Source organism: Haemaphysalis longicornis, unplaced genomic scaffold (assembly GCF_048455015.1).
Source record: "Haemaphysalis longicornis isolate Haplotype H1 unplaced genomic scaffold, Haemaphysalis longicornis Haplotype H1 scaffold_8, whole genome shotgun sequence".
NCBI lineage: Eukaryota > Metazoa > Arthropoda > Arachnida > Ixodida > Ixodidae > Haemaphysalis > Haemaphysalis longicornis.
Genome location: NW_027526445.1, coordinates 167,738,750 through 167,799,697, shown reverse-complemented (window position 1 = coordinate 167,799,697; position 60,948 = coordinate 167,738,750). Strand labels below are relative to the sequence as shown.

The window sequence follows — 60,948 nt, the reverse complement described above, 5'->3', positions numbered from 1 at the left end:
GTGCTTTGCAGCCGTTGCCATGCCCAGCCCGACCTTTTGATCGGGTTGGTATTGACTTGTACGGGCCTTTCCCGTTAACGGCTACTGGCAACCGCTGGAATATAGTCGCCGTCGACCATCTCACCCGACACGCTGAAACAGCCGCGTTACCACCGGCACTGCGCGTGACGTCGCAAAGTTCCTTTTACATCGTTTCGTGCTCCGAAACGGTGCGCCTCGTGAGCTGCTGAGCGGCAGGGGCCGTGTATTCCTTTCCGATGTCATTGAAGCCCTACTCGCAGCATGCCTCATTATCCACAGGACCGCTACAGCCTACCAGCCACAGACCAACGGCCTTAAGGAACGTTTCAACCGTACCCTTGGCGATATGCCAGCCATGTATGTCTCGTTGGACCGCAGGAATTGGGACCAGGTCCTCCCATTTATAACGTACGCCTACAACACCGCTCATCTGGCCACTAGAGGCTTTTCTCCATTCTTTCTTGTCTACGCACGCGAGCCGTCGTGTCTCCTGGATACCATGCGTTCGTATCGACCGGATGCCTCAGAATACGCGCTGATTTCTGAGACTACTTCTCACGCCGAGGAGTGCCGATAGCTTGCCCGCCCATTCACTACGGGGGAGCAGTCACAACAAAAACACCAACATGATGAATCCAAGCCATTAGCTGAATTTTCTCCCAGCTCTCTTGTCTGGCTCTATATACCGTCTACGACTGCTGGCCTATCCAGCAAGCTTCTTTCGAAGTACCATGGCCGATATCATGTAGTCGAGCGTGCCTCTCCCAACTATGTCGTGGAGCCACTGACGCCTTCGAGGGATCTTTGCCTCCACGGGCGCGAAAATGTCCACGTTGAGCGCCTCAAGCCCTACTGCGATCCTCTTATTTTGTCGTGTCGCTAAGTCGCCAGCTTGACTCTTTTCGCTGCGGGGGGTGAATGTAACGAGGAAGACTAGCCACCATTGACACAACGCTACCAGCGCGGCTACACAGCGGTGAAGTGGAAAAAACAGCCAGCGGAGCGTGTCATCTCATGCGACCTGAATCATTATCACGGCAAGACTCCAGATCATCATCACCAGTGTGTTGGCACGAGAGCTGAGCGCGCACAGTAGAACCCCTTGGGACTCAGCTGAGCCTCTCTGCGTTTCAACACCTTGCTGCCATCCTGCCAATAAACCCCGTTATAATATATATATATATATATATATATATATATATATATATATATATATATATATATATATATATATATATATATATATATATATATATATATATATAGATATAGATATAGAAAGAGAGAAAGTGGAGGAGAAAAAAAAATGCCCGCGAGGTGGTATCCGATCCCTCGACCTCCAGAATACCGGTCTGATGCGATAACCACTGCGCTACCGGAGCGCTACCGGAGGGGCGATTCCCCCCCCCCCCCCCAACTTTCTGGAGTATTTATGTTTTGGGTATTTTTGTTTCCTGTGCTTGGGGTTGGCAGCCAACGCCACCCGGACTACTCGGAGTGAAGGGGACCTTCTTTTTAATCCCCGGGCCGTCACTCGAGTGTCTACGACATGTCCAGAGTGGTCGACCAGCGTTGAACCCTCTTAAGCTTCCTAAGGCACCAAGACTGCCAGAACCGAGGCCATCGCTATGCATGTGGCGAATCAGAATAGGAAATGAGGGGCTCGTGAAAATAACACAGAAATAAGAGTTGGCAGCCAAGAAAAACCCCGGAAAGCAAAGGGGAGGATGTGGTAGGTCATTGAAACAGATAAAGAATTTGGAAAGAAAGAAAGAAAGCGGAGAAAAAATGTCCGCCAGGTGCGAACCGAACCCACGACCTCCAGAATACCGGTCTGGTGCGATTCTGGGGGTTGTGGGTTCGGATCCCGCCTGGCGGGCATTTTTTCTCCGCTTTCTTTCTTTCTTTCCAAATTCTTTATCTGTTTCAATGACCTACCACAACCTCCCTTTGCTGTCCGAGGTGTGCTTGACTGCCAAACTTTACTTCTGTGTAATTTCTACGAGCCCCTCATTTCCTATTCTGATTCGCTATATATATATATATATATATATATATATATATATATATATATATATATATATATATATATATATATATATATATATATATATATATATACATAAGGGTTGGCAATCAAGAAAAACCTTTTACAGCAAAATGGAGGACATGATAGGTCATTGAAAGGGCTCGTTGGATGAACAAAGAAATGAATTCCAGCAGTCGAGGACGCCGCAGAAGGGAAGGGGGGAAGGTATTCAAGCGTGTTTCTGTGTCGAACTGTCAATAATGTTTGAAATAAAATCCGTGCATGCGAGTAGGCGGGTGTGTTCGCATCTAAAAAGCTTGCATGCGCGATGTGAGCGGCGTAAACAAAATACCGAGCGATTTCTTCCAATAAATATCGATTCACACTTCGCTCGTATGAACTCACTTAAACCACCGAATTCGGTTCATCTACTGCAGCGCAGGGATCAGCACGCACGCTTCAGCTAAATACGATGATCTCTCTTTATTAATGCGAAACCGTCAGTTACTCGGTGTCTGTAGCATCTGGTGTCCTTGCTTCAAAGACCAGCCAACTAAATGGTTGACGGATGGCTCACGAAACAGCCGATACCACAGGAACAACAAACAAACACATCTAACAGTGCCGGAATAGAGGCGACATACGTAAAGAAATCTCCTCTAAACAGGGTGAAGTAGGTGCGTTAAAAAAAGGCAAAGTTGGGCCAGTGTGGTAATTGAACTAGAGGTCTTCGGGACGGGAGACGAGCACGCACAGACGACACCACAACTGCTCGTTGAGTCCCATAATGATTGAGATTGACCGTGGTAAATGTGACTCGGGAACGTGTTTTTGAAAGTTGGAGACGTATCCTAAAGCGCACATGAATAACGTAAGCCCGTGTTAATTACAGAACTAGCAATTTGAGGAGTACCATATCACGTCCTCCTTAAATGTGCTCTTTATTTGATAATGTACCAAGGTAAGAAAAAAACTCTTTATTTGATAAGAGCCAAGGTAAGAAAAAAACGCAAAACGAAATGAAAGAAGAATACAATGAAAACGTGTGTTGCAATCGCGCACTTTCACAGTCAATGTATGATGAGCAATGATAAGGTGTACTCGTGTTTTTTATACCGAGCGAGAAAATCTTTTTCAGTAACCTACATTGCAAATTTACATTAAGCTACTGCGCATCGGCTAACGTCACAGAAATTTGTTCACATGAATTATTTGCCTTAGTGCCACTGACGTTCCTGCTAGTAGGGAATCTGATTCTGCCCTCTTCTTCTTCCTCCCATTTGGTCAGCATGCAGGGAAGATTTATGCGGCTTTGAATGTACACTTCGTGCCGAAGCAGACAAACAAGAAGTTCAAAGTGCGACCTGCCGTGACCCCCTATCGTGCGAGTGCAAATGGAGACGTAAGCCTAAACTTTTTTTGTTCTTGTCTTTCGTTCCTTCCTGAATAGACGCGAATGGAGTTGGTTTCTTAAACAGGAAGTTTTATGCATGCGGATTTTTAAAATGGGGCAAGTTTTAGGCGTTACACTTGCCCCACCGCATGCACACTTAAGATGCGTTAGCTTTTCAAAGAAAAACAATCAGCCGCAGACCATTAGGGCTTACAACTGCGGCGTTTGCGGGTTTAATTTCCGTTAAAATTTGAAGAGGCTGTTTTGTTGTTTGCGGTTCAGGAATTTGTTTCTGAAAAACATTTTCTGCTTCATCGAATTTCTGCTTCGTCGAGCCATCGGTCTACCACTTAAGGAAATTGCGAACGGCTGCCAGCGTCATATTACAGGAAAACATCAAAGCACCTTTCAACTAACATCAAACACGAAGTTTTTCACATGCAACCTGAACCAAACCAAAGACTAAAATCTGCCCTAATAAAGTGCGAAATAGAAACTGCCAAAGTCCGAAGCCAAGTCCAACCCTGCTTACGTAACGTATTGCATCATCATCATCGCTAACCGTGTGCACTGCAAACTATATTTTGCATGTTACGTGAGGTCTGCAACGGTAAGAAGGAAAAGACATCCCATTGATGTGGAAGTGGTCCAAGATTGGTGTACCCTTTCTAGAACCCACTTCCTAAAGTTAGGTTTTCTCCAGGGCGTTTACAGTTTGCTTTCCTGCAGTGCGTTTTGCTTGGACATCGACGCCTTCAGTAAGGCAAGAAGTAATGTATAATGTGGCAAATTTTAGTTGGGACAGGCCGGATGAATGAGTGAAATTTGAAGGAGCGAATCACACGCGCATCATCTCGTAAGTACGCGTATAGTGGATAGAGTACACTTCAATATGATTCCAAGCAAGTCCTTCTTGGACAGGTGAATTTGGTAGCCATGAATCAGCAACGGAGTTTTCCTGCTGTACTCCTGCAGAACGCGCGCGGGACGTGCACGAGGAAGAAATCTCGCCTCGTGTCAAGTATTGCAAGGCTGCTTCGATTAAGGGAGAGAAAGATCGAGGAGGAAACGTAAAAAATATCACAGAATTAAGTTACATGCGAGTACTATTCGTTGTTTTGTTCTGCTTTTGTTTATTATTTTCATGATAATAGGCGTATATGTCGGGCTGTTGAGTTCGTCGAGCGCGACCCCGATCACCGATATCTGTCGAGGTACCTGGCCGATCCATTATGTTAGACCAATGCGCAACCATTAAGGAGATAGACGCGACACACGGCACAAACAAAAGATCACTCAAGCCGGAAACCAACTATGTACAAGTTACTTTTTCAAAGTACGTGCTTGGAAGACTCGAATCAGCGACCCTAATACCACATCTTTTAGTTCTCTCACCCCCACTACCACTCCCACAGATAATGGGCATCTTGAACGCCTGATTCATGATACGGGTGAACGCCTCAGCAGCCGCTGACCCCGCTTGTTTGGTGCCTACACGCTGAAGAAGCAAATCGTCCGGCCCGAAAGAAACCCATAAAAGCGCATCTTGCCAGGCGCCATACAACAGCCAAATCCCCAGGCCGGTAAGAAGACCGAGGAACGCATCTCGCCCCGCGACACCGCCAATGCTTGTACCACTTTACAGTCTTCCAATAAACAATTCCTCAACGCCCATGAAGTCATCCGCACACAAACCACCGTTGACAATTTGGAAATGCAAGTGTCGGCCTGTTCACAAGAAACAACCGTAAATCACACCCCTCGCCCTCCAACACTCGCCAGATATGATTGCTCTTCAAGAAACTGATACTGACGTGTCACTCTACACGACATAAGTCACCAACGAAACATCTCGAAGGGCGGTCTTCGTTCAAGCCACCCAAAAGCCCTAGCCCTTTCCCTACCTACGACAATAGATTATACACTTGTCGAGCTTCTACCTCGCAACAACTCGCAAGCCAGCCTTTACGCACTGAAAACCTACGGTTATCCAGCCCATCCTCTTCCAGGGATCGACCGACGTTTGCGAACCATTCGGCAAAGTTCCAGAGGACACAAACTTGTGGTTTTGAGGGAGATCAATGCACAGCATTCGGGCTGGGGTCACCCCAGAAACAACAAACAGGGTACAGCCTTACAGGAAGCTACTCTGAAAAATCAACTTCACCTTCGAAACTCCCTCCACATTCCCACCAGACGTGGCAGCAGTATCTCGCGTGACACTACCCCGACCTGACGTTTGTGTGAATCCAACGGTCTACATGGTCGCGTTTGGTCTACATGGTCGCGTTTGGTCGCGTTTGCTCTGCCAAATACAGCATCTGCTGTGCGTAACATGCCTTACTCGTCCTGGTATGCCTTACGTGGCCCCACTGAAACTGGAGTGAGTTTTAAGGCTGGAGGGAATATACCCCAAGTTTGAAGATTTATGTCGCAGTTGTATGAAGATCGGTTATAATAGTTTACGCAGTGCCAAGAAAGAGATTTACGCAGACGCGTCAAGGAGTTTGATTATACGGCCTGGCGGTGTTTTAAATTCTGGCTATAAACGTAAGAGAAATAAATAGAAAAAGAATTTGATGAGCAATATGACCATAATAAGATAGACAATGGCAACAAAAAGCAGAAATATTGCAAAATCCCAATGCAAAAGCCGGGGCAAACCCACCAGCACACCGTTACTGTAACAATTAGGTGAAGGCACCGTAATTTTTGTTAGCTTTACACTTTACCAATGCCGTAGTTAGGGTTTGGGTGTTTGTAATTTGTTGTGTTTTTGAAATTTCGGTTCATTTTTAGAGCGCAAAATTGCTTCGATGCCCAAAATATGAAGCGACCCCTCTGGGCCCCCTAGTGTTTCTAGCACTTCATCCCATTTTTTGTTGCCGTTTAAAAGGCCCGTGGATACAAAATACTAGTCGGGTTTATTAGAAAGACTGCTTTTTCCTGACAACGATAACACTAATTTTATAGCGAAGTTCAAAGAAGTAATGCAGATACGAAAAAATGAGGAACAGGGGCGACTCCTAAATCATTTTCAGGCGATGTAGAACTTTCTTCTGGGATTGTTGGTGAGCTGTTATCATGCCTTGAAGGGGACCAAAAAACACTTAGGTAGAGTAGACAGGACAGGCGCAATCTCACCTGCTCTGTGTTCGCAGTCCGTATTTTCTGTTCTTCTGCAAACCGTGGGAACGTTCTGGTAACCTTTGCGCTTCAAATTATGAGAACTTTCTGGAAACTTTTCAATGACGTAAGGCAATTTGTTCGCGCTATTAGAGGCGAGAGCAAAACACATTACTGGACAATCATAGTGGGTCCTCTAGTTGTTTTTGATCGCAGTACATGAATGCTCACGCGCAGTTGCCACGCTGAAATTGTGTTTTTAGCGCTGGCTAAATCTCCACCACTGCTTCCGGCAATTAACACGGCACTTTTGAAATAAATGAGAAAGTTCTACAGCGAAGCGGTATACCTATACCCCAAACGGTTTCATCCCCGAGGGCGAAAATGGTCTCCGTCGGCAAAAAGCCGAAACCCATAGAAGCCGTGCGCATGTGTCAGGATAATCAGGCACACAGCATAGAGCTCAGAAGTAGCTAAGGAAGCCACAAAACAAACACTGCTTTGAGGATGAAAAGACGCCTTTAAATAATAGGTTCCCACCCTATATGTTCCTGGGAAAGGTTATGTTTGCGATCATCTCTAAAGGCTACGCAGGACTAGTGTCTCTTAACAAAGCAGTTATTGGCCAAGACGCCGAGCGCATACATCAGACTAGGCATGACCCAGCATTGGCCGCCAGAGAATCAGAAAGTAGTGTCAGTAGATAAGGTATAGACCTTACGCAAAAACTGGCGCCCTCTTGCGGGAACCGCGTGCGCTTCCGCCATGTTGTGGGATTCCTGGATCTCCGGATACCGCTGCATACATGATAGTCCGGGGTTAGCGACGCGCACGTCGACATTTATCGTTGTCCAAGATGCTCAAATGCTGCCGTGTAACTTACTGTGCTCAAAGATGATACTAGGACGGCCACAGAAATAGTTTACACATCTTTTTTTATTATTATTTCTCAACGGACGCGTGACTCGACTCCTGCGTGAAGTCGCTTGCGGGTGTCAACTTCCCTTCGAGCAGTAATAATATAGCTAGATCGCACGCATAGTCAGGAACCGAATGATATGTGCAGGCATAAAAAGGTCCCAAAGTGAGCTGTTTTCTAGCCCTGTATTTTCCCAGGAGCACTCCTCCCTGCTGGTAGTTAAGGCGCACTGCGTCGGTCAGCTCGTACTTCATCGTGCGGGTACAGTTTTCAGTTCGCCGTTCGTGCTTTGTGCGCCCGCCTTTTCTTTTTATTCTGGACGCTCGGTAGGCTTTTATGAAAGTACTACGCATTCTTTTGTTTGCCAAACGTTACAGGAAATAAGGGGTCCGCGAGAGTTCCAATCTTCACGGAGCGCCACGAGGGGCGCAAGTAACCTACATAGTAACCCGTGTATCGGTCATTCACCGCTCGTCGCCTGCTGATCGACCGTAGCCCATTTTCCCAGTTCGACCGTAGCCTATTTTCCCAATATCAAATTTTTCAAGCGAAATTTTTAAGCAGTAGAGTGCACCCAGTTTTTTTGTCCACGGCTCAAGCAAAGGACGCTCAGTGGTCGCCGTGAGGCACGTGCTCATGAGCGCTCGGCATTTTCTCGCTCTTTAAGGATTTTGCAGTTTCTTTTTTTTTTGCTAAAGCCTTTGCGTGTGCTGGGGATGCTCGGCGGTCGCCGCGAGGCACGCGCTTACCAGGGCTCAGCAATTTATTGATAATTTAATTATTAAATGGCAATTTATTGGTAATTTATTGGCAATGTTTAACGCGTCACACATGACACACGTTACGCGCTACACATTACGGCCAGATACAACAGCTCCACTGTTAAAAAATGCCAGGTATGTAATTTATTTTTTAAGTACTTTTTTTTGGCAAGTTTCCTCTGCGTCCCAGAGGATCCTTACCGTATAGCTATACCGCGAGTGCCCCCCCTCCCCCATTTCAACCCCAGGGCAGCCTGCAAGTTTCGAAGCGTTTCAGGAATGACCTCCTGAGAAACCCGCAGGATGCGAACCGATACGGACGTACTTTCAAAAAAAAAAAGAAGAAATGCGCCAGCCTCCAACAGCTTCCCTGCCGGTGCCTCCCTGACTGCTTTTTCGTTGCATAATGCGTATTTACGAAGTCGCCCGCAAATGTGGGCAACAGAGAAACGTCCACAGATCACTCGTCGCTCATTTTGTTTCGCTTAAATCTGGATATAAAAAGATCGGCAAGCCGAGAAAGCCCCTCACACGCTCCGTACCAAGCAATCCCGCGACCGCCATCCCCCAACATGGCGTCACGTGCTCGTTTCGTTTTTCTTCCGGTAGATCGCGGCACTTTTTCATAAGGTCTATCGCGGTACCGCCACTGAGGCAGCAAGTTAACAACGAAGGTCATTTGGTCATTCATGAATGCTGCGAGATTGCCGTTTCTACGGCCTCGCCGTTAACTTCGACATGTTCGTGTGTTAACAACTACCGAAGATGCAGCAAAACAGCATCTTTGTTCACACTTTTGCTGCCGAAATGGTGTTACACGTGTTAAATTTTGATTTGCATGCCCAACTACGTCAGCCGCGTGGAACCGCGGAGAAGGGAAGACAAGCTAACCCTGCCATATTTGGACGACTAAAATGTCCAAACAACAAAATTGCAGCACCCATGAACTATCGCAGTTTCAAAAAATGTCAGGACGATCATGGCGGTGGCATCGAACAATAGGTGAAAATAGTGGGGATCCTTTCTACCATTATCTAGTGACATGCGCTGAGCGCAAGCGACAAGCCTGCTGAGACTACGAAACACATATGCCCTCCTCCATAACCATTTATAGTGCCTTGCAACAGCTTTGGTGAACATCTCCTTTTCCAGGGCGGGCTACTGACCAATTTTCTTCAGTACTTGCATTCTTTCCAGTTCAAAAACGGCTTTCAGGTATGGAATTAAAATGAGTGAGATACTGGAGCCCAGTTACTTCAAACTAAACAGAGTTTTATTTTGTTTTTATGGCAGCTTTAAAATTGCTTCTATTCAACGACTCTCTGTACATAGCGTAAATGCTATATATGCTTTCCATCGACGACGGGCTCCTCCCTGGATACAGTCTACACGTACATATCGACGGTTTCAGAAACACTTGCGCGGAAACATAAAAGCCTGCAGAGCAGACACCGCAGCATTCGATTTGACGATACTCGCCTGCGCAACCCACTTTGTTGACCGCTGCTTCGCCGCCTCTGTATTCTTTGAGTTGTTAGGGGAGCACAAGTTCGCTCCAATAAACTTGTTTCTCCTTCAAGACAATTGCGTCGTCCTCGGTTTCGTGACAATATCTTGTATCCGCAAGGCGGCTCTCAAGCACTTCAGGCGCGTGAGCTTCGCCGATAGTACCATCGACAGCCGGCTCGTCGTCCACAATGTTCTCTCCGGGTATGGATGTGGTCCACGTCGATTACGATGATTTGAATTGATTCTGGCTGTCTTACTGTGTCTGGTGTGGTTTATCCAGTATCACGGCGTCTTCATTTCTGGGCGAGGGATGCACAGTTGTCTGGCGTGTAGCCTCAGCCGAGTAGTCATTAATAGAGGCACATGTCATGGTGATAGCTGGTGACGCAAGTATGCTTAACCGTTCTTGTGGTTGATGATCGATTACCGAAATGCCCATCTATGTCGCTGAAACAGTTGGCTTCATGCAAGTTCCAGTTTCCTCCTCAGGCTCGTTTCTCTCGCTTGTAGGACTCGAACCATATTTCGGTAGGTGATACCTTCTGACCTCTTTTCCAAGGTGTGGCTCTTGAGGGGCGAGGGCTTTTCGTCCCTAAACTGCTTTTTCGAGGTAACAAATACGTTTCTTTGACCGACTCCAGAGCGTTTTCGTGTTGCTCGTTAATTCTGGTTCCGCAGGCAAGGGCATCCAGTTTCTCGCTGATTGCAGCAAGACGGTCGGCACTGTTCTGGAGCCTTGCTATCAAAACTGCGGCCTTGATGTCGTTGTTGTGCTCCAGAATAGGCATTATTTTCTCCAATAAGTTTCCGATTGAATTCGAGAAGGCTGTTCTGGGTAATCTTTAGGCGGTTCATCTGCTTCGATGCCCCCTCCTGGCGTCGGGGTGAGCAAAGCGGTCGAAGAATTGAATGCCGCTCCATGGCTCACCTCGTCGCGTCGCTAGATGTCCCGGGTTTCAGCACCGTGTGCAAGGACGTCCAGGGAGTTCATAGAGGAGGCCGTTGTCTCTAAAAAGCAGATATATTTACATTATGTACACACAACCATTCCATGTTCAACCATCTTGTCGCCTCGCGCGGAGACCAGTGGAGACCCAAACAGTGTTGTCCACGTATATGGCGTAAGTTCGCGATGGATTTTAGTGTGGTAAGTCTTTTATGCTTACGTTGAAGAGTAGGGGGGATACTACCGATCTCTGCGGAGTGCCGTTTTGGTATGGTTTGGATGCCCCCTCCTGCGGAACCAGAATCAGCGACCAACACGAAAATGCTCTGGAGTCGGTCAAAGAAGCGTACAGATTATTTGTTATCTCGAACAAAGACGTTCGGACGAAAAGCCCTGGCCCCTCAAGAGCCAAATGTCGGAAAAGAGGACAGAATGCATCACCTACCGAAATATGAATCGAGTCCTACAAGCGAGAGCAACGAGCCTGAGGAGGAGCCCGGTACCTACATGAAGCCGACGACTTCAACTACATCGATGGGTATTCGAGTAACAGGTCACAGAACCACAGAATGTACAAGCATACCTGCATCCACAGCCCGAACGAAACCGTGGCCCCTATGATTTGCGACTCGGCTAAGACAGCGCTTGAGGTACGCCAATACTGGCCATTCCTCAGAACTGAAAACACGAGGATGCCGGAAACGGCCCATCAGGAGCACAGAGCAGGTCTTAAGGAGTGCCCGCAATCTCTTTCGGCAAGATCAGCACCAAAAGAACACATCCTTGATGGTCAGGTAGTTTTCCTTGTTGCCGCCAGTGACATCTACATACCTCAAGGTATTGAGTATACCCATGCGTGTAGGTATCCAGCCGTGGGCCACCCTGCAGACCCTATGCGAAAGGTCGTTCATGAGAAAGAAGATGCGGAGCAAGAGAGGGATGGCCCAAGCGAAATGATCGAGACAAATTCTACAGACGACAACATGAAGCCACCACCGCGAGATAATCCTGACTATGCCTCGACCCGCCGCTGTGGCTCAGTGGCTAAGCCGTTGCACTACTGAGCACGAAATCGCGGGTGCGATTCCCGGCCGCGGTGGTTGCTTTTCTGACTGAGGCAAAAAGCAAAAACACCCGTGTGTACGAGATTTAGACACACGTTAAAGATCCCCAGGTGGTCGAAATTATTCCGGTGCCCTCCACTACGGCGCGCCTCATTGCCTGCGTTGCGTCGGCGCGTTAAACCCTACAATCAATCAATCAATCGATCAATCAATCAATCAATCAATCAATCAATCTGACTATGCCTCGAAAAGGTGCGGCTGTAGTGCGTACGGCGTAAGGAGTATGACAGAGACAAATGTGCGGCAGCTACAACCACTCCATGGCAGCGCCGAAAGATACGAAAGGCTAGGACGCGCTGCTCGTAAAGACTCGGACCCACGGGTACCGTATACCTTTACGCCGGCTTAAAGGGACCCTGCAACACTATTCGTGCAGTGAAAGTAAACCTGTGCGACGTTTAGATTAGACTTCCAGGAACACCGGAGCCAAATATTACACATGCACGTGGAGCGGTAAGCGCACAAATCGCCGTGAAAGACGCAGAAAAACCAACCGGTCCCTCTTCAATTCTCCTAATTATGCACCCCTGCCATGGCCTCTGCGACGTCAATGGGGCCATGGCTGTCCTGGCTGTCCTATTGGCTGCCGCCGGTCAACTTCGCGACTAAATTCTGGCATTTCCTGTGACGATCAGCCGTCGTCGGAGATGTGCATGAGCCTCCTGTATGTTTGAACCTGTCCGCATACTTTTGGTGTTTCTTTTGTTTTGAGTGCGCGCGGAGTTTGAGTGACGAACTAAGTATTTCACTTTCAACGAGCCCATTCGACAACAAACGTTCATTGCTCCAAAAACGCCATACCAGCCTGAGCGCTTGCTTGCGAGCAGGCCTCCATGCCTTTATTCCTTTATTGATTCCGTGTTCCCCATAATAAAAAAAAAAACAAAGAAAAAGTTCGGGGAACGAAACCCGCTCTTTTTTTACGGCACCAGACCGGAAATAGACCCGTCCACGTTGCGTGGAAAAGGACGAAACTCCCCGGCCTGTGACATATCGAAGGCCGCCGAACAGAACGCCGCGCGCCGTTCCCTCTCCGGGGGAGAGCGCGCAGCTTTCGTCGCGTTGTCCTCGGTTGAGTTGAGAGGGAACGTTTATGCGCGATTTTTCATCGCGCGTAGTTTCGGTGATAGTGAACGGATTTCTATAATTCTTGCGGGAGGAGATTGCTGGGGCAATAGACGTTACCCCAAAATACATTCCGAGTAGTCGATGGAAAGTGCTGCAGGGTCCCTTGAAGAGAACTTGCTACAGACTACGCATCCGCTTCTCCAGGAAACGGGACAGATTAAAAAGCTCGTCCGCGGCACGATGACCCCCGTTAATAACAAGGCGACTCAAAGTGGTTGGAAATTAGAGAAAGCTGCAGGAAATAATACCGCGACGATTTACACTGCGAAAGGTCCAGGCATTCAAGTTTCCGATCATTATGTCAGGTACAAATTCAAGGCATCAAAGAAGCTACATCGGAAGTCAATCCCTACTCTGGCTTACAGGGAAATATTGCCCTGTGACTCATCACCTAACGTCGTTGGGACCGAGAAACGTAGCCCGAAAGTAAGAAGAAAATCGACGTTCACAGCAAAGAGAAGGCCAAAGATAAAAAAAAATGACCTCAAATACCGGTTGGACACGAACGGAAGACTGACCGCTTACAATCGCCCCAGGACCCGGAAAAACAGTATTCCCCCACGTTGGCTCGTCGTATTTCCATCGATGTAATTATTCCCGTTTACGCGATTCCTTGTGGGGCGGGAGAAAGTAATCATACGTGATGCAGTGTATTGCGTTTTTGTAGTTAAATAATGCTCAGGAGAACGACAAACGCCCATTTTTCTCGGATGGGCGAGCAAAATGGCAGCCCTTACTCGTGCTAAGCCTTGCACGCCTAAAATAGTTCAATTGAGTTTCTGAGCTCCAAAGTGCTTTTAGGCCTCCAAAATTGTGCTCGGCGAGGCAGTGTAGGTTACTTTGCAACTACCGCAACTACCGTTTTACTTGTTTCTTCCCTAAATATTTAGCACGGGGCAAATTCTATTTTCCTTGATTGTAACTCTAGTCGTTAGATGGCGCCACCTGCACATTTTCTTTGTAAAGCTCTACTGGTGATGGCTAAAGTATTCTCAAAACAACTACAGTTATTGTGAGCCCTTCACAAGAAAACTGAAATATGCAAGCTACTTTAAACGAAAGCAATGAGATGTGAGCCACAAAGTTATACGCGATTTGCCTTGAGACTAATTCATCAGATGTCGCGACATGCGCAACGGCGGCTGGAATACACAAACCGCAAACGGTGTGCTAAAACGTGTCCTACAGTTTTCAGCGGTAAACGGAACCCCCGGCTTCCAGTAACACGGTAAACGGTAACGCAAACACAGTAACGATATGCTAAAACTCTCGAACAGGGAGTTTTAGAATAGGCGGCCCCAACGCTCTGGGCTCCCCAAGCGCCTTGCGCCACCGTACTGCCCATGCGCAGATCCCAAGCCGTCCTTGCGGTTTGGATTTGCGTTTAGCGCGCACGCTGTTTTGCCGCAATAGCGGGTGCCCCCAAGGAAATACAGGGGGCGAGGGATGGAGTTTGCGTTCTTGCGTCGCTCTCGCAGCCAGCGAGATTGCGCGTGATCATGGCAGAAGCGAAACTTGCGGCTCGTTTCTCGACCCATTCGATCAACTACGACGATGGTTGAGCTGAATTTGTGGATTCCGCGCGTTATTCTCAAGAAATAGATAAAGCAGGCAATCGTGAAGCGTTTTCTGCCTCCGTAAACAGTCCGCGCAAACACCGCCACGCCTGCCCGCTCGGCAGACTAAACGGCTCGAAACAGCGCAGACCACGGTAGCAACAGCTTTTCGCAACTCTTCCCATCAATCTGATTGCTAAAACGAAAATCCACATGCGAGAAAGGAGGTGTTAGTGCGGCGAAAAATTTTGCTCGGGATTGCTGTCAGAGCTTATTTTTAAAGTCTATCAGATATCGGCCGCGATGCTAAGCCTACGCTGACTGGCCGCGGAGGTTCGGCCATAGAGTTTGTGACAATATACAATACAGAGGAATCTGGCGCTAGCGTCTATGCGGCTCACATCGAGGCCGTCTGCGTCGTCATGGACCGCCATTAAGTCACGCGCTCGCCTAAGTTTCATCAATGCCTTGGATTGAAGCGTTATAATGACCGCAAATTTAAGCAAAGTTCCACAAACACGCGAAAAATAGTGTGCAATTATGTAAGTGGAAAATGAAACAGGCAGTTTTAAAACAAAGAAAAAAGGAAGTAAAGCGTATTTTTGCCGGAACGTTTGTGCAGGCTATTGTGCAGGCCAATGTGGTAGTTATGATTGCGAACAATGTTATTATTTGGGGAGGAAACTTATTAGAGATTTTAATTTTATAAACTTTACCTATATTTCAAATAATTTGTTTGAAGAGTTTATAAAGTCTTGTGCGCGTGCTTATGAAAACATCACGTTCGTGGTGAATCGGTGCACCGACAGTTAGCTACAGTTTAACAAGAAAAAAGAAAACGTGCCGTTAAACAGTCGTGAACGATGACAAGATGTGGCAGTTTCAGGCGCCAGTATGTGTCGTATGTCGTAAGTACATTTCGCTTATTTTTTTTCGCCGGCTACAAATTTCACGGGGGCATATTACCCGCTCTGTTGTACGTCCTTCGCCTGCGGCATGACCAACGTGAGGTGTGATCACGCACTGCCTGCTGTTTCACCGAACACAGCTACCACAGAACAGGAAGGATTTCGGCTTTCTCGTAGCTCGCGGGAGTGTTAATGCATCGTGAAAAAAAAACAAATCCCCAAAACCGCTTAACAATTCAGTTAACATGCTAAGCCTAAGCCAAAAAGGGGGGTCTCCCGTAAATCCCCACGACGACATGGATTGCCAGGCGCAGTTTCCTCTCTAGTAAACTTTCTAAAAAACTCTATGGGTTTGGTGGTCCGACCGAAAGATGTCGCTGCTTGCGCGGAAGCATCGAAATGGCTACGCAAGACGTCTTGGTCACCGATCGCTCAAACGGCAATTATAGCTGAAATAAAGTTCCACAAGCCAGAAAGAAGATGATAGAGTGGTGAAAAATTTCGTTAAGGATGGTCACTCGCAGTTGCACAAATAACGGCGATAAAATACCCGCCGCGATGCAAAGCTTAAAGTTCCCATCACCCGTGCCGACCGGAGCAACGCAAGCCGGCTGTGGCTGTTGGAGGCGCCCCTCTTCTAAAACTCACTGCGCGCGACCGCCTTGCTGTTGGAATCCCCCAACGTCTTGGGGGCCCCCAACACCGGCTTCCCTATTCTAAAACTGTCTACTGTTTTTAGGTGGTCCGTAAAACTCTCCTAACGCCGTGATTTGTGCGCGTTGCAGCCCCCATACTGGAACCACTCATCACCCTTATCATCATGGTTGCCATTGGAGTCTGGATTTGCGTCGGCGTGGGGTCGTGCATAAAACAGTGCATGCAGGTGAGCGGGGTCATCTAACAACCTTCACCAATCAGTCATTGCTAGAAAATGATTGCCGCCCAGAGGTTTACTGTTAAAGAGGCGTCTCGGCTTCAGTACGGACGCTTGCTAAGTGACCTTAGCCGACCGCTCAGCAAAGGCGGTTAGCGCAAGGAAGCCAAATCGTCTCTTTTAAAGACAATAGTCTTTCTCGAGCTCCTTAAAACGGATAATATATATTTGCGTATTTCTGCGTGCTTCTCAAGTTATCCGCGCGAAAAAGGTATCAACACTCTGAAACGAAGAGTTTGTATAGGCAAAACCTCTCCATATCACAAAATCTGATGCCATGCCTCATCCTTGTAAACACTGTCTTGCGAAAAGAAAACACGAGCCCTATTTGAGGCAGAGCAACAATCCTAAATGGCACTCGCAATCTTCCTTTAATCTAAATAGATGCGTGCTTGGTGTCTTGCATCAGAAAATCGGAAAATTACACGTTGAAAATAATCTCTTGACCTAAACGAAAATGGACGCAACTAGCCCTGGTGGTGCAAGGCAGGACGAAGAGCTGAGTTTGCCGTCGCTCTCTCTCGGTCTGAAACCCGGCTGTTGCGGCCCACATGGTTTTCCGAAATTGCCGCTGAATGTTCACCACGACTGCCTGGTCCGCATTGTTTGGTCTAAAGCCTTTCACATCTCTCCCAAAGTGGATTGCGTTAGCACGTGATACAACCAGCGGCAACCGGCCACGCGAACTCAGTGTCTGTAGCACGAGCTGTTCTGTGCTTCCCACTTGGGGCAGGACTGCACGTGGACTGGGGAAAAGAAGAGCACGCGAGAGATCACGTCCCAAGGGCTGGGCAGTGTGTTCTGGATTGTCGAGCTGTGGCGGTGCGCACAATGACGTCACAGCGGCGCGCGCGGCAAGGGGCGGTGTGGGGAGCGGGCCCTTTTCTGGTATTTTTTTGGGGGCGCCAACGGACCGACCTCAAGCTTAAGCAGCTCTGATATTAAAATTACAAAAGAGCATCACCTAGGCATAGCCATTCGCCTACGCCATCCGTGTGAAGGAGCCCAGTGTATTCTTGGCTGACGAAGTTTTGTCAAGAGCACAGCGTTTCACACTAATATGCACTAGAGGGAACTGTGGCGCCACTGTCTACGGGATCCGCGCTTCGGTGAGCGTTCCGTTATGTGCCGGGCAGGCACGTTCCACTTGTCCTTGGCATGGCTTATGAACAGGCTGAAAAGTTGGCTGTGGCTGCAAAAAGCAACAATATTACTGTAGAAGGTTCATCAAATTTTTTCTGTTATTATAAAATTAAACCTCCAGAAAGAATAATTTGACAATAATTGTGTAGGAGCTTTATGCACGATGAAGAAGAAAAAAATCTTACCCTGTTTTGTTGATTTGGGCTTCGAGACAAAAAAGAAGCCATATGGATATTTAAGCCAAGTACGCGAGGAACGTCGTTAGCAGCAATGGCGCCGCTCACAGCGGCCCGCGACTGCAGCGACAGATTTCCCTCTAGTATACAGTAGTATTGAACTGTATGGTCGGGTGCACGTTTCTTTTGTTTACAGCTGCAGCATGCGGCCACTTTGTAACAGTCCGACGGGAATGAACTCAGTAGCCGGTACGTCGCACACGGACCCTGCCGCGCATTCACGACCCATATACTTTAGGGGACAATGACGCGGCTTGTTTTTTAATTTTTTTATTGAAACTTTCTTCTAACATGCATGATAATTACTTATAGCAAATATCCGCATTATAAACGAAACTTTGTATGGCTTCTTCCCTTAACGCCACTTCTAGCTATTGTGTACTTTGCTTCGTACTTTTAACGCTTTGGGCGCTTCTATGTCGGTTTCAGCTTTTTCTCTGGAATATTTTTCTACACTAGTGCGGTTTTATCGGTGACAAAGGCGGGTTTGGCTCAGTATATTTATCTTGTTCAGAGTTTGGGTGGTTTTCTCCCCGTAAAATGGCCAAGTGCACCGAAATTTTCGACAACGTAAAAAGAATGTCACCTAATAGTACATATAAAAAGGGTGCGAAATTCAAAATACTGCACTTCAAACATCAACGCGGCCGACACAAACGGCTCGCGACATTGGCGTTTCCGGAACCGAAACTGAATAGAAGAGGCGGTCATAGCGGCGGCCGGACGTGACGTACGTGATGGAACAGTAGCGGCCTCACCAGGTGCGACGGCCGCTCTGAGCCGCCTTCAAATGCGCGTGGTAGTGCCGCGTTTCGTTCTGTTGTTGATAATGGAGTTAGGCGCAATTCTGGCATCCCGTTTCTATCAGTTGAGATGAAGTAGACCGCCCGACAGCAATTTTTTTTTCCATCATAATACCTTGCGGTGCAGCAATTTTTGGCTTTCCAATTAAAAAACGGACACTGATTTAGAAAGCTACTTGCCCGTACGATTTCGAAAAACAGTTTTCGTTATAGCCGACGCCTCGGATGTCACGTCGCTCTATTTGAAAGAAACAAACCGCTGCGGGCGGCGATCAATCACTACTTCTACTGTACATTACGTACAAACAGCTTCGCGAATATCGGCCCAGTATTTTTCGCCTTGCTGCACATCGAGAATCGAAGTATAAAAGGGGTCTGAAACTATAAGAAGCTTCCACAGCTGAATGATGCACTAAAGCACGCAAACATTTCCTGTCGCCGCACTTTTCTACATTAACGAGAGACAGGTGCTGTTGAAAAAATTTTACTTCCAAATAAACTAAATCTAACACTCAAAACAAATACTTCAGTGGGAAATTGAACAAAAATCTTGTCTATTATTTAGGAGAGGAGCAGTTTCGTAAGTTTTCGCAGTTCGAGAAGACGACGGCCGATATTTGTGCGGATGTATTTGTTACTACGAGAAAGCCTGATTTTGGTTCACTTTGCGAGTGAGGCAAAAGAGCACCAATCGTTTATAGCCGCGTGTACAACTTTATTAGGTCGTCAAACTTTTGGAAAGGTCTAACGGATAGAGGTGGCGTTGGGCCAGCCCAAACATTGGCAATATTGACGCGGAAGTGCAAGTGCTCAAGAATTTATAAAACATCTTTTTTTCAGTGATAAATGCAATAGGAATGACAAATGTAATGCAAGGGCTCGTTTCGCGCTATTTTTTCTTTAAGTAAAAAATTATTCTCAAGTAAAAAGAGTTTTGCTAATTCCAAGACGTTCGCAAGTGCGTGAAGAGTTTGTACGCTTCTATTCTTTTTTTTTAATTGAAAAACAAGGGCGAATATTACTGCGATGCGTTGAGTTTAAACATGTGATGGCGAAGGCGGTTCTGATGGAGGCGAAAAGTAAAAACGCCCGTGTGTACGAGATTTCGGCGCACGATAAAGATCCCCAGGTGGTCAAAATTGATCCGGAGCCCTCCACTATGGCGCGCCTCATCGCCTGCGTTGCGTCGGCGCGTTAAACCCCACAATCAATCAATCAATGGCGAAGGCGGTAAAGCTCTCTGGTGTAGCAGGAAACCCCGAGCGAACGCGTCCATGCGCCCGGCGGAGCGCCCTGCGAGTCGCCGGTGGAGCGCGAGCTTCACAGGACAGGTTCCCAAAACCTCCGTCACAGGTCGCTCGGAACTTGTTTCGGCGACTCTCCACCAGATGCAAACGTCGTCTTCTCGGAGGTACTTTGAGCGGCGGTACCTAGACCTCTCTGTGATTAAGAAGCTAAGGATTTCGCCAAGGTAATTTCAAGAGCGTAGACTACTTATTTTTACAAAGACAAATCTGAGTGCAGTTGGCCTTTAATTAAGTCGGTTTGAACTCGCCCGTACCTAGCTCAGCGAAGGCTATAGCTCCGGTAAGCTTTAGTTAATCGTGGATTTTTTGCTCGTTTTAGGCTCTTTGTGCCCGTGATTTCATTTAGGATGCGTTTCACCTACTTTAGGTAGGTTTTGGCGTCCAAACGGGCCCTAAGCATGCCCGGTCTTTCAAGTGACCTGTCTTCTGAGCACGCGCCCCGGCCACTTCCGCTGCTGCTGACCACGCGATTTAGCGAGCACGCCATCTCTGGCCGGCGCTAACCGGTGCACAGATATGTATAACTGAGTGGAATGCACTCGGGCGCACTGAGGACGCTGCTAAGTGCGGAGTACTTTAGTGGCCCGGCTTGTCGTCGCAGCTCGTTCGCTGTCACGCAGTCTACCCACCGTACCCACTATTGTGCCAGAGCACCCAGGACAAATTCGCTGTACGGGGCGACACGCCGACACAGGGGCCGATTCGCGCTTCGACCAAACCGTCCGCGGCCGACAGACCCAAACTTGCATCGGAGCAGAGTCGCCTCTCCTTTCCCCGTCGTGGCGGCTCGGCCGAATTATGCATCAGGCGAACGGCCGGCGATAGACGTGCAGCGACATGCCTGGAGAGGGTGCCGCTGTGGCGCCCTCCTTTTCACTGGCGTGGCGGCTCGGCTGACGCAACCGCTTCTACTCCATTTGTCGGATTTCAAACCTTGGCCAGCGAGAGTCCTGATTGCAGCGATTCAAACTGCTCATGGCTGAAACGGACTCCCGGGGATATATTATCCGCCCCGAGGCACAGCCAGAGCGGCCGTTTATCGGTGGCACTTTTCGAAGGCACCGAGTGGAAAGGTGCTGTCGCCTTTATGCGAGCCATGTAACGCCCTTGTTGCCCTTGTACATGCTGCATATAAATGTTGCTTCACCTTTTCCTCGGCTCGAAAACTTCATCGCTCTGCTCTGCGCCGCGTCCATAGCGGACGAAGCAAATCAACGTCGCTACACCGGTGAGTGCGCTCGAATGGCCAGTCCCTACCGTGGTGGCTGCGGTGAGGTGCACCAGTCCCAAGAGTGGTGACAGCGTCGGGATGGCTGATCCCAACACTGGTGACAGCGCTCGAAGGCTGATTTCCAACACCACGCGGTGTAGCGCCGTAACGAACCCAAACCGAGGCTGGGAAAAGACACTCGGTTGTCCATCGATTCAGCCTTCCGGCCGAGAGCTAACGGCATACTTGAACAAGGGCTTTATATTGTCATAACCGTTCGAAACTCCTGAACCGATAGCACTTGTCGTTCAACTCCCCATTATTTAGCGCCAAGAAACTCCAGGTACATTTGAGGCAAAATGAGTGTAAATAATCAGCAGCCCCCGCGTCCATTTAGTTGCGAACGCTTGTTTAGTTGGTTTTTAAAATAGTAAGCGAAAAAAATCGGCCACGGTACACAAAAAACGACGTGTTCGAAACTACGCAGTAAGGCTCCGCCCCGTGCGAGGTGAACGCAAGAACAGAAAAGCACAACTCGCGTTCGTGCTATTCAAAACAGAGGGCGCGCTTGCACTGCGAATGCCAGCAATTTGAATTGAATTGGACAAAAGTGTTCAATTCATCAACAGAGGAGGGAGACAGGGAGGAAAAGGGTGTGAGGGGCAGAAGCAATGGGCGGATAACGGCACCACAGCCCCTCTGGCGGGTTAATCACTGCTGTGTACTTGCGACCTCTTTTATTTATTTATTTATTTATTTATTTATTACCCACAGCGCCATGAAGGCATTACAGCGGGGGGGGGGGGGGTTACAAGCCAAAAAAGAAAGAATGAAAAATACAGCAGACATTAATTCGCAACAAAAGGAGGCAGTCACTCAACTGGAATATGGCACTGTGAAAATTGAAAAGAATATAGGTACATTTAATTCAGTACTACACACGTTGAAAACGGAACAAAATGCGCATTTCCCTGCGCAGTTTTATACCAAAAAACAGCATTAAAACTCATTTTCGCTTACTAAGGTCAACGGTTAACAACAAAGAAAAATGCACATTGCACATTGCAAAAAAAAAAAGAAAAAGAAAGATACTTCCGCCGCACATACCCACACACACCCGCACACACACACAAAAGCCCTGTCACACTCATCAGTTCTTTTTGGTCGGTAGCGCAGTTTCGGACAAGGCATCGTAAAAAGAGTTGCTTCCAATGCGCGACGCGACTGCTGACGATAACCGATTCCACTGCCTGATAGTTTTGGGAAAAAAAGAGCTTGCAAAGGATGCAGTGTTGCATTTGTACTCTCGCACTTTGTAGGCATGGTCCATCCGCGCTGATGTATAATGCGGTGATGCAATGTACTCTTCTCGCGGAACACCCGTTTTAGAAAAGTATGTTTCATGGAATAGTTTCAGACAGAGCTTGCTTCGGCGGTGTTCTAATATTTCCCATTGCAATGTTTGTTTTGAAAGTGTTGCACTGTATTCTTTATTTCTCGCATGTTTGCCTAATGCATTGAGTGGAACTGCCTTATTTTCGTAGCTTGAGCTACAGTGACAGATATTGAGCAGTTTAGCGTGGCTCCTCGAGAGCCGTGCCGTCTCAGTGCCGTCTCACGGCACACAGCTGGCGCACCGGGCCCGCCGCCACCGCGACTGTATTGGAATGGAAATCGTCTTAGCAGCAGTAAGCATGATAATCAGCTAATCCTATACAACCTGGAAACCTGACTCACGCCACGTATAAATGGGCATAGCCGAGCTAAGCCACTGCTAATTTTTGTATTAAAACACGAGCCATCACGAACGCAGGTTGACAGCTCACGTTGCGGAAATATGATGCCTGTCAGCATCTTTGTGACACTTTTTTACGCGGATGGCCCGTGCTGGCTCCGTTACCCCACGAAACAAGGCAGGTCTGAAAGCTGACCCGGGGGTGATTTCTTGAAGGGTAGACCGCGAAATTTCAGTGCCTCAAGAAATGATGTTAAGACAATTAAAAGAAGCCTGTCTGGACACAGTCCGAAAGTGTCCGCAATTGTGCATGCCACCGCTACAGCTTCGGAGCTTTGTTCCGGAAAGGATATTTATCTCTTTCTTTCTTTCCCTCCCTTTGTAGAGCCAGCAACAGGCGGCACTGCCACAACACATGGCTGATGCGCCCCCAGGGCACCCGGTGCAGGGCTACCCAGTGGAACAAGCGCAGGGAGACCAAGCACGACCATCTAGCACAACGGATTCAAATTCTCAATAGCCAGCTCGACCAGACGACCAATACGGACAAAACGACGCAACCGGTGTGGCCTTCACCGGAGGCGCATTCTATGCAGCGCTGTCCCGTAATTGGGGTCACTGTATTCACACCACCCAACTTTTCCGCCGATTAAAGCATAACCAGAGTGTCAGAAACGCGCCTGTGCTGGAGGACTCAAGCTGGTGCACCCCTATTTAAGAAAACTAGTCGCGCGTTTTAGGGGCGAAGCTCCTTAGGGCGTGGGTCTGTCCATCCTCGACGCATGTATGTAGACACCTCTAGTTTAGTTCTTGGATTGTTTACTAGATGGCGTGGCTACCTCTAGTTTAGTTCTTGGATTGTTTACTAGATGGCGGTACTTGTATATGATGAAAAGATGCGCTTGGATTGTTTACTAGATGGCGTGGCTACCTCTAGTTTAGTTCTTGGATTGTTTACTAGATGGCGGGGAGCGTTGTAATAAAATCCGTTCGCTGTTGGCGCGCGCTCGGAGTCGCCCGATGGATAAGGCTCCAGATGTGCGAGCCCGCGAGGCAGAAGCGCTCCGTGAAGCTGCGCGACGCCGCCGCCAAGATCCTGCCGTACGAGAGCGGGAGGCCGAAGCGTGTCGTCTGGCTGCGCGACGACGCCGCCAAGATCCCAGCGTTCGAGAACGAGAGGCCCAAGCGTCACGGCAACGGCGCGAGGACCCTGCCGTACGCGAAGCGGCAAGGCTGCGGCGCGAAGAGGATCTCCAAAACGTCAGAGAACGGGAAGCGGCGAGAAAGCGCGCGTATCGGCAGGCAGACCCCGATGCAGTGAGAGCTCGTGAGGCGTCTGCAAAACGCATCAGGCGAGCTCAGCCCCAAGGTGCCGACGCGCGGTTTAAGCGAGACTTTCTAGACGTTACGTTCGGACACAGATGTAGTGGGCGAACTTTCACTGAAGAATCACGGTTTTACCGATGATTTCCCCTCAGGAGCTTCGCCCACTCATCATCATTCACCCCGTGGATATGCTGTGAATTTTTTTTTCTTTCGTTGATGCTTATTTTACTTTTTGATCCTTTCATGCTTTACCTTTCCTTTTCCCCCTCGACATGAAATCGTGTGTACGCAACTGACTCCGGGCGACGCAAAGGGTCCAAGAACAGGGAGCGTTTAGCTGCCTGAGGCACCGCGCTTAGCCTTAGCGGACCTCGAAAGCCACAGTGAATTAGTTTTCCTTGGTATGTGTCCGAACACAACGAATCTTAAAAACACATTATTCGAATGCGTCGCAACAGCACCAACCTTCAGAATGATTCGTTTAGGGTGGTATGTCCCGCACTGATTATCCGAAAGCGTCGCCCTTCAGTTGACCGTACGGTAAACGAAAGTGTTGCGGAGGTTCCCTTGGAATGGAACCCGTTCCCTTGGAATGGATGAACGATGACACGCTCTCACTGCGGAAGCAGTGGATGCCGCAAAACTGCCCGATACATTTCTTTGATCTTGACAGCGCTTGCAGGTGAGAGGTACACTACCAGGCGCTTCCTATACTCCGTGACAACTTAAGAACGGCACCGGAAGTTGCCGCTGTGCATTATCACCGTAGCCGGATGTTTCGCCCCGCGGCGCAAGTAGGGCGTTACTGAGAATATTTTGAACATGGCGTGAGCCGTTCCCGTGATTTTTTGGACTTAATATGCTTATAAACGACTCCAGTGATGACAAACAAACTGCGTCAGACAAGGCAGACAATATCACGCATTCATAGCAAACCCCTTTCAAAACGCGCGCGCACTGACGTCACGGGTCCGGCGCTTTGGCGGAGTGATACATTACATGACGTGGTGCCGTTCTCGAGTTGTAACCGAGTATAGTTGTGTTTATAGCGAGAGGAAGAAGCGCCGAATACTAGCGCGGGACTTTTTTGCACCTTGGAACGCCAACTGTAGGCTATGCGAAAAGCATGAGACCAGAGGCAATCCTTTTAATAATTGCTGGGATGCTGTTCTTTTTCACTGTGCTGCAGTGTGCGCTAAGATATTAAATGTAGCAGGGTTGGGCGTTTAACCTGGTTTCTATTAGTTTTCTCACGGTAACAAGTGACGGCAGTATTCCCTATAACGTCTTCATTTTGATTGGCCTACAGTCTTCGGAAAGCAGGTATGTATACCGTCATGCTGAGCCCGCGCGCTCAACTAAAAGCCAATTGCTCAGGAGCTGGTTGGCCAAGCATGCAGCGTGTATGAACATATGCAAGCGATGGTCTTCACTTGTTCCAGTCGTTCGGCCCCTGCCTGTCCATGCCCGATTGATGACTGGACATTTTAAACTCTTCTAGTTGTTTAGGATCCTGTGTGGTACGTCTGCTTTAGTGATTGTTGCGTTTCGTATCCTACTACAGGCGCACGCTACTAGAGGGCTGGATAATAGTTTTGGCAACCTGTAAAGCATAAGCAAGCGCCGCAATCTTGAGACACAGGCCCCTTCGTTTCTTGCCTCCATTTCGCAAAGGGCCGCCACGGCCATGAGAATTCGCGCCGTCGGCTTACCGGCACAACGCCTTACCGACTGAGCCAACGCATTCCGCGGTCATACTAATTCAAATCACAGAATTCGTCGTGCTCAGCGCTTCCTTGTCATCTTTGTTGGCGCAGTATCGCAAAACCCACCATCACTAAGAAGAAAATTGAACTCCAATGTTTAGGTAGTGAGCACCGTTTAAATATATGAGTATAACAGGGCACAAATTCACCTATTGAAACTTGTTAGGAGCGGCAAATTCGTGAGTGTCACATCAAATAATGGTCTTGTAATCACCTCGCCTGACACAACGCAAGACCTGGATCGTTGCAAAACCACCAACGTGAACGCAAGGCGCTGAGGCAAGCTGATATGTCGAATACTGCTTACCAGCATCGAACGTAACGCACGCTAAACGCACAATCTATGGCTCGGGAAAATGCACTAAACCTCTCCTAATATTACTCCACAAAACACCTTGATGAAAATGTTCGAGCTTCACCACAAATAAATTAGCCTTGACACAGCATAGAAAAATTATCCTGGCGCCTTCTTGCTTGGCTACAGATGTCTTCGATAGACGATAGCTTTTCTCGCATTCCCGCCAAGAAACTGCCCGTCGTATCTTCCACCCCCCCCCCCTCACGCTCTCCTCTCATGTCGCTCTTACCATGATAAACGACATGGACATTTGCTCAAGCGAGTTTTATTTTTTGGCGCTCGCTCTGCTCGTGCGCCACCTGCTTGTACCTTTTGTTACTTTTGCGCTCGCGCTCGAGCTTTTAGGTCGACGCTCGAGAGCGAGTATTTTTGTATTTTTTTGCTATAAGATTGTCGTAAGTGTACCTTACTTGTTATCGCAAAGAGTCAAGGCCGATTCTAAGAGCTCTGATACTGTTAATTATGTATTTCAAATACGCCAAATGTTTATATAAAGTGTTGACAAGTAATAAGTGCGATTCTAGAATTCAAGAAAAGGTAGCGTTTAGAAATCTTTTTCAAGATTTACCTTAACTTTTTGGCGGTGGAATAAAGGGACAGACAGAGAGACGAACAAAGTTTTTTGCGTTTAGGCACTACAAGAACGACACCATAATAAAAATTCCGGGACTGGTGAAACATACCGTAGTTCTAGAGTATTGACCATTACTACAATGTACCCGATGCACCAGGAGCCCACATATGCCTGCCAGCTTTCAATCAACTGGTTAGCTGCTATAGGACTACAAATACACGGAAGTACTTTTCTTCTACTCAGCCAGGGGGAGCCCAGATGTCCGCTGTTTTTAGTGCTCATGGAACTTAGTGGCAGTTTTTCGCAGTGCCGATTTTGCTGTAAGGCGCCATACTTTTCTTCACCAAACCCTTGGAATGTTTTTTTAGAGAAACCAGATTTTTTTACAGCATAGCTGTTACTGTCCGTAATTGCCGCGTTGCAGAAAACTGCTCGAGCGCGTACCCACTTAGGGAGTTTAGACAAGAAGAATTTGTTTGGAAAGGTCGCCGCAATCTTCCAAAGCCATTATGGATAATTGTAGACATGGCTACAAGTGTGCCAATCCTTTCCGAGACGATTTGCAGATTCCGCCTCCATTGCCTCGAGTCGATGACGAATAGCTGGTGAAACTCAACAATGCCGAGGATAACTGTGTATCCTCACCATCTCCGGCGAAGACAACGAGGACTTCTTCGATGCATATGAAGATTAGTAGCACCGCAACTATGTAAATAAACAACGATACTTAAACTTAGCTATGTGTCCAGCAATACTCACCTACAACAGCTAGGCCATTCAAGTCTTGCGCGTCAGCGCAAGCTTCCCTAAATTTTTTAAATCTTGCTGTTGTTCATGAAGATGATTTATTACACTAGTGGCGAATCAATGGTACCATCCTGTTACCTTGCTTGAGTCCACCTGTTTTTATTAGCTACACACGGCCTTCATCGAGAGTGTAGCGAACATCACTGAATTTTTTGCCTGCTCGATTGACTGTCACATATTAAACGACGCGAATAACACAATTTTAAAGCTTGGTGACCGAAAATTCACGGTAGTTCTTCGAAGCAGTTGTTCTGCTCGGCCCAAGACGAGTGCACCACAAAACTCTACGCTGTTGCAGCGCCGTTGGATGTCTCTGTCGGTACGCGGAACTCGTCGCCGTCAGTCCTGGATCATGAAGGCTGAGTACAGCGTGTTCCATTAAAGAGTCTCACTACATTTCATCGTCGTGACTGTAGCGATTGTTCCTTATGCGGCACACGTGAGGCGGAAAATCGTTCGGAAGCGGACCATCCGGATCAAGAATTGAATTTAGTATGGCCAGCTTCTGCCTATCATTGAACAGGCCCCACTTTCCAGGTCCGCGTGCAAATTCTGCTCCCGTCATTGCGAGGAAGCGGATAAACGGTACGAACATGTCGAACACGTCCAGTGTGGCGTCAGGATCCTGGATATCAAGCCTTCTGAGAACTTCTTGCTGGGACCATTCCAGGAGGACGTGGCAGAGGTCAATTTCGGGGACGTTTTTAATTTCTTCAGCAATGAAGAGCATCACAGAAGGCCCAGCCGTCCGGATCAATGGTGAAACAAGAATCATGTATGCCTCCGTACTCTTGAGTGTAGTCAACACCACTGAATCGAACTCAGGTTCTCTCGCTTCTATGTTGAGCTCCATGTATTCAATTAAATTTTCAGGGTTCACATAACGCCTGATGAATTCCTCGGCCAACTTAAGTAGATCTTCCATGAGGTATTTCCGGGCACACTGTTTAATCCATATAGCCTCCCGTATGTCACTGATGACGATGTTTCTCTTGTAACAGTAACTGGAATAAAGAAAGAGGAGTAGGTGTCAGCAATGCCTACGAATAACATTCGCTTTCATGTAAAGGTAAACTCTAGACTGAATTTCACTGAGTGAACGGAATTAATCTTTTACACCTAAGCTAGGATCTCGCAGATCGTCTCAGGCGACAGACCGAGCTTACGCCGAAATTGTTGAGCGCAGGGAAAAAAATTATAAGAAATCAGAAATGTGCATTAGTACATGTGTTCGAGGGGTAGAGGTGAAAGTGCATACAGGTGAAGGTGATTTTAAGAAGGTGGTTGTAAGCTCGGTGTACGTAAAGTGTCTTTCCAACTGTGCACGCTGGACAGTGAAACATTCTACAGAAAAAGTGGGGTTACAGACCCGCTTTACACTGTTCTCCAGGGCCGTCGCCTCTCTCGCGAGTCGTGTAGTTAAAACCCGATCTAACGAAGTCATCGGGAACCGCTAATGATTTCGCTAAATCTAGAACGTAATAAAACCGAGAACCATTTTACAAACAGCTGATTCCATAATTTCAACGTCTTAAAGGAGGAGAATTCCATCAGCTACCATGACATCGTAATTGCGGCGGAATAGCACTCAAATAACATAATTATAATCAAACGCTTGGGTTTCTTGGACAAAGAAAGTTATTTACTGGCGAAAAAGCCTGTCATTTTTGCCTGCCTGCGTTTCGTTAGCATGGACGCACAGACTTTTAGTAGCGCGCAAGCGCCTTTAACGCGTAGTGGGTTCCTACGTGAGCCCCAGCAAAGCGCCTGAACAAGTCAATAGCGTTTATCCCCTGGACTGGATCGGGTAAAGTAGATTCAGCACGTTTCTGAGTCGTCGGCATCCTCTGACATCTCTTGTGGGCTGGAAAATAACTTTACAAGTTCTTCATTGTTCAAAAACTGCGTCGCGACGGCGTCTGCGCCTGCGTCCGCAATAAGATAGTCATGGAAGCTAAGATCTGCTGCCACCTTGTGAAGCCGACGAAGCGCTTTTCATGACCCGGGCAGAATTTCTTTTCTGCTCATATTATAGGCGTGCGGTACTCGAAATTCTTCGTTAAATCGGAAAGAGCGGTAAATCTATTTCGTTAGTTCGAGTTAATAAAAGCATTGAGCCGTGTGAGTACCTGCAGAGGAATCCTAATTTGTTCGTTAGATCAGCAAATTCCTTAGATCAGGTTCGTTACATCGAGTTTTGACTGTACTTGTTGGCAAGCGCGGCATGTGCCCCCTAATATAGCGCAATGCCACACACTTTTGGGCGGCCATGTGTGTGGCGCAATAGAGCCTGCGCCATGGTTGCCTTAGCTGCACTGCTATACAACACCATTCTCCCTGCCCACCAATTGTGTGTTTGCGGGCTCGCTAAAGAAGTGATCTCACCACGATGAAAGCGCACGAAGCACTCTAGGCTTATGAAGTGCTGCATCCGGCATTCCCCGAGTAAGGCTGCTCTACTCGGTAATGTCGTTCATAGATTTCAGTCGCAGCTAACATGCCATCAAATAAACTCTACATGATAACCTGCACCAAGTTATCTACACCCACAAAAACAAAGCCTCGAGAAAAGCGCGGACGGTATTCGCTGCACGAAAGCAAAAGGAGCATTGAGTGGTCTTCAAATAAGCCGCTATGGCTTCGCATTCACAACTAAAATAAATAATTGTTTTCAAAGTGTCCAGGTACACTCAATAGTGTCTCTTGTCGATGCATCATTACAGTCCTCATCAGCGTATCTATGTCCACTCCTCCATCAACCCCCTCTGATGACCTCCAACAGCTCATGTACTGTAGTGCCCGGGTCAGTTTGATGCAAAAATAGTTTTTTGTAGGAAAGCTACCCGCGTCCTGTGGTTACGCCAATCATCGAAGAAACTTATCTTCTGTATATGGCGGTGAAGGCGCATGATGCAAGAAACCAAGACGTTGATGACGTAAAACTTGAGATGACAGAAAAAGTGTAGTTACAAGTGGATTGAACAAAATAGTTATATATCACTTGACGATTCCAGGCATTGCCGTCATCTTAAATCATTTCTGAGCAGTTAGTCGCTTTACCTACAATTTTATAACTCCATTGCACAGGTTAGTGCATCCTGCCTGAAATAGCATTGCACCCCTATTCTTCTTGTTCCACTATTGTGCCAAAACACCCTAGCCAGCCGCTGCCATCGAAGAAAGGAATTAGGGGAATAAGCAGCAGTATGGTGGCTGACGCTGCCGCTGCAGCTGAGGCAGGGTTATAAGTCATGCACACTGCCGCTCAAGCCAGTCAGGTCAAATTATGATGGTTCCTTTCCTCTCCATTGTGACGCTTTCACCATTTGGAGAGCCGTTCTAGTATAGGGGGTACCGTTTTGGTCTACACTTGGCATGGGAGTGGACGAGATGACATCAGACAACTCTTTAATAGAATATACTGTCCTTCCGTACCCCCGCAGAACACAGCTCCCGTCGCGTCGGCGACACAGAACCTACCCTATGTAGCCAACCGTTAGTTCATATTTGCGGGGTTAGGCTCTCTTTCGTCTCTGGCCGCAGACACTCACCGAAAATTCGATTTTTGATCCAGAAAGACAATAACTTGGTTTCCGTATGTCGGAACCGCGACTTGGTAAACCTCTCGCTTTTAGTTTGAAGAATGCCTTAGACATCATATGCCCTTCCGCCAGCCCCTTTTTCGCCTGCCGGTCTATAGAATACGGAACAGACTGCTTTGTGGAGCAATTTGCTTTAGGTTTTGCTGCACTGGTTGCCCATTATAGCGAAATTGTGGTGGCCACCGCACAGAGGTTCATTTAAAGTGCAATATATCTTGGCGCCTTGCAAGGAAGCGGGCGTCGGCTTTGTTCACAGCATGAACCCTACACACCGCTCCATTTCCACCACTCTCAAATCCCACTTCTCCTACCCTTACCTTTCTACATTCCTCTAATCACCGTCATCGTCATCACCGCCACTACCGTCACCACCATCATTATCGTCATAGTCATCATCATCATCGCCATCATCAACAACAAAAACAACAACAACAACCCCCTAGGGCCACTGAACGACGGCGGCCTCTCCCATCAACCTCCAACCGCACCTGGTCCCGTGCCTCCCGAGTCCATTCTTTGCCTCAAAAATATTTTGCTTTCTTACAGACCCCCTTTCTGTAACACCTCTGTCACCTTGGTAGTCCGCCGGTTATATTTTGCTAACTACGTGCCCAGCCAAGGTCCATTTCTGTTTTTTTTTCACTGCTATATCTTTTACGCTATTTTGCTTTCTGATCCAGGAAGCTAGTTTTCATGGCTCGATGAGCCGACAGTAAAGCCCGCTTATATCGAACACGGATATATGGAATTATTGCTTATATGGAAACCTTCAACACTTCCGATAAAATTTACGTGCATAATAAACTTTTATAGCGAATGCGATTTTGCTCACTATGTATGTATCGAACTCTCCCACGACAGATTTTTCGCACTCCTTAGGCTATCAGCAGGCTTTCCCGCAATACATCGACATGCATTGGTGGCGCGGGTGTCGCTTGCGACTCCCGAGCAAGCAGGAGCGCGTCCAAACCGGCCATAGAAGAGTGGACCAGCTGCACGCATGCATGCGGTTGGCTCGGAAAGCGCCACATTGGGCGCTGCGGGCTGAGGTGGCACCGATCTTCAAGTCCACGCCGCTCGCTGTCCGCACTTGCTGGGTTCGCTGGGTTCGCCGTTATTCGCTTGTATCCATGCTTGTCTCCGCTCTGTCCAAGACGCCAAGGACTTCGTACCGCTTCCGAGCACAAGCGAAGCCGCTGCTGCCGTGGCCCTGCTACGGTGATACTGCAGTGCCATTGAGGGCGACGGTATTGTGCTTGGTGACTGTTTAGATACCGTGGAGCAAGCAGCACCAGCAACGCGTTGCGCTCCAAGAAGCAGGCTACACTCGCGCAGTTCTTCCGCCCAAATAAATTATTGTTTTCTTTCCGAGAAAGTGTCGTATCAATAGTGAACTGCAGGGTGGTAAGAGCTCAGCATTAGCTCGTGACTCCGTCGTCAGGATTGCTCTCATGTAAGTTTTTTTTTTGCTTCACTTTCTATATCGAAGTTTTGCTATATCGAAGTATTTTACAATCCTCGCGCTGTTCGATATAAGCGGGCTTTGCTGTATTTAGCTAGGCGCCATACTTCCGCGCCATACGCCACCACCGGCAGGAACAATAGGATGATACTATCCATTTCAGGGATAGATGTAGCTTGCATTTTTATTGTTTGCGAGTGTCTGCCAAATGCTATGAAGCCCATACCTATTAGGCAACATATTTCTTCTCAATGTTGGAATCCGCACAGACCAACTCACCAAGGTAGTTATAAATTTCTACTTAATCTGGCGTTTCTTTACACATGCTGGACAGGCCGCTTTAAGCATATTTATTCATCATTACCTTATATTTATTTATTAATATGTTTGTTCCCACAGCCTTGTTTTCCGAACTCAGTTCCTCAAACATTTTTTCAGCTGTTCTGCAGACTCACATAGCAAGACTATGTCGCTTGCAAACCTCAAATACAGCATGTAATATTTTTTTATCCGTAATCCCATGTTTTTACATCCAAGCTTCCCGAACATCCCCTCCAGACAAGCTTTGAACAGATTTGGCCAGATGGTTTCTACGTGTCGTACGCCTTCACAGATCGGAAATTTGTTCTTTTGCTTGTGAAGATATATTTTGCCCGTACATCCCTTATAGAATATAACGTTGGTCTCCTCTATCCCGTGGGCTGTCAAAGCTTCCGGCACTGCTGCGGTGCTTACTGAATGAGTCCAGCGCTTTTTTATAGTCTATAGCTGCCACGTAAACGCGTTTGCTATATTGGCCGCATTTTCAAATCAAATAAAATCAAATAATTTATTTCCAGTATTAAATGACACTGAAGCGAACACAGACAAAAAGCCACTGAGGCTCGACAAAGACTGTGCCCTTTTAACAATTGGATACAGTCAATATATTGTGGCATATAGCAGCACGGGCTAAAAAATCGGTTGTGCAAGTAAAGTTTGTTTACAGTCTACAAGTTTCATCTGTGCAACGAAGTCACACAAGCAAAATGAAAAACATTTATAGGAAGCAACAATTTCCCAAACCAAAAACGCGACAACGTTATTGCACGAAAAGAAACGCGAAGAAAACACAGCCCCGCAAAATTACCTATTACTTCATTGATAACGGGGACGCGCTTCATTGTTAGAGTATGTTTTCTAAACCCAGCCTGCTCTCTGGCTTGATTGAAATCTATGCGGTATAATTATTCGTTTAATCATTAATTTGGTAAACACCTTGCATACAGTGGAGATTAGGCTCATAGGTCGGGGGGTTCTTAAAGGGTCCATGAAGGAAAAATGCAAGTTTTGTTCATTCAAAGAACCGCCTAGTTATAATCATCCTGACACCACTTTTAACGTAAACTTCGCTCGCATAAGCTGCATAAATAGGAAAAACGGAATGGCCATGCGACCCACAAGCCCATTTCCCGCAACAGAACCTATGATGTCATACCAGCCAGCTCTGGGATCGGCGGAGGCCGGAAAAATCAGACGCAAATTAGGCAGGGGTTATACGCTTGCGGAACGAGGTATTTGCGCCTAAATGTATCGCGCATTCATTTTATATCAGTAAGAATGGTGGGACAAACAGTGGAAGTTACGAAAGCACACGTAAACATAGATGTGCTGATGCGTACTGCTAGTGGTACTGCGTACAGTATGCTTGGTTTAGATGCACAGCACTGCGGACCTTTGTAGTTGTCTCAGACGACACTGGCCGATTGACCGAAGCGACTGTGTCTTACGTGACCATTATTATGCAGAAATGCTTTATAGTCGGGGGTTGTCGTGCTTCCCTTGGCCGGCGTGCGCAGCGCGTATGATGATGATTGTGGTATGATGCCCCTAGGGATTGGCCAACCAAACAATCCATCACGAGATAGCTTCGCGTTCAACCACCATCGTCATCTTCCCGTAGGGGAACCGCTGAAGAAGAAGAAGGAGAAGAAGACAAAGCTGCGAAGAGGAGGGCTGCGTGAGTTTTGGCTACCGTTATCCTCCTCGGCCGGCGCATCTTCCCGATCTGAACCTGGTCGAAGAGCGGCGCAGCGCGTCTGATGATGATTGTGGCATGATGCCCCTAGGGATTGGCCAACCAAATAATCCATCACGAGATAGCTTAGCGTTCAACCACCATCGTCATCTTTCCGTAGGGGAACCGCTGAAGAAGAAGAAGACAAAGCTGCGAAGAGAAGGGCTGCGTGAGTTTTGGCTACCGTTATCCTCCTCGGCCGGCGCATCTTCCCGATCTGAACCCGGTCGAAGAGCGGCGCAGCGCGTCTGATGATGATTGTGGCATGATGCCCCTAGGGATTGGCCAACCAAACAATCCATCACGAGATAGCTTCGCGTTCAACCACCATCGTCATCCTCCCGTAGGGGAACCGCTGAAGAAGAAGAAGGAGAAGACAAAGCTGCGAAGAGGAGGGCTGCGTGAGTTTTGGCTACCGTTATCCTCCTCGGCCGGCGCATCTTCCCGATCTGAACCCGGTCGAAGAGCGGCTCATCGCGCCTCGACTCCCCTTCATGAGCATCAGGCGGCTGACTCGAGGCAACGGGCAGTTTGGAATCAAGGGACAGGCGGTGAACGTGCCCATCGACGTATCGAAGGTTGTGCGGTGCCTTCCTCGCATGGTACCCGAGGACGTTGCGTTCGACGTTCGCATTCCTGCATCCTCACAATCCCCCTCGGGGAGGTGCGGGGGAATTTTTTGTCGAGCGAGCACTATCTTTCACCAAACAATTATTTTCTTCATCAACAAAAACAAGCCAGGTTTAAATCCGGTAACAAACAAACCAACGGCACAAAACGGCTTGCCGCGGTGTGGTGGCACCATCTATGTTGACTAACAGTAAACAAGCCTCCGCTCCAAACCAAGTTTAGCTGAAAGACCTTTTCTTATGGTGTCATTGCCAACGTCGTTCAAACACGTGTTTTGGCGCGAGAATCAAATATTTAACTGAAACTGAATAATTTCGCAGTGAATAAAGCATCGTTTGCTTCCGGAAAAGCGCTGGGGGCACTATAGAACACGAAATCTTCCGAATAAAACAAACTTGAATTTTGTCTTCGTGGCCCCTTTAAGGTCTTCAGTACCCATCACCCTTTCTGGGAATCTGTATAGGCCTCCTGCGCTGGAGTTTTGGCGACATGCAGCACCCCTAGTGGCCGATGCCTCTTGGTAGTACAAAAGCAGACGACCCTCACCGCCATCCATGTGTTTTCAATTACAAGCCAGAGCGAAAGTTGGTTGTACTTAATTCAATCACATTGTGGTGCGTTTAATTGACTGCATACCGAATAAAATGCCCTTAAAGTAGTTTTAGAGGCTAAACAAAATAATATCGCCTAAAACGAGCCGATTTATCGGCATTTTTTTGAGCGAGCTGTCGTGATCGTCGCGGCGTGGGGCAGTGTCGCCAGTTCGGGTGGTCTACCGTCTTGACGATAATTATCGTTCGTTCTTCTTACGCGAGGGCGACAAAGGAAAGTTCACAAGTAGCATAAACAGAACGTTGCTTAGCCTGAGGTAACTCTAGATGTCGCTCCAGCAGGAGCATGCCAGCGGACGCGAGGAGCGCAGCCGATTCAGCGAACGCTGCTGTCCTGGCAGCGCCTCGAAAACGAGTGGAAAATTTGTCTTGTATTTTCGCAAACTAAATGATTCTTGCTTAACATTTTACGCAACAAGGTTTACGAACGGCGGCGTACACGCGAGTAGGTGAGGCAACACCGTTAAATAAACAAATTTAGCGCAATTAAAGGACGCGAATCAAGCACCGAATCACAATTTCGTTGCCTGCTTAGATGTGTAACACAACACAGTCGCATACACGGTGCACGGCCCAAATATTTACATAATATCGTCACTGTCTGTGTTGGTTATTTTCTAGTGCAGGGGTCGTCGCTAATATGAACGCCGACACGCCATCCTCAAAGGGGATTGGGCGCGAGACAATAACAGATCCGAATTCATCGCTTCCAGTTGCATTGTACGCCATCTTCACACTTCGCCAGATTATTGTCAAATATTATTGGCAATTCGCTGATTTTTTTTTTCTTTTTCCTTCAAAGCCATCCCCCCCCTCCCTCTCCCACCCGATCTGCCGTCCAGACCTCCGCCGTGTCGCCTTCATGCAACTCGACGCCACCTCGAAACGTTGCCGACCCTTACTTTAGACTATTAAGAGCGAATTTCGAATATATGACGCAAGAGCGTAATTAAATACTGTGAGAGCATCAACAAAACGCAACGGCCACTCAGTACGCCCGACCGTGCACTTTGTTTTACGGCCACTACTTTGAGAATCACATATTTGACGTTTATGACGCTCGCTGCATTTTGTGACTGAGCCACGGAAAAAACGGCAAGCCAGCGCTGCAATATGTATTCGTAACGATGACGCAAACCAGCAGCGTTTTGTGAAAACGTACGCATAAGTGTGCGGGTGCGCCGCAAAAGTACGCCTCACCGGAGCGGACTAGCCTGCGGTCGCGAGACTCGTTGGCTTTTACGCGCAATCATCGCTGATTGCGACACTCTTCTAGTTTGATCGGCTGTTGTTGAAAAGTCCTTGTCACTCAGCGTATTAGTATAAACAAAAAGCTTTCACTTCACATTTCACTTCCTACGACCATCGATCGGTAAATCTGCGAGTGGCAGAGCGCAGTCAGTGTCCAAGCAGTTTCGTCGACGCTGTAAACGTATTAGCGCTAGCGCTGCAAAGCGTTTTAAGTGCGATGCACTTTATAAGCGACCCTGAATCCGCCGTCCGCATTGCTCCTCCTCCTCTCCCCTAGCAACGGCGCGAGGAGCGGAGAGGAGCGTCTGTAGCAACGGCGCAGCGACGTCACACCCCACGTGACCCGCGCGCGCTCCGCCTCCCGCGCCGTGGCTGCGCGCGCCCGCGCCGGCTCCCGCACCGCTCCTCGCGCCGTGACGTCACACTCCCACGTGACCGCGCGCTGGCGCCTTTGCGTCTGCTCCCCCTCTCCTCGCGCCGTGACGTCACATGCTCTGCAGCTGGCGCGCCTCTCCCCCCGTTAGGTTGGCACTCACCCTCGGCGCGCGCCTCTCCCCTCGCCTGACAGCTCCCCCTCGCCAGTACTGCGCCTCTCAAGGCGATGGCAGAATTACTACGCCGTGTACTCTCGGCGCAAGAAATGCATTCGCACTTCCTCACGATTCCCTTCGGGGAGGTGGGGGCAATTTTTTTCCCTAATGCCGAATTGGTCGCCGGACGAGATCGGACGCGTCGGGGATGGTCTGGAGACCTTGTAGCAAAGCAATCGGTAATATTGAGCTCATTTTGCTACTTCAACACGGGATCCCACGGGACCCCCGCAGCTTTGTAGTACTACCCGGAAGTACTGCCCGGAAGCCGGTTTCGCGACGCCCCCTGGACAGCGCAGGAGGCCTATTATGTTGGCGTTTTTCCAGGCAATGGGGACTCCTAAGCCCTCAAAAAGGCTGAAAATAGTGCAGGAAGCTCTTCCCGTAGAATATCTCCTCCCCAGACCCGCGGGTATGCAGTAGTCGCTTGCCGCTTTTCGCCTTTTTTGCTTTTGAGAGCCTTTTACCAAGGTTCTTTGGTTATTAGTGGTACTTCGCAAGCTAAGCCTGTACGAGTAGTTGTTCCACCTAGAGAAATTCGCGAGCATACAGCCTTGTGTAAAATCATTCCGATACTTTACCTAGTCCGTGTTTGTAATGTTACCCTTTTCCTCTCTGAGTGCGTACTTCTAACTAGCTTCTCTTTAGTTGGTACTAAGCATTCGCTTATTTTCAGTGTTTGTTCGATGCCGGTCAGATTGCATGCACGAATATCATCTGTCAGTGCTTCTGTTAATCAGATTCGCCAGCTCGGGTAATTCAGTCTGATCCGGGGTACTAAGTAGTTTTATGTTATAACGTTTCGCAATTAATTCCTCCGTTTTCTTAGTTAGTTTCCAGTTTGTTTCCTACAGGCTACTTGTCTCACAGCTGCTACCGACTCAATGAGCGTTGTTTTTCATTGTCATTTAGCATGTCTACACCGTCCTCGTCCTCCCCAGTTTAATGCACGAATTTGTTTTGAAAGGTTCTTTAATATCCTGTGGCCTGCCTTTGGCTGATTTTATGTCGGGTTTCTTACTTTCACTAGCCTCGTTCTTTCTCTTATAAGACTCACACTTATTTTGCAGCGAACCATGCTATGATTACTGCTTCGCATATTGTTTATTACCTCCCCATCATGCACAGTACCTGTGCTGTCACTAAGAATGCAGCCAATTTAGATTTTTGTTTTACTGGTTGGACCTTCCCGTGAGGATTTCCTATTCTTTCGTGTGCAGGAGAATGTGTTCATCATTCTCAGGTTGTTTCTCTCCGCAAATCCCAATGTACATCCTCAACTATTGGGACTGCCTAAATCAAAGAGTCCCACCGAACTTTACCCGATTTGCTTTTCACATAGTTTTGGGTTAGTCTCCGACAGAAAAGTGAACCCTTTTGTTTCCTTTTTTGTGCTGATTCACGTCCTCGTAGAAAGTATCAATCGCCTCATTATCGTTGCTAGCTGTTGGCACGTATATGCTTGTACTGTCTATAGCCTGTATCGCTTGTTTAGCTTGATAACCAGTACTACGACTCTTTCGTTAATACTAAAGAATTCCTCCAGGTTTCCTGGTATTTCCCTGTGGAGTAAGAATCCCACCCCGTCCTCTCAACTTCCCTGATGTCCTTGGTAGCGCAGAATATGTCCGCTGGTCCGTTCCATGGCACCTTCCCCTGCTGCTAAAACATAGCTTAAGCGTTAGCGGATTGGATATTTTCGGAATTATCGGATATTCCACGTCATATCCTAGAACTCCTCTAACAGAACAGCTAACGTTCCCTTGCTGGACAGGAATTGTGCATTAAACGTTGCTTGGTTCAAGTTCGCCCTTCGTCAATAGTTTGCTGACATAATCCCAATTGACAAATAACTTCGAAATGAATGTGCCCATCATTTACGTCTATGGCTGATTTGAAGCTACAAAGCTACAGACGATATCTTCGTGTGTAGTATAGATGAATTAGGCCAAAGAAATGTTTTCCCAATAAATATTCTCCAAAAATTTAGAGAATTAACGACTGATGTGCAGCATTCTTACGCCACTTTTCTACACTGAGTTATTTACAGCCACGGTAAAATTTCAGTAGCCTAATACGTAAAGTTTGTTTATGATTTTTACATACATCTTTAAAACGAAGTTCGTTTAATTCACAAATAATGTAGTAGATGCAAGAGTAGTGCAGGGTTAGTTTGTTTTAGCTATTTTTTATTTGTGTTCTTGTGTTTTCTGGCTTTTTGTTTTTTTTTAAGATTTTTAGTTTTCACATTCGTTGTATTTTTTTTTAAATACGTTCGAATAAATATCTTTGTTTGCCCTTTTGCGATATGTTACTTCCGCCACCTATGCACTTTTGTGATAATGCGGCACGTCACAGTTGGCTAATTTTGGCTGTTGTATTCGTATTCACAAAGTCCTTTTCCGGGATTTTTTCACTTGGTCGTCATTTTTTGCAGATGTATAAAGATGGACATTTTTTTAATTCCTCAAGTACATTTCATAGGTTTTGTGTAATCTTGTTTTTATCGAGACGCAAAGTGCACGCGTGCCTTCATGCACATTTCACTACGTTCTATACCTACTCATATCGCTAATCTATAAAGTTTCAATCATATTAAGCGTTACTGTTTAGGCGGCTGTTCGCGCAATTAAACCACCCTACTCCCCTGTTGCGCTTTTCATTTCGTCTTCGTCTGCCGGCCACGACACCCGAAGGCACAGGCCACCGCCTGCCACCAGCTACGCTCGCCACGATGTTTTGCCGCCGAAAAAAAGAGAAAAACTACAGTTTAATTGTCACCTCAGTCTTTGACAGCTTCACTCTTGTTGGCTCAGGGAAGGAAACGAAACTCTGAATAGGGCACTGCTACAGAAAACAGATGGATACTCAGGTTTCTCTAGCAGTGTTTGCAGTTCAAAGTGTTCCATCTTGAGAATTTTTTTTTCGCTCGAACTTAGAGGTGGAAACTAGCCACGCTGAATTGTCATTCGTTGTACTTCCCTAGGCAGTGTGTCGCTGAGCCGCATGTGTTGCTCAGTTCATTCCAAGATATACAGTTGCAAATCTCTCACACATACCGGCTTGTCATACGCCCATCTGTGCCTCAGGGCCTAACGAAAAGTCCCGTGGAATGTAAAAAGAAGCCTGACCCGTGCTTTTACCGCGTCAGCAACATGTAGTTTCTGGGATATCATAGAAAACCTAAATATTGCTTCACTGTACCGGGCCAGCCCGGGCCGTCAGAACGGCCCGGCCCGTCCGAAGCATTTACATTTCAGCCCGAATCCCGCCCGGGCCCGGGTAAATAGGTAAGTCGGGTGTCCCGAGCCCGTGCACACCTCTAGTACACCTCCTGCAGAGCCAGCACGTCAAAGGACTCCCGCAGCAGGTGCTTAATCAGCTCCGCGCTGCGACGGCCTAGGTCGTTGCAGTTCCTCTGCAGGATGCCTGGCCTCTGGTCTTTCCCACAGGGTCTGCTAGCAATGGTGGAGGTGGGAGGGGGAGCTCAGGAGGGCCAGGGCGTCTGTGGCCGCCATCCTGGCAGGGTAGTCGGCCGGCAGTCGGCCCACCAAGCTGTGCGTCACGGCCAGAAGGACGGGCATCAGCTGCTCTGCGCCGGTGGCTGCAAGCGGAACGACTGGGGCTGCGGGCGGGTTGGGCTGCTGGGTAGTGGGGCGACTGGCTGCTTTCCGCTGGGCTGCATACCGGGGCTGCAGTCGTCCCTGGGGCGTTTGTGGGCCAAGCCGTGACTGCCGGTGGGTGCTGCGCTGCCTGACCCTCCCGGCGTAGCTGGGCTGCGCCGATCGAAACGACGCCTCGACCTCAGCCCATGGCACTGGCTTTAGCGCTTGGGCCCTGTGGCCACACGGCCCTCGCGCTCCCAGCGTGGGAAACGAGGGTCTGTAACACTGTGGCGGCCACTACAGTTGGAGCACAAGGCAACAGCTGCGGTGCACTGTTGCGAGTTGTGTCCTACCCCAAAACGCGCACACCTCACGGTACCCTCGCAGCCGGCCGTCACATGGTCAAGTTTCCCACATCGGCCGCACTCGATAGCTCTAGGGCGGCAGGTTCTCACGGGGAACACGCTCGCTGCATTTTGTCACTGAGACACGCAACAAAACGGCAACCTAGCGCTGCACCATGTATTCGCAACGGTGTCGCAAACGAGCTGTTTGATAAAAGTGCACGCATAGTGCGCAGGTACGCAAAAGAGCGGCGCACCGCAGCAGGCGAGCCAGCGGTCCGCCCGACTTGCTGGCTATTTAACGCGCGATCATCGCCGATTGCGTCACTCTTCTTTTTTGGTCGGCTGTTGTTGAAAAGTTTAAACTAGAAGTTTCACTTCAAATGGTCAGTGAACCTGCGAGTGGGAGAGCGCCGTCACCGTCCCGGAACTTTCGTCGGCGCTGTAAACATATTTTAGCGTTGCAAAGCTTTTTCCCTTAGTGCCAAGTTGATCGCCGGAAGATACCGGACCCGTTGGGGATGGGCTGGTGACCATGTCGCAAAACAATCGGGAACATCGAGCTCATTTTGCTTCTGTCAACGTGCGATCCTATGGGACCCGCCCAGCACTGTACGACTGTACTACACGGAAGTACTGCCCGGAAGCCGCTTGCGCAGCGCCCCCCGGGCAGCGCAGGAGGCCTATACCATAGAGTTTCTTAAAATATACACGAGAGAGTCATCTTGCGCTAGCGTCTATGCGGCTCAAGTCAAGGCCGTCTGGGTCGTCATGGGCCGCCATTATACACCGCGCTCGCCCTAGTTTCATCACTGGCTTGGATTGGGACGTTTAGTGACCGCAAATTTAAAGAATGTGCCCCCAAAACACGAAGAATAGTGTGCAATTATGTATGTGAAAAAATAAAACTGGTTGTTTTATAACTATATAAAAAGGAAGTAAAGCGTATTTTTGCTGCAACTGTTGTGGCTGCTATTCCGCAGGCCAAGGTTGTCAGGGTCTTTGTAAACTTTGCCTTCGTGGTGAACCGGTGCACCGACCGTCAGCTACATTAACAAAAAAAAAAAAAAGAAAACTTCGCGTTAAACAGTCGTGGACGATGAGTTGTCATCGTCCACGACTGTTTAACGCGAAGTTTTCTTTTTTTCTTTTAGGTTTTCTTTTCTTTTCTTTTGTTTTCTTTTCTTTTCTTTTCTTTTCTAAAAGTTTTCTTTTAGGACGCATACAAGCGCCTGTATCTGTCGTATCTTGTCTTCGTCGAAGTACGTTTTGTTTCTTCTTTTCGTCGGCTACAAATTTCGCGGCGGCATATTACCCGCTCAGTCATGCGTCCTTCGTCTGCGGCATGAGCAACGTCAGGTGCGATCACGCATTGCCTGCTGTTTCGCCGAACACAGATACCACAGAACAGGAAAGATTTCGACTTCCTTGTAGCTCGTAAACGTGTTAATGCATAGTGAAGAAAGCAAATCCCAAAAACTGTTTAAGAATCCAATTTTCATGCCAAGCCCAAGCCAGAAAAGGGGGTCTTCCAATGAACCCCCACGACGACATGGCTTACAAGGCGCAGTTTCCTCTCTAGTATACTTACTAAGAAACTCTATGGCCTATACCACCAGCACGGTCGCTGGGCGAGCGGCGGCCTCGACCGCGAAGTGGCGCAGGCCGGCGCAGGTAGCTCGAGCGACAGCTTATTATTGCTCTCCAAGGCTAAACAAAGCTGCGTATACGAGAATGGGGGTAATGGTGTTGATGGAAAGCTGCTTTTAATACAAGCAGGGGAACGAGACTTGGTGTTTCCTCAGAGGCCAGAGAGGAGGGTTCGCAGGCTTGTCTATGGGAAAAATTATTGCCCGTTAGTGAGGAGTGTCCCGGTGTCCACACAATGTCGATCTTCCTTTTGGGGGCGTGTTGAGCCAGGAGGTTCTACGTAGTTGAGGCCACGTAACCTGATAAAAAATCCCAAGTGCAGACTGAACTCGCCACAACCATCAAACCACCACGCCGGAACGCACGCCGATCAATGAAAGCCCGCGCAGCTCCCTTGACGTGGTTTGAACCGTGGCGACACCGACCGGAGCGGGCGGAAACTATAATGGCAAACTGTTCGCATGGCGAAGCAGTGAAACATCCCCCTCGCGAGGGGCACGATCAAATGCAGAGCATTTCCGGGGGCGCACGACGTTAAGTAGTTTGCGTTACGTTAATGTTGTTGCACTTGTGGCAACTGCTGACGAGAGAGCGCTCGTCAGCAGTAATTTGAATGAGTCAAGGATATAAGGCGCGTTCGTAGCCTCCCATTCTGTGTCGGCTTTGTGGCGGGGTGGGTAGAGCACCATGTACATTGCGTTCCGCCCGCAGGGTCGAGGGATCGAAACTAGGCGCCGGATAGTATTTTTTTTTTCATATATAGTGTAGGGGGAGGGGTGCGGACTACGACTACGGACGATACGGACGTCAACGCGGGTGACATCGTGAGTTACTGAAATGCTCTGCATTTAAAAGCTGCGACAGATGGCTTGACAGATGGCTTGATTAGAATCGTTGCGGCTGTTTGAGTGATGGTTAGGGCCACAGCAAATTCTTACACGGCCCAGATAGATGTGGTCTTGAGTGAGGCACAGGTGATGACCTTGACTTTAGTGGTTGCTATGGCTACGTGATGGGACGGATGGAGTAAGGGCTGGTATCTGTGCACAAAACATTAGGATTGTTTCTGTAGATTTGTTCTTGGGCTTGGCTACGGACGTGTCGACGACTGGAGTGCAAAGTGAGATGCATATTTTAAACACGGTAGTCTTTCTTGGGCTACTTAAACCCAGAAATTTTGGTCTGTCTGTCTGTCTGTGACTCGATTCAGCCACCCGGCCAAAGTAAAACAACGCCTGCGTCTTATATAGTCACACCTAAATCTACCCGTCTAAGTCCGATGTAATGTTTATACTTGTCAACATTGTTGAAGAAGAACAAGACATTACGCAAATATAAGACGACAAATCAATACAGAAGTGATATTTGCAGCGTTTCTTTATAAAAAATCATACATGCTTGATTTTTGGGAAATTAAATACTTCAACTGCAGAAAAAATTTATTGCAATTGACTCTCAAGAATGGTGCGATAGAGTTTTAAACAAAAAAAACAGAAACTCTGGCCCTGGTATTTGTTTTTCTTGGAAACTATAATGGCAAACTGTTCGCATGGCGAAGCAGTGAAACATCCCCCTCGCGAGGGGCACGATCAAATGCAGAGCATTTCCGGGGGCGCACGACGTTAAGTAGTTTGCATTACGTTAATGTTGTTGCACTTGTGGCAACTGCTGACGAGAGAGCGCTCGTCAGCAGTAATTTGAATGAGTCAACGATATAAGGCGCGTTCGTAACCCCCCAGTCTGTGTCGGCTTTGTGGCGCAGTGGTTTGAGTACCTTGTACATTGCGTTCCGCCCGCAGGGTCGAGGGATCGAAACCTGGCGCCGGATGGTATTTCTTTTTTTTTTATATAGTAGGGAGGGGTGCGGTGCGGACTACGGACGCCAACGCGGGTGACATCGTGAGTTACTGAAATGCTCTGCATTTAAAATCCTCAACTGAGCCGATTGCCAGAGCGGCAATCGAATATTTGCCGCAGTGTTAAGCCTAACATATGTATGCGCGCCCGTAGGCGGCCCGGCCGGCTGCTACCACGTCGCGCGCCGCTCTCTACCTGCGGCAGCGCCTGCATCGCGTCCACGACCAATTTTTGGGCGGTTGACAAGATCAGTACGCAAGAGCTTAACAGAAATTGCCACCGTCGCGGAATAGGCGGTGATACGGCAGCTCTGCTTTACAGATAGGCGACTGCAAACAGTGATGTCCGTCCGAAAGCCGCATCCTCCGTGTGAGCGAAGGAGCTGGCCGAGCGGAGGTACGCCTGCGGTGACGTCACGACCTCCCTCGGATTTCTCAGCTGAAACGCTCCGTCGCTTAACGCTACGGCGGCGGGTAGCGGGGCCCGACTGGGGAGAGCAACTTCGTTACGGTGAGGTGGATTAGTTCCGCGCGGCCAGCCTTCGCCATGCCCGCTCTTTCCCTGCGCTGAGGGGCAACCTCCTCGCACTCCCCGCGCGCGCATGCGCAGTCAGGCCCCGCTAACCCGCCGCCGCAGCGTGAGCGTCCGCTAGCCGCTATGCTAAAACTCTCTAATAACAGCGTCTCGCTTTGCACGTGAATGAAACTGCACAACCACATTCGGGCACCCCTGATCTCTCCTTGGTGCACGATGGCACACATTCACGTCAGTTTCAGAGATCCGTTCATCGATAACATCGCCGAGCATCCTTAGCATAGCTGGAAGATTTTCCCTGTCAACGGCCGGGAGTCCTGTGATCTCAATGGTCCTACGTCGCGAGTACTGCTCAAGGCTAGTCGTACGTTGCTCGGAGGACATCACAACTTCGTTCAGCCTTTTGCATTCTGCCGCTAGATGCAAGTTCTCTTTTTTTAGCGCTGCGTTCTCTTTATCAATTTTCGCGGAGCGCTTAGCCACTGCGTCAAACTGAGTGCTGAAGAAGTCAATAAAATACTTTCGTTCTTTGAATTCCCTTCTCAATTCTTTCTCCATTTCTGTCCGCATATCTCTCATTTCCTGCCTCAAGTCCTTCAAGAACTTCGCAATTTCATAGGGCATTTCGCATTGCGACATAATACAACCACAGTTGGGCAGCTGGGGAAACAATGTGCCTACATGTGTCTATAAAATGTGCCTACATGAAACGTCACCCTGCATAAATTATTGGTATTTTCGCGTTCCCATGCTTGGTATATACATAAACCACATTCCAAAACCATGATTTCCAGAAGGGTGTGCAATTGCAAAATGGGAATGCCTAACGAAAGTTCCTCTTGCAAGCATGCTTGGAGCATGCTTGAAAGGGGAGCTTCACAAACTATAGGACCAGGCCAAAGGTTAAATTTGGGTTTGGGCTATGAGGCTCGCCATAGTGAAATCTTCTGATTAACTTAGACCACGCGCGCCAAAATCTCGGTAATTGGATAGAAGAAATTAGCGCTTGTTGGTTCATCACCTTTAAACTGCGTGCAGCGCAGGAGACCAGATCCAAGCAATGTTTTTGGTGCCGGCATCTTCTGCGCTACTTCATCCCAAATTGCATACATGAAATTACCTTATTAACCACATGTATAAAACGAAACATGTATATAAAGGAACTGGAAGAAAGGTGCTTGCAAGTAGCATATGGCAACCAGGTATATGCACTATGAAGGCAACACATGCGTTACCAAGCACAGTCCAGTGCTTGCCTTCTAGCGCTTGGCCAAAGTAGGCTTGCCACCCATTCCAAACCTAAGTCAACAAAGGAGGCCGAAATCTTGATAAGCTCATGGACAGCGGCCACATTTCGGATGCGGTCAGCAACTGCGCTCAAGATGCTCGGTAAGAGCTATGGGTTAAGCCTCCGAACAAGCCTAGGGAGTTGAGGGTTTTGAGAGGGCTCCTAAGCCTCGGCTTACTCAATTTGTGGTTGGCCGTACGGCGGGGAACCGCTGCGATGGGGCAACTCGGCTCGGCCACTTCAGGGTGTTCTCCACACGTCGCCCTGTTCGTCGCCGTCTGATGTCCTCCAGGAGAACGAGCTCCGATGATGCGCGCGACCCCACTTCGTTACTCTTCAACGACGCTAACGCCCCCATCCCACGCTGGCCAACACTACCAAACAACAAAATGAAAACCGTTGTGCTTGAAGGGCGGCGCATATATTTCGCCCCTGCTTTTAATTTCACAGCGACGCGATCGCGCTATTCACTGCCGCCGGATGTATTTGTTACTCCCGTCGTGACCTCCACAACACTTGCATACCCACTGAGGTAAGGGAGGATGACTGTCAGAAGTTGAAGACGCGAATGATAATGACGATGCCATTCTAGTGTTTGGCCTAAACCCACACGAGGGGATTGGCAAGGGCTAACTTTGCCTTCGCCAGAGCTTTTTGATTGAATTTATTTTCCACAAGAGCAAATACGGGCGTTGGGCGGAAATAAAGGAGCCATGAAGGGAAAACACAAGTTCGGTTCATTCAAAAGATTGCCTCGTTAGAACCATACTGACACCACTTTTAACGTAAACTTCGCTCAAATGAGCTACCTAATTAGGAAAAAATGGAATGGCCATGCGCCCCACTAGCTCATTTCCCCCAACAGAACCTATGATGTCATTCGAGCCAGCTCTGCGATGGGCGGACGCCGCCAAAAGCAAATGCGAATGAGGCAGAGCTTATAACCTTGCCGAACGAGCTATGGCACTTAAATTTAGGGCAGATTCTTTTTAAAGCCGTAAGAATTGTGGGACAAACAGTGTAAGTTACGAAAGCACATAAAAGTACCGATGCGTACTGCTGTTGGTACTGCGCATGCTATGCTTGTTAAAGGGACACTGAAGTGAATTTGTCAAGCTCCCGTTTTTGCTTGCACTGCGTAGACTGGCTCAAATTAGCACACTTTTCATCGTTTATCCGGTTGACAAATCGGTAATTATTTTACAAAGCGCGAAAGAAGAAAAACTACCATGCGCAGTTTGCGGCGGCCGCACCAACTAAGGCTGTGACGTTGAGAGGAGGGGCGCCGTGATTGGACGATGCCCAAGGTTAGCAATCACACAAGTTTCGGTTTCGGTTTCGGTTCTGTAAAACATAACCAATGGCTTTGTTGGATGGGCATTCTCAATATCTCAGTAATCATCGTACCGCGCTTCTGCCATGTTGTCGGCTGTAAAATGCACAAGATAAGCCTCCCAGGACGGCTTGTAGTCGTAGCATTCACTAGCCGAGACCTACGCAGTGCATGAACGCCCTCCGCGTACCCGCAGACGCCCAAATGTCATGCGCTTTTCCCCCATATTTGGAGCTTGCCTCCCTCATGCCTGTATCGTAAAAAGCGTGTTCGCACCAGGCCAAGGGTCTGTTCATTCTGGCCTGTGCCCACGGCCTGCAAGCAGTCGGTGCTTATGGCAACAGCACGCCAACAAGAACTCGCTAGCGCGCCAGTGCCAGCCTGCGCGCGTTTTGTGAACTAGTTCGTGTAGCCATGAACGTTTCGGCCCCAAAAAAGGTGAACTCAATATAGAAAACATCGGCGGAATACAAAAAAGTTAACTTACAAAAAAAAAAAAAAAAAGTACGTACCCGCGGGGATTCGAACTCGTGACTCGCAAACATTTGAGGTGAATTCCTAGCGCCCCAGACTGCTAGGCCACGGAGCGGGACGCGAACGCCTTGCTAACATAGGGTATATATTGTACAACCGGTTTACACTTTTATTTAGTTTTGCCATTTCAAGCCGCTTGGGTGACTATTTGTTGTACTGCGATCGTGCAGTAAGCGTCGCCCGAGTTTCCACAGTAGCTCACGTCCAGCAATTGCATTTCGTAGACGGAAAAGCGTTCGCAGATGCGTAGTCGTGCTGCTGACCGCTGTGCTTGTTCGCCCAGCGCAAAAAAGTGCTTCCCGCGCCCTAGTTTTACGCTGTACGGTAAAAATATCAGTTGATTTTATTTGCTTAGTACCTATATTGACTTCGCTGACTCTTCTCCCGCCTTCAAGAGGCCTTATATTTTCCTACTGGCGTACCAGTCAGCGAAGCGTCGCATGTGCAGCGCTTGTGTGAAGCGACCTTGACTTGGAGCTAGATACAGTGTACAAACAAACCAAGTAAAGAAAGGCACATTCTTCCATTCAAAAACGTGTCGTGGCTTCGTTTCAACTAAGCGAACGAATTGCGACCAAGCAATTTTTTTTTAACCTCCTTGATTGCGACGACCCGCCGGCGGCCGGCGGACGAAACGCTGGGCCGACTGACTCTGTCGGCCGGGGAGCCGTGCAGTAGCGCAGCCGTGGCGCAGCCAATTGCCAGCTCATCCCCTACTGACGTCACACGAAAACGCCAGAGAAAATGGGCGAGCGTAAAGAGAGGAGGACAGCGTTTTCGAATTAGTTTTTCTACTAAATAAAATCGCGTAAACGCGCCTAGAGTGGTCGAAACATGGCCTGGGGACTCCGGACTACAATTTGCGCTAGTAATCCCGCAATGTTTACATATCACTTCAGTGTCCCTTTAAGCTGCACAGAACTGCGGGGCTTTTGGGTTGTCTCAGACGACACTGGCTGATTGATTGACGAGGCGGTGTCTTACGTGAACATATTTGTCGAGCGAGCACTATGCTTCACAAAATGATTTTCTCCCAGAACAAAATAAAAGGCAGATAACGGTACGCCATGGTTTGGTGGCGCCATCTAGGTTCAGTAACGTAAACAAACGCGCGAGTGCCTCAATGCCAGCGCCGCCTTACAGGGTGGAGACACCCCTTGAACGGTACCGTGACGCTGCAATAGGGTCAAAGTGCTCAACGCGTTGTTCTGTTCGCGCAACCACACGAACGCGTGATGTTGACGTCACGATCACGCCACAGATGTTAGCGACCGTAGCGCGCGCGAACGACATATGTGGTTTAAGCGCGAACCGACCGCGGCGAGAGAGCGCGATGCGAGCGCCCCCACCTGTTCTTACGCGCGAACCGCTGTTGCTCAGCGAGAACCCAACGCGGCGAGAGAGGGTGTTGCGCACGTCCCCACCTGTTGTGCGCCCGAACCGAATGCGGCGAGAGAGGGTGTTGCGAGCGGAGAGAAGGCGAGCAGGATGCGGGGGAGAGGGCGCACCTGTGGCCGACGGTTGAATGAGTCAAGGATATAAGGCGCGTTCTTAAGCTTCCATACTGTGTCGGCTTTGTGACGCAGTGGGTAGAGCACCATGTACTTTGCGTGGGATCGAAACCTGGCGCCGGTAAGTATTATTTTTTTATATAGTGTAGGGGGCGCGATTCGGACTACGGACGTCAGCGCGGGTGACATCGTGAGTTACTGAAATGCTCTGCATTTAATACTGAAACCAGAGTTTCCAGCCGTTCCTAGAATTCGCGGGGGTGGTGTCCCGAACGCAGCAGCAGCGTCGGCCACAGCCGGGCTAGAGCGGTGGACGCCACCGCGATAACCCGGCCGTGTGTCGGGAGAAAGAAAACGGGGAACTGTCTTTCGAGGGGTGAGACAGCCGAACCTAGCCATCCTGATGTGCTAGCTCGGGGCTACACCACCAGGGCTACACCACAGAAGTGCAGACGCGGAAACAATCCGCGTGCGAGCTTCGTGATTCCCTTTTATAGAGATCATGGCCTCCGAGATTTTTCCCCGCGCTTTTTGCTTCGGCCGTCCCAATCGCCGCGCGCCTCAGCCAAATTTTGTAAGCGCGCTGGTTCCCCCAGCCTCCGCCAGGCGGCAGTGCGCACCTATGCATCGATTGCATCGTTCAGCCCGTGGGGCCGCGGTTTATGTGGCATTTCGCGGTATATCAACGCTGCATTTTTCTGGTCTTGCCACGATTGTGTTTGCGAGTTTATTAATTCTCAGCTCCTGCCGAAGATGCTGACACGGAACACCTGTAACGGATGTGCCCTTCCTTCATTGGAACAGGCGAAAACTCGACACCTTCGAGGCACAGGCCTGCGCCCTTGCAGGTCGACACTCCCGATCTTCATTGCTGCATAAAGGGACCCCCCTCACCCCTCCCTTGCGCTCTTCCGCGAAGCGGAAGCCAACATTTAACTGTAATACGATTTATTCCATGAGGCATAAAATTGCCTTTAGAATAAGAGCAGATTATCGTTGTTGGCTAATTAAAGAGCGATCACAGCCGCCAAGTACCCCAATGTCCATCCCTGCATTTCCACAAAAATGAAAATTTGCGGGGATAATTTAATTTATCGCTACAAGGCGTAGATAAAGATAATTATTAGAACGTTTCTTTTTAAACAAAACTACAGAAAGAAAAATAACAAATATAGAAGTTATGTCAACAAATTCCAAAATATAAATTTTTTACGGCTCCTCGACAAAACAAAGACAAAAATAACGGAACAGCAAAAACAATGACAAAAGCGTGAACAAAAAAGAATCGCGAGAACAGATGAACCTTCTAACGCATCTGGAATTTCACAGAAATGCATAATTGTCAGAGTTAACAGATTTATTGTTATAACAGCGCGAATAGAGCTAACTGATCTAACGGAATATTAAAAACAAAAAATCTAGAAAGAATAAAGGTAAACTTACGAATTAAAAATACTACTTGTGTAGATCTCCTGCGCAACTTCGAAGACTAGAATAAAAAGCTCTGATGAAAATTGACCGTGGATACACGAATAAAAAAATCATAAAATCTGACCAAAGTGTAACGCCCTGCATTGGCGAAAAATTGTGTAATTGGCGGGGTTGACACATTTAATTAATCGTTCTAATAGAGTATATTGCCGCTAACCATGTAAGGGTTTGTTTATTTATTGTTTGTTTTTACTGCCGGGCCACGTCTGGCTGTGTTATCTGCGTTCCAAACGAAGCGCGTCTTAGATTCTTTACTTTTATGCCGCACGGGCTATCACATTCAGATAAGCAGACTGTTTCGCCCTAACGTCACTACCCCAGAATATTCTTCTGTGATCTACAATGTTCTGGATGTGAATCGACGTTTCCAGAAACACTTGCGCCGAAAGATAAAATCCAGCAGAGCAGACGCCATGGCATTCATTCGATGACACTCGCCTGTGCTAGTCCCTTTGTTGACCGCTGCTTCGCCGCCTCTGTGTTCTTTTGAGTTGTTAGGGGAGCACATGTTCGCTCCAATAACTTGTTTCTCCTTCAAGACAACTGCGTCCTGCTTGGCTTCGTGACATCTGGTGGAGGTGCTGGGTACTAAGCCTTTATGCTCTCTACGACATCTGGAAGCCGCCAAGCCAGTCAACCCAGGGGAAGCCGCCGACTGCAAGGATTGCTACCCCAGCTCGATCATCTGCCAGAAGGCCCCAAAAGAAGAAACGCTGCAACCAACACCATGGTGCAAGAAACAACGTCGCCAATCGTCCTGCCGCAGCCCCGAGAACCGCAATCGTTCAGGGGAGCCTTCGCTGGAGACCCCGAAGAATGGTTGGAGCAGCTGGAGCGCGTCCAAATCTTCAACAGGTGGTACGACGAAGAAACTTTTCGGCATGTCTTCTTTTACTTAGACGATGCTGCTCGAACTTGGTTCGAGAACCATGAGAGCTCTTTGACCGACTGGACTCAATTCAAAAGGGTGTTCCGTAAGTCCTTCACTACCGTGGTGAGAAAAGAGCGAGCTGCGCTTTTGCTTGAAACCCGAACGCAGCACCCCAGCGAAGGGGTCGTGATTTTCGTTGAGGAGAGGAAACGACTTTTTCGCCGTGCGGACCCTGAAATGACCGAAGAAAAGAAGCTCAGGTTTCTAATGCGAGGAGTGAAGCAAGAGCTTTTTGCTTATCTAGTCCGTAACCCGCCGAAGACAGAGGCGGAATTCGCGTCTGAGGCGGCCGCGATGGAGAAGACGCTAGAAATTCGAACGAGGCAGTACGACCACCCTGTCAACGCACTGGTCTCGGAGACCATCGGTGCCGCAACTGTAAGCTCCGATATATTGCGCGATACCGTCCGAGCAGTGGTCAAGGAGGAGCTTCAGAAGCTTTTTCCAGCGACGCCGCAACCTCAAGTGGCTTCCCTGACTGACGTCATCCGAGAAGAGGTTCAAGAGGCGCTGGGGACTTCTACACCTTCAGAAGCACTCCGTCAGCCCGAAGCGATGACCTACTCCGCAGTTCTTCGTCAACCCCGCCCTGCTCCAACCCGTCGTCAAGAGGCCGAGCCATACCGCCGTAAAATGCCGCCCGCCCGACGCCCTGTAGACCAATACCAGACGCCAAGGAAGACCGACGTGTGGCGAACGCCCGATAATCGCCAGCTGTGCTACCACTGCGGAGAGGCCGACCACATCTACCGTCGCGGTCCCTACAAGAGGCTGGATTTGCGAGGGTTCTCCGTCGACGCCCCACGCTCCCGATACGGCCAGCGCCCTGCTGAGATCGAAGAATACCTATCCAACACCAACCGAGGACCAGCCCGCTTCAACCGTTCACCGTCGCCCTACCCGTATCAGTCACCGAACCGCCGCAGCACTGCTCACTTCTCACGCGGAAGGTCCCCCAGCCCACGCGGGGGAAACTAAAAGCAGCAACTTCGGGAGGTAAAGTTGCACAACGGCGGAAAAATGAAAACCCTCCAACGACGCAGCGACTCGCTGAAGACCATGATTCAATACATGCCCCGACCCCGATGACCCAATCTAACCCTGACGTGACTCCCGACCACGAGGACAGCAAAACGATGCGACGGGTACCCTACATGACCGAACCGGCTGATGAGAATACAATGAAGACCACGACGCACAGTGCGCGACCGTCAACACGCAGAAGCCGAGATACGACGCCACGACGCACTCGGAACTCGAAGAAGGCAGCGTCCGACGTTCAGCTGTCCATCGACTGCTTTGAAGCAGTCGCCCTCATAGACACGGGCGCCGACTACTCGGTCATGAACGGACCTTTCCGTTTAAGCTGAAGAAAGTTATGACCAGATGGGACGGTCCGCACATTCGCACAGCAGGAGGCCACCTCGTGACGCCAAGTGGAACGTGCACATCGCGCGTCACCATAGACGGCACAACGTACCCTAAGACGTTCGTCATTTTGCCTAACTGCTCCCGCGACGTAATTCTTGGAATGGACTTTTTGACGGACAACGGTGCAATAATTGATCTACAGACCAAGTCCATAACTTTTTCCTCCGATCACTCCGTGACGCCAGAACCGAACCCCGAACACCGGGCTGCTTTAGGATCGCCGATGATCATGTCACACTGCCACCCGGCGCAAGCGTTATGATCACCGTCTACTGTGAAGACGCTGTTCCTGACGGCGGCGATATCGTGGAGAGTGACCAAAGGTTGCTCTTCGACCGCTGTGTCTCCGTTGCATAGGCATTGCGCGCTTTACGCAACGCCAATCCCAAGTTTTGGTCACTAATTTCACCGAGGAATACCAGCATTTAAACAGGGGTGCTGCAATTCCGTTCCTCGAAGAAACGCAAGAAGCAAGAGACGTGATCGCGGATGCCGACTTTGAACGAGCACCCGAAGAGACCTTCAAGCTTCCGAATCCCTTCGACGTGAATCCGGCGTTACCGCAAGAAGAACGGAACAAATTATTGGATTTGCTGCATCGCTATAGAGAGTGTTTTTCGCCAAACTCAAAACTACGTCAGACACCTCTGGCGAAGCACCGAATAATAACTGAAGATCGAGCCCGACCTACCCGACAGTCACCGTACCGCGTCTCTTCACACGAGCGGGAAGCCATCCGGGCTCAAGTCGACGACGTGCTCAGTGACGACATTATACAGCCGTCGAAAAGCCCCTGGGCTGCGCCGGTCGTACTCGTGAAGAAAAAAGACGGCACATTGAGGTTTTGCGTTGACTACCGGCGACTGAACGAAATCACCAAAAAGGACGTGTACCCCCTCCCCCGAATCGATGGCGCCCTCGACCACCTCTTCCACGCGAAGTACTTCTGATCGTGGATCTGAAGACCGGCTACTGGCAAATTGAAGTGGACGAGAGAGACCGAGAGAAGACTGCATTTATAACCCCGGACGGCCTATGCGAGTTCAAGGTGATGCCGTTCGGGTTGTGCACGGCGCCAGCAACGTTTCAACGAGTCATGGACACGGATACCTGCAGAATGCGGAGGAGGGCCGGCTACTGGTCGAGTTCGTACAACGGACCAGCAGCTGGTGAATGCCGGGCGCTACAACTTCCGACGCCGAGACGCCGAGTACCACTATGGGGATCGTGTATGGGTTTGGACTCCCATCCGTCGACGCAGACTAAGTGAGAAGCTTCTGTGACGGTATTTCGGACCCTACCAGATTCTACGACGTGTCGGCCATCTTACCTACGCGGTGATCCCCGATGGTGGTTCCGGAACATCACGACGACGCACGCGGCCCGAAGTCGTACACGTAGTTTGCTTGAAACCTTAATATGCAAGATGAGGGATTTTTTTGTTGTTCGTTCGGACTGTGTTTTATTTTAGCATCGGGTCGATGCACTATTAGAGGGGGGGTAATGCCGCGAACCATGTATGGGTTTGTTTATTTATTGTGTGATTTTACTGCCGGGCCACGTCCGGCTGTGTTATCTGCGTTCCAAACGAAGCGTGTCTTACATTCTGTACTTTTATGCCGCACTGGCTATCACATTCAGATAAGCAGACTGTTTCGCCCTAACGTCACTAGCCCAGAATAATCTTCTGTGATCTACCATGTTCTGGATGTGAATCGACGTTTCTAGAAGCACTTGCGCCGAAAGATAAAAGCCTGCAAAGCAGGCGCCACGGCATTCATTCGACGACACTCGCCTGTGCTAGTCACTTTGTTGACCGCTGCTTCGCCGCCTCTGTATTCTTTAGAGTTGTTAGGGGAGATTAAGTTCGCTCCAATAAACTTGTTTCTCCTTCAAGACACATACATTTGCGACTGCACCCGCGATAAGCTTCCTCCGTACGTGGGCAACGAAAATGCTCTTCTTGACCGGCCCATCACTATTAGTGAAAGTTAGGGGAGCTATCTTGGCATTGCGCACTCACTGTGCTCCTAGCCCGGATGGCATTACAAATAAAATGCTCAGAAACCTAGATGACGAGTCCGTTGTAGCCCTCACACGCTACATGAACCTATGCTGGGAGAGTGGGCAACTACCACCTCAGTGGAAAACGGCCAAGGTCGTTGTGATACCTAAACCAGGCAAAAAATCCAGATTGAAAACTTTAGACCTATTTTCCTTACTTCCTGCGTAGGGAAACTATTGGAACACGTTGTTCTATATCGAATGACCAACTATATGTTAGACAGTAGACTTTTTCCGCACTCTATGATCGGGTTCCGTCCAAAACTCTCTACGCAGGATATCATGCTCCGTCTTAAACATGACGTCATCGACGGGAAAAGCTGGTCCCCTCTAGATACCAGAGCCATAATGGGATTAGATTTAACGATGGCGTTCGACAACGTTAAACACTCGGCAATTCTTGACAACCTCGGCTGACTGGGCCTTGGGAAACGGGTATACAACTACGTAAGTAACTTCCTATGCGAACGCACAGCTACTCTAGCTGTAGGGGGACTTCAATCAGATGTGATCAAGCTTGGGAGCAGGGGGACTCCACAGGCTTCAGTCCTTTCCCCGTTTCTTTTCAACGTAGCCATGATGGGGCTTCCCGAAACACTGGAAAAGATCGATGGTCTCCAACACAGCTTCTATGCGGACGATGTCACGCTTTGGGTCAGCGGAGGCAGTGACGGGCAAATTCAGGACATCTTGCAACAAGGCATTGAGGCGGTGGAGTGGTACGTAAGTCCCAGGGGCCTCAGTTGCTCCTCGCAAAAGTCATAATTGTTGCTCTACAGGCCCACTAGTAGGGGTAGACGTACAGACCCGAACCCCCCGGTTGTGAATATTTTCGCGAATGGAACGCAGCCCATTCCCACAGTGTCCAGCATACGGGTTCTCGGTCTCCGAATACAGGCCAATGGGCACAACTCGGAAACCGTCCTCGCGCTCCAAAAAAGCGTGCATCAGACTACCCGACTCATATCACAAATCGCTAACCGGCATCACGGTATGAAGGAGCCCAACCTTGTTCGATTAGTTGAAGCCTTCGTCCTCAGTAGGATAACCTACGTCACCCATTTTCTACACCTCAGAAAGAACGAAGAACTCAAAATTGACGTCCTTATTAGACGGGCCTACAAGCAGGCTCTCGGCATCGCGATCACTGCTCCGACCGAACGTTTCGAGGAGCTGGGGCTTCACAATACCCTTAGCGAACTAATAGAGGCTCAACGACTGGCTGAACGGGAACGGCTTAGCCACAGCCAGACGGGTCGGCATATTATCGGCTCCCTGGGCATCAACCACCTGCGAACAGGCACTCACAAGATACCCTTGGCTCCCGAAGTGCGCGATCAAATTCACATCCCACCGTTCCCTAAAAATATGCACCCGGTTCACAATCAGGAACGCAGGCAGGCGAGGGCGAAAGCCTTGCACAAACGATTCGGAAATTCGGAGGATGTGCTGTACGTGGACGCGGCCGACTATCCGGGTCGCAATGCTATGGCAATTGCAATAGTCAATCACCAGGACAATTCCATCAGCTCCTGGTCGGTCTGCACGAGCGAACCGGAGGTGGGCGAAGAGGCGGCCATTGCCCTGGCAATGACGGCGTCCGCAAAAATCAAATACGTGGTGAGCGACTCAAAGTCTGCTATTATAAATTACTCAAGGTGGCGCATCTCCCCAGAGGCATCTGCAATTCTAAGGATTGAGCTCAACAACATTCAGCGTAAGGGCAAGATATGTCCAGTATGGACACCTGCACACTCTGGCCTAGCTGGGAATGATTGCGCGCATGACGCCGCTAGAAGATTTTCTGACCGAGCTGGTGACGACAACAACGCTCATTCACTTCGATGTTCGGGTAGGGATCGCCTTGTGTCCTACAGGGACATAACTAATCATTACAGGCTAGAGCGGACCCGCTTTCCCCCGGCTCATCCTACCCTCAGTAAATGGCAATCCGTGGCTTGGAGACTTTACAGACCAACTCGTATCCCAACCCAGTTGCGCACAGTCACTGCTACCCTGGGCAATATTCTGACAAGTGCCACCGGTGTAAGGACAGGGCAGACTTAGCCCACATGCTGTGGGCTTGTCCACAGACGACAACGTTAGGTCGCAGCATCGCTACTGCAGAGCAATGAGAGACCGTATTGCTCACCTCCGGCCCAGCTGATCAAGCCTGGGCCATTCAGCTGGCCGAAGATGCTGCTAGAGCCCAAGGGCTCTTGGCCGACGTCTAGGATTACTTACTGGTTGTTATGCAATAAAGTTTTCACTCTCTTACTCTGGAGTTAGCACACTTAACAGGTACAAATTCTGCATGATTGGTGCACTAATGTAGCTGAGTTTTATGCGTGCACAGGTATACAAGCAAAACCCATTCTCAGTCGCAAACACAGACTTAAGTCGCACATCACGCGATAATTATGCCGCTTCATATGCTATGATGTATCCTGTAGTTTTTACAGACCATGATTAGCTTTTTTTACCTGCCGCGCATATGCGCTATATTAGTTCACAAAGCGCTTACTATAACCTCCCGAATACTCACTGACACTGCATTGCAACGAACGGTGGTGTCTGAACGTACCACGGCTGGTTGGTGTCGGATTTGCATGCTTACGATGTTCTAAGCCTGCCTTAAAAAGCCGCGGCAGCAAAAAATCTACCCTGACAAACATACCAATCAGATGCAATCTTAATTGTATTTAGCGAATGATGTTTATGCAAGTCGCCACTCTCACAGATAAGGTTGGGTGAGGACGTGAGGGGTTTTTAAGGGGCACCGCGTGTAAATACACATCGACAAATCTAAAAAATAAGCAGGAAAAAACCGCATCGTAGAGCGCCAGAACCGACTGCGCTTTGTTCGGGTGACTGCTGCTTAATCTCTGTACTTGCGCACCCTTAATAACCATAATAAAGCTATTCGTTATTGCCTGGTACATCATACCTGTCATTTCAAAGCTGGTTGCTCGACTCAATTTGACTGCATGCTGCGAAAACGCGCATTTTTCGCTTGCGCCAAGCTGCAGCGGCATAGTTGATGATGATAAAAATGCTTAGTGGCTCTCCCTTTAAATGAGGGCGTCGGTTGTCAGCAACCGACTTGCCTGTTTTATTACGCTTACATGCCCTACTCCCAGCTAACCTAATAGATTTGCATCCTCCCTCCCATCTCCCCCTCTTCCCTGTTTTAAACTCATCGCCCCCACACCAGTTTTTTCTCCCATCGCTGTTCTAAATTATCATCTGTATGACTACTCCACCTGCGTACCCATCCCTTCCCTACTTTTCCTCCACCACCACTCCAGTTGCCTCTTCGTCACCTCTATGGCCTTGAAGTTGAGGTTCCCCGTCGCCCCAAATCGCAAGCCTCCGCCAGCTTCGTTTTCCCCTCAGCCCGCGGTTGTCGCATCTCTGTGCAGCTCCTGACAATATGGTCTATAGTTTGCCGATCACTGCCGCCCCTTAGCAAAAAGATGCCGTATATTTAATGTTTTTTTAATGCATTTAATACATGTATTAACTTTGTATTTATTCTGCATTATTTTGTACACATTCCAAATGAATTTCGAATACATTTACATTGTATTTAAAATGTACCTCAAAATTACATAAGCAGTGCATTGAAAATATATACTTAATGCATTATAAATGCTCAGAAAATATAATTTTAAATACGTGCAAAATGTATTAGTCATGCATTTTTAATGCACAGAAAATACTGCTTCAAATATACTCCAAATGTGTTACTAGTGTATACTAAATAAAACCTAAATACATTGAGAGATGCCATGGCAATGTGTCCTACGGGGGATTGTTAACGTTCAACTAGAAAATTTCATTTTGTGGTTTCAAAAAGTTCAATAGCCACTAGGCTAAAGATATGCTCCGTTGTGAAACTGTAAACCGGCCATGCTCGGAATGCGGGCCAGTCAATGACTGAAAAAAAACAGCATGTATGCGCACTAATTGGCAGTTTGAAAGTTGTTTATTGTACACCTCAGTCGAGTGGCCAATTTCGCCATTACTAAGCAGCAGAAATGAATGCGTTTCAGCCACCTGGGTAGCCAGCGCAGATGAAGCGTTGTGCATCAGAGTCCTCGTACTTCGGAATCTCCACTCGGGAAATTTCACCAGCTCCTGCAGTGAAAAGAAAACGGGAAAATATTAGTGAAACACTTTTTTAGAGGCAAATAAATGTCAAATCAATCAGGCCTTTTCTCTAGCCGTGCCAACGTCCCTCGCGAGCAAGGATATTTTAGTTTCCCCTTCAAAGAAAAAAAACCCCGCCGTGAAAACAATGCCCCTTTTGAAGGACGTAAGACAATTTATTTAATGGTAAGCATAGTTTATATTGTCATGCTGCATCGGATCTTCAATACCATTTTTAAGAAAGAATGGTGGGGGGGGGGGGGGGCGAGGCTTGTGTTTGGACATTGTATAGGGATAAAAATTAGCGAAAATTAGGAACAAAAAGACAGCTAAGATAACAACGTTACCAAACATGCAATAGAGTTCTTAGAGTTATGCTACTTCTCTTTCTTAGGCGCTTGA

General features: G+C 48.6%; 1 long non-coding RNA gene across 1 annotated transcript; it reads left to right on the top strand.

Moving 5' to 3' along the window:
* The first annotated feature begins 3,343 nt into the window (after positions 1–3,343).
* LOC144148962 (uncharacterized) lies at positions 3,344–23,427 on the top strand. Its single transcript, XR_013318125.1, has 3 exons — positions 3,344–3,452; positions 16,206–16,303; positions 23,174–23,427. It is a non-coding gene; the product is annotated as an uncharacterized LOC144148962 (long non-coding RNA).
* Positions 23,428–60,948: the final 37,521 nt, after the last annotated feature.